The 72,089-nt window shown below is 41.5% G+C and overlaps 1 protein-coding gene across 1 annotated transcript; it reads left to right on the top strand.

Moving 5' to 3' along the window:
• The first annotated feature begins 59,448 nt into the window (after positions 1–59,448).
• Positions 59,449–63,623, top strand: LOC104108264 (uncharacterized). Its single transcript, XM_009617254.4, has 2 exons — positions 59,449–59,874; positions 62,414–63,623. Exons 1-2 carry the CDS (start codon positions 59,575–59,577, stop codon positions 63,329–63,331), a joined length of 1,218 nt encoding a protein of 405 aa, XP_009615549.1. The 5' UTR covers positions 59,449–59,574; the 3' UTR covers positions 63,332–63,623.
• Positions 63,624–72,089: the final 8,466 nt, after the last annotated feature.

Genomic DNA, 72,089 nt, shown 5'->3' with positions numbered 1-72,089 from the left:
TTATTCCAGTTGAGGAGAGACTGTTACCTTTAGATGTTCATGCTTTGGCCAACAAGTTTGTGAGGCTGGATGTTTCATATCCTAGCCGGGTTCTATCTTGCATGGTTTCACGATCTTCTTTGTTTGAGCGCATCAAGGAACGTCAGTATGATGACCCCCACTTGTCCTTAAGGACACGGTGCAACACAGTGATGCCAAGGAGGTGACTATTGGTGATGATGGGGTGTTGAGGCTTCAGGGCCAAATCTGCGTGCCAATGTTGATGGGTTACAGGAGCTTATTCTTGAGGAGGCCCATAGTTTGTGGTATTCTATTCGTCTGGGTGCCGCGAAGATGTACCATGATTTGAAACGGCACTATCGATGGAGAAGAATGAAGAAATACATTGTGGAGTATGTGGCTCGGTGTTTGAACTGTTAGCAAGTTAAGTACGAGCATCAAAGACTGGGTAGTTTACTTCAGAGGCTTCACATTCCGGTGTGAAAGTGGGAGCATATCACTATGGATTTTGTAGTTGGACGTCCATGAACCTTGAGGAGACTTGATACGGTGTGGGTCATTATGGACAGACTGACCAAGTATGCACTCTTCATTCCAGTAATGACTACCTACTCTTCAGAGAAGATGGCTCGAATATATCTTCATGAGATTGTTTTCCTTCATGGTGTGCCGGTGTTTATTGTTTCAAATAGAGGCACGCAATTCACATCACATTTCTTTATATTCGTGCAACGTGAGTTAGGTACACAGGTCGAGATTAGTACGACTTTTCATCAACAGATGGACGGGCAGTCCGAGCGCACTATTCAAATTTTGGAGCATGTTACGTGCCTGTGTTAAAGGATATTGGGGGCTCATGGGATCAATTTCTACTGCTAGCAGAGTTGTCTACAACAACATCTATCAGTCAAGCATCCAGATGGCTTCATACGAGGCCTTATATGGGAGGCGATATCGTTCTCCGGTTGGTTGGTTTGAGCCTGGGAGGCTAGGTTGTTGGGCACTGATTTGGTCCGTGATGCTTTGGAGAAAGTAAAGTTGATTCGCGATCGGCTTCATACAGTGCAGTCCAGGTAGAAGATTATGCGGATATGAGGGCTCGTGATGTAGAATTAATGGTAGGTGAGAGGGTTCTATGATGGTAGGATATGATTACGTGTTTTCGTCGCTTATTACACTCTAATTCACTGCACTTTATTTGTGTTTGATCTTTAATTGGTAGTGTTTTGTACTTATTGTATTTTTTATGCCTTGTAGGAGTGATTTCGAGCTATGTAGATAATGTGGCGCTAATTGGAGCTATTTGGAGCTTTGAAGTCTGAGTGAAAGCCCAAAGGATTAAGTCAGGATCGTGTTTGGGGGTCGAGGACCAAGCCTGGACATCAAAAGTCGAAGTTTGAATCGTACTCTGAGAAAATCCTACAACCGTTGTGCGTGGGGCGACTCGTGGTATGCCGCGGCAGTACAAAATCTGTTGCCTGTCAATTGTGTAGCTCTCTATAAATCTCCACAAATGCCGCGCATGGTGCATCGCCCCATGCGGCGTGCCAATATAATATTTACTGAGCCAATGTCCTATTTCAGCTAGGAGAAGATGGTTTCGTCTAGGCCCAACCATACTTGGTATAAATACATGGAAAAACGTTATTTTCTGGACTTTTGACATACTTTGGACCTAAGGAGGCTAAGGAGGAGCTGGAAGAACACAAGCACAAGGATTTCATCATTCCTTCCTCACTCAAGACCCGAGTTTGGATCGAATTTATGTTTTAAAATACTTTAATTTTATTGGTGATGAATTGCTCCATATCTATGGAGCAGTTCTCTTTAGGGTTTGATGAATTTGGTGTATTGATGATTGTTTGTGGATAATAACTCTAGTTTTATGTATTGAAGTGTTTTTAGGATGATTTAATTGTTGCGTCTATATTCACTAGTTCATGTAATCAAGAGAGGCATAACTTGTGATATCTTTGCATTATATTATTGGTTGAGTTCATAGATTCTTCTTAGTAATCGAAAGAGGCTAGTTTAATTATTGATTAAACCTAGTTAGGAGGATAATCGAGAGAGGTTCTCCTAAAGATCAATCCACTACGCATTCTTGCATATCTTCACGTGCTCAAATTGGTTCATCTTGTGAGGTTAAGACTTAATCGAGAGAGGAGTTTTTGCTGAACGTTTGAACTAATAATTTAGTTAATTCGAGAGACTCACTTGAACATTAGAAGTGAATTATCTAGAGTTAGATCCCAAACAATTATCTTGGACCTATCCTATGAAACCCTATCTTCTCCCATTGCTAACCTTCTTTGCTTATTCCTTGTTTCGATTGTCATTAGTACATAGTTATAGATTCTTAGTTAATTTTACTTAGACATCTTATAAATTTCAAATGTTGATCATCTTGGATCGCAACCAAGCTAGAAACTATGAGAATACTATTTAAATCCAATCCCTGTGCATACGATAACTATACTATATTTGATTAGCGAGCATAATTTAAGTGTTTTTTGCGCTCATCAAATTTTGGCGCCGTTTCCTGGGATTGACAATCAATAGTGTTTAAAATAGTTTGTAGTGCTAATTCAGGAATTTTTATTTTTATTTTTATTTATTTTTCCCTTTTTACGGGTTGGTGTTTGGTGATTGTGCGCAGGTTACAGGTTTAGATTGATACATGACTCGAGCTTCTGCGAAAGAAGTGCTACCATATGAGCGCGAGATAGAAAAGTAACTTCGACAGCTGATGAAGGAAAGAAATCTCACCGAGACATTAGAAAAGGTTGGGCAATCCTCAACCAAAGAAACTATGGATAGGATTGGTGATGATAATGTAGATTTGGCTGCAAGAGAGGCAGCCCAACAACGAGAAAAAGTTGCACGAGATGCTTAGGAAGCAGCTATTTGAGAAGCACAAATTATCTATGAAGAAGAGAGGGGTCAGAGAATTGCTCAAAAGCAACCCTTTGCTACAGACCAGTTCGGAAATATAGCTCCCAAGTCTGGGAGATCACTGGGCGACTATGCTAGACCGGTCTACAATCTTTAGGGTTTGATGGATTTGGTGTATTGATGATTATTTGTGGATTATAACTCTTGTTTTATGTATTGAACTATTTTTTGGAAGATTTAATTTTTGCATCTATATTCACTAGCTCATGTAATCGAGGGAGGCATAACTTGTGATATCTTTGCATTATATTGTTGGTTGAGTTCATAGATTCTTCTTAGTAATCTAAAGAGGCTAGTTGAATCATTGATTAAACCTAGTTAGGAGGATAATCGAGAGAGGTTCTCCTAAAGACCAATCTATTACGCATTCTTGCATATCTTTACGTGCTTAAATTGGTTCATCTTGTGAGGTTAAGACTTAATCGAGAGAGAAGTCTTTGCTGAACGTTTAAACTAATAATTGAGTGAATTCGAGAGACTCACTTGAACATTAAAAGTGAATTATCTAGAATTAGAACCCAAACAATTATCTTGCACTTATCCTATCAAACCCTATCTTCTCTCATTGCTAACCTTCTTTGCTTATTCTTTGTTTCGATTGTCATTAGTCCATAGTTCTAGATTCTTAGTTAATTTTAGTTAGACATATTATAAATTTTAACTATTGATCATCTTGGATAGCAACCAAGCTAGAAACTACGAGAATACTGTTTAAATCCAATCCCTGTGGATTTGATATTCTACTATACTATATTTGATTAGCGAGCAGAATTTAAGTGTGCATTTTACGCTCATCATTCTACTCAGAGTTTCACCCATAAAGGGTGTGATGGGGTTTGGTAAGAAGGGCAAGTTGAGCCCTTAGTATATTAGTCCTTTTGAGATTCTTGAGAGAGTAGGTGAGGTGGCCTACAAACTTGCATTTTGACCCGGCTTATCTGGAGTTCACCCGGTGTTCCATGTATCTATGCTCCGGAAGTACTATGGTGATCCGTCATATGTGTGAGATTTTAGATCGGTGCAATTGGAAAAGAATTTGACCTATGTTGAGGAGCCGGTGGCTATTTTGGACAAGTAGGTCCGGAAGTTGAGGTCGAAGAATATTGCATCGTTGAAGGTTCAGTGGAGACGTCAACCAGTCGAAGAGGCCACTTGGGAGACCGAGCATGATAGGCGGATTCGTTATCCTCATTTTTTTGGCACTCCAGGTATGTCTCTATACTCATTTGAGGATGAATGTTTGTTTAAGAGGGGGAGAATATAACGACCCGACCAGTTGTTTTGTGTATTTGAGCCACGTTTCCTCTTTTGAAGCTTCATGTTGGTGAATATTTGGTTTCATGACTTGCGGGAATGGTTGGTTTTGTTTCAAGGCGGTTTTGGGTTGATTTGGAACAATTGGTTCTCAGTTTGGAAGCTTAGGTTGGAAATATTGATCGAGGGTTGATTTTTGTGTAAATGACCCAAGAATGATGCATTGATGGTTCTAATAGGTTTATATGGTGATTTTGGACTTAGACGTATGCTCGGAATTGGATTCGGAGGTTCCTAGGTTGAATTGGATCTTTTTGCCGAAAATTGGCAATTTGAAGGTTTAAAAATTTCCTAAGTTTGACCATGATTGGCTTCATGGCTATTGGATTTGGATTTTAGTTTCGAGAATTGGATTAGGTTCGTTTTTTCATTTTGAACTTGTACGCAAAGTTTGGTGTCATTCCGAGTTGGTTTGGTAGGAATCGGATGTTTGGTTGTGATTTTAGCGATTCTTGAGTTTCATTGTGGATTTCATGCGTTTTGGTGTTCGATTCGTGGTTTCAGATGTTATCTTGGTGTTTTCATCTTGCAAAAGTTTGTATGATATTTTTAGACTTGTGTGGCTTTTTAGTGTGGAGCCCCAAGGGCTCGGGTGAGTTTCAGACGTTTTTAGGAGTGTTTTGAGCGAGTTTCAAATTGCTAGTGCTTTGTTGATGTTGCAGGTCTAGCAAATGCAAGATCCTATTTGCATTTGCGAGGAGGGTATCGCATTTGCGAGGTGGGCTGGAATGTTCGCTTTTGCAAACTTTAGGATCGCATTTGCGATGGGCATCTGGGCAGGGGGTGACTGCAATTGTGAACAAGAGGTCGCTTTTGCGGAGAGTTTGTCTTTGCATTTGCGAAGAATTTCATGCTTTGCAACATTATCAAGGCTGATCAAGCGTCACTTTTTGCAATGCCTTTTCCGTATTTGTTGTCATGACCCAAAAACTGACTGTCGTAATGGCGCCTATCGTTGAACTAGGCTAGCCAACTACTCAACCAATTCAACCAAATAAAAGGTTTGAAAATTAAACGGAAGCAGTTAATATTTAAGAAAAACCTTTAAAAAATGAAATAAAACCACAACGCCATACAAATCTCTCCCAAAACCGGGGTATCACCGAGTACATGGGCATCTATACCAGGATACAGCCTACTACAATGTCTGAGGAAATAAGAACTAAAATACAAATAAATATAATGAAGGAGAGTCAAGGCCTGCGAATGCCATGCAGCTACCTCGATAGTCTTCGAGATATCGACTCCTCACTCAACAACCGCCGTAACCAGAAGCACCTAGATCTGCACACGAGGTACAGGGTGTATCGTGAATACAACAAACTCAATAAGTAACAAATCCAAACTGTGGACTGAAAGTAGTGACGAACTCAACCGGCACAGTTCAATATAGAAAATAACAATGAAGAAACGCAGACATGCTTTCAAGTTCGATAGATATCTCAAAACAGTAAAATGGATCAAATCTGAATGATATGAAGAATATAACTCCTCTACTTCTACAATGCCAATGCACATGCTGTATGTGACGCACCATGTGCTCACCCTCTCAAATGCTCAATCACTCGGTACTGTAAATGGCACATACGGCCCAGGGAAGATCCATCCCGAAATATATACATCACTGACCATCAGTCACCCAGTACCGAGTAGGGCCAATCCAACCCGTGGAGAAGATCCATTTCCAGGTATATAATGCTTCGGACAAGATCCATGTCCAGGGAAGATCCATCCCTCAATATAATCAACCGCGCTCACTGGGGGTGTGTGTGCAGAATCCGGAGGGGCTCCTTCAGCCCAAGCGCTATCATAAATCAGTAATACCACTACGGCGTGCAACCCAATCCCATAAATGTCACTCATAATCAGGCCCTCGACCTCACTCAGTCATCAATCTCTCCAGTCTCTCTCTCTCACGGGCTTACAATGTTATGATACTAGCCCGAAAATAATGATATGATGTATCAATAAATAACAACAGAGACTGAGATATGATATGAAATGAATGAATATGACTGAGTACGCAATATCAATGAAATCAGTACGACAACAGCAAGAAACGACCACTATGGGTCCCAACAGTACCAGCATAAAGCCTAAACAAGATATCTAGCATGAGTGACAGCTCAATTACTTTATCACATGTTGAAAACACGGATATCAACAAGATAGAACCAATTACAAGTGCCATGGAATAGACCAAGTCTCAATTCTCGCGGTGCAGGCCCGCACACCCGTCACTTGGCATGCGCGTCACCTTAATACCAATCACAAAACACATAAGTTCGGTGTTTCGAACCCTCAGAACCAAGTTTAGAAGTGTTACTTACCTCAATCCGAGCAAATCCCTACTCCAATATGCCTTTGCCTCGCATGTCGGCCTCCAAATGACCCGAATCTAGCCACAATCAGTACAATACAATCCATACGGGCCAATGGAATCAATTCTACAAGAAATTACGAAGTCATAACTTAAAAATCCGAAATCGGCTCAAACCCGGCCCCCAAGCCCACGTCTCGAAATCCACTAAAGGTCACAAAACCCGAAAGCCCATTCACTCACGAGTCTAGTTATACCAAATTCATCAAAATCAGACACGAATTGGTCATTCAAATCCCCAAAATAATCTCTGCAAATCCGAGCTCAAAATGTTTGAAATGGTGGAAATCTTGGAACCCTCGCGTATATAGTTTCTTTCCAGGCCTTCCGGATCTGCGACACCTAAGCCGCTTCTGCAGCCTTGCAGGAGCGACAAAATACCCACTTCTGTGGTGACCTCTGTGTCTGCGGCTCCCACATCCACTCCTGCGGACATGCCCCTGCGTGATATCCTCCGCTTCAATGGAGTCCAGCTCCCCTTCCTTCCTTTGCTTATGCGGCCTTTGCCCGCTCCGTATGTGCGATTACACCAGCAGCACACAGGCTTCAGCAACTTCTCAAATCAAATTCCAAGTCCGTTAACCACCCGAAATCAATTCGAGGACCCCGAGACCTCAACCAAACATACGCACAAGTCTTAAAACACCATACGAACTTAGTCGAACCCTCAAATCACCTCGAACAACATCAAAAACACGAATTGCACCCCAATTTAAGCCTAATGAACTTTGAAATTTCCAAGTTCTACAAACGACAATGAAACCTATCAAATCACGTCCGATTGACATCAAACTTTGCACACAAGTCACAAATGACACCACAAACCTACTCCAACTTCCGGAATCGGAATCCTACACCGATATCAAAAATTTCACTCCCGGTCAAACTTTCCAAAATTCCAACTTTCGCCTTTTCAAGCCTAATTCTACTACGAACCTCCAAATCACAATCCGGACTCGCCCCTAAGTCCAAAATCACCTAACGGAGCTAACGAAATCATCATTATTCAAATCCGAAGTCGTTTACATATAAGTCAATATCCGATTAACGTTTCCAACTTAAACTTTCCATTATGAGACTTAGTGTCTCATTTCATTTTGAAATCTCTCCGGACCCGAACCAACTAACCCGATAAGTCATATAATAGCTATAAAGCACAAATGGAACAGTAAATGGGGGAACAGGGCTACAACTCTCAAAACGATCGGCCTGGTCGTTACATTCTCCCCCTCTTAAACAAATATTTGTCCTCAAACGGGTCTAGAAATATACCTGGAGTCTCAAATAGGTGTGGATATCTACTCCGCATGTCCCATTCGGTCTCCCAAGTAGCCTCCTCAACAAGATGACCTCTCCACTGCACCTTCCCTGAATCTATATCCTTTGAACTCAACTTTCGATCTTGCCGATCCAAAATGGCCACCGGCTCCACATCATAAGTCAAATCAACATCCAACTGAACTGTGCAAAAATCCAAAACATGAGACGGATCGCCAACACACTTCCAAAGCATAGAAACAGGAAATACTGGATGCACACTCGACAAGCTAGGTGGCAAGGCAAGCTTATAAGCCACCTCTTCAATCCTCTGAAGTGTCACGCCCCGAACCTAGGAGCGAGACAAGCACCTGGTGCCTCACCTAACCTGGCATACCAAATTACGACTAAGGGACTCTGAACATATAATGTCATACTTTGGCCATGGGGCCACCTTGCAAGACAATTTGCGAAGCAAAATATAAAACTGAATGGAAACTAGCGCTAACTAAACATCAATATAAAGCTAGACCGACAAGGACGTCATAGCTACTACAACTGACAAACCATCAAATATACATACCAGGCCTACAAACCCAATATACTGCACTAACCAACAGGATATGTCTACAAGCCTCTACTGATAGATATATTGTGATCGGAACAGGGCCCCGACCTACCCATATTATATATATAAATACATACATAAGATGCACACAAAAACCTAGACCCGATAACTCCGAAGGATGTGGAGCTTATCAATCAGGCTAAACTCTGGAAACACCTACTGAGGAGGTCTACTTGTCTGTCTATCTGAACCTGCATGCATGAAATGCAGCGTCCCCAGAAAAGGGACGTCAGTATGAAATAATGTACCGAGTATGTAAGGCAATAACATAACTGAAAATCGAAACTGAACTGATAATATAATAACTGGAAGTAACTGGGAGTTAAAGATGATCTGGAGATATACTTACCTGCTGATAGTGACTAAACTCCTTCAATATAGTAAGTAAAATAAATGTCCGGCCCTATAAGGCTCGGTACGTGTAAATGCTCGGCCGTAGTAGACTCGCTCATAGGCGCTCGGCCATACTGGGCTCTGTATCTGGGCCATCTTGGGCTCGCTCATAGGTGCTCGGCCACAGTAGGCTCGGTATAAATAACTTACCATCTGATCAGAGGTTGCCCAATAGGGGCCTGCCCACCGATTATAGCTCGATGGTGGTGAAAATAGTGTAACACCGATTATAGCTCGATGGTGGTGAAAATAGTGTAATACTGTATATATATATAGACCCTCTGCTCTCTTGACTGAATAAAGACAAAACTAAACTGAATATGAAGTCTCGATAAGGAATAATATTGTAACTTATGAGACTAGAATAATGTGAATAAATTCATGAATACGAACTTCTCTTTATGTCTCATTATTAACACATGTAGCTACGAGATCATGCCAAAATGAAGGAAGGGCTTAGCCTTAACATACCTTATCACAATCTTTCCAATCACCAAGTTGAACTCACCTCTTCGCACCTTAATCTACAAGAATGATAATAATACTATCGTTAAGTTACGAAAGGTACAACTATCGCACAACGAACGACAAACTTATTTTATATTAAAACGGGCAGCATCTCCCCTATAATCCTTACTTCCTCCAAATTCAAGATAACACCAACAATACAAGAACAGAACAATAAAAACATATATAAACCATTTTTCAGCCCTATATATGCCATAAAATACTACAAAACAGCCCAACACACCCCAATCTCTTCATACACAAAACGACCACCGTAGTAGTGTCAAACGACCCGAAAATGTTATGACGAATGACCAGCGAACCACCCTACATTTATATGGTGTTTCTACACCCCCTTCCTCCTCCAAAACTCCACAAAACAGTAGTAAAATATGCAACCCAACAGCAACACAAAACAGTCCACAAAACAGTCTGCTACAAGTGAATAACTCGAACTCATGGCTTCCGATCACCGTCCCGTGAGTTCTTACAAGTATAGAATGACTTACCATGAATTTACAGCAGAAAAAATGGATGAAAGAGATCAGTAAACTCACCTTATTTGTTGGATAACTCAGCTCCTATCTTGGTTCTTCAAACTCTAGGTTTTACCTCCAATTAGAACTTGAAAGGGAGAGAAAATAAATTAGGGTTTGTGAAAAATATTTGGGAGGATTCTTTGTAGAGCTTATGTCTGGTTATTATGCTCTATTTTAAGTCTTATATATGAAGAAAATAGGCCTTTAAAAGGTCTCTTTGGACGACCCGAACTGGCCCATTTTTGGGCTTTCATTTAAGCAAGTAGGTGACACACCTACTTGTCACCTAGCAGCTTGTGCAGTATCGAAAAAATGCCCATATCTCTCTACTCCGATGTCGTATTGACAAATGGTTTAATACATTGGAAAATAGACTCATAGATATTTAATTTTATGGGTGGAACACCCCATAACTCTAAGTATATTGGGAGACAATTGCAGTTACATTTGACCCAAAGTTTAAGTAAAACTTATGAATGTAACTTGTGATGACTTTCATCGACTGTTGTTCCACAACTCGCTTGACTTCAAAACATAACACACGGATGTCATACGACTAATATAAATCATAAAATAATCTCCTTATCATTTTAAGCACCCTAGTCTCACCCCAAAGGTACATGTTATGACATTCCCAATTTGTCGACTTTCGACGAAACATTGTTTTATTTAATTGCTTTAGCTTCTGAACTGTCCAAACCTCTTTGTACTTGTTGTTCATGATCTTCAATATTTGTAACCTCAGAGGTAACATGATTAACTTACTTTATATACTTTTAAAAATTATCTCATTTTTGGTCCTACATTAGTTTTCTTACGACGCATTTTTACGTACGAAAATATAGGGTGTAACATCACTCCCCCTTGGGAACATTCGTCCTCGAATGTTTACTCTTAGAGACTTTGGAAAATTTTGCCAAAGTATCCTTCGTACACTAGGTTAAAACCAACCTGCACGTAGCCAGAAACATACTATGCATGCCACATATGGCCAATCTTTATAAATAGCAGCAATTTGCCTCACCGACCGTAAATCATAAATATTGAAAGTGAAAAATAAAAGCTTACCTGATGACCTGCTAGCCTACATAGAGCTATGTTGTAGCGTCCCATCTCGAACCATATCTTCAGTTTGAAATAGGTGGGGGTATTTAGACTTCATTTCTTCCTCCGATTCCCACGTCATCTCTTCTACATTCTTGCTCCTCCATAAAACCTTTACGGAAGCTACCTCCTTATTTCGTAGATTGCGGATTTGTCGGTCTAGGATGGCAACTGGAATTTCCTCGTATGACAAGTCCTCTGTAATCTGTACATCATCCGTGGGCACCACTCGGGTAGGATCGCCAATGCACTTCCGTAGCATAGATACGTGAAAAACCGGATGGACAGACTCCAATTCTGAGGGCAACTCTAACTCATAAGCTACTTGGCCCACTCTCCGAATGATCCTATAAGGCCCAATATACCGTGGGCTAAGCTTGCCTTTCTTGCCAAACCTCATCACGCCCTTCATAGGTGATACCTTTAAGAATACCCAGTCATTAATCCTAAACTCTAAGTCTTGTCGCCGCACGTCAGAATATGACTTCTGACGACTCTGAGCTGTCAACAGTCGCTCCCGTATAAGCTTTACTTTCTTTATGGCCTGCTGAACCAGGTCTGGCCCATGTAACCCAGATTCTCCAATATCAAACCACCCTATAGGAGATCTGCACTTACGCCCATACAAAGCCTCGTACGGAGACATCTGGATACTGGAGTGGTAACTGTTATTATATGCAAACTCGATAAGAGGTAGATGTTCATCCCAACTTCTTTTAAAATCCAACACACATACTCGTAAAATATCCTCGAGCGTCTGAATTGTGCGCTCGGCTTGTCCATCAGTCTGTGGATGAAAAGCTGTGCTGAGATTCACCTGAGTCCCTAGACCTCTCTGAAATGACCTCCAAAAATATGCTGTAAACTGAGCCCCACGGTCAGATATAATAGAAACCGGTACTCCGTGTAGCTGCACTATCTCCTTAATATATAACTTTGCATAATCTTCTGTTGTATATGTAGATCTGACTGGTAGGAAGTGAGCTGATTTCGTGAGCCTATCAACTATCACCCATATGGAATTGAACTTACGATTAGAACGAGGTAAACCCGTGATAAAGTCCATGTTTATCGCCTCCCATTTCCATGTCGGGATCTCTATAGTCTGCATTAGCCCTCCGGGCTTCTGGTGCTCTACCTTCACTTGCTGGCAACTAGTACATTGGGCGACAAACTCAACAATGTTCTTCTTCATATCGTTCCACCAGTACACATCCTTAATGTCATGATACATCTTCGTCGACCCAGGATGGGTGGAATACCATGAATAATGTGCCTCTGACATAATCCTGTCTCGTAGCCCTGCTACATCTTGAACACATAAACGACCCCTATATCTGAGAACCCCATCTCCCTTGAGCTCTAACAATGGCTTCTTCTGCTGCGGAACTCGCTCTCTCAACTCGACCAACTCTGGGTCCTCGTACTGCCTTTCCTTGACTTCAGCTATGAGGGATGATTTTGCAGTGTTTTGGAGTACAACTCCACCATCCTCAGAATCTACTAACCGAACCCCCAACGAAGCCAATTGATGAATCTCTCTAGCTAATTGTCTTTTCTCGGGCTCTACATGTGCTAAGCTACCCATAGATCGGCGACTTAAGGCATCTGCTACAACATTAGCTTTCCCTGGATGGTAGAGAATGTTAACATCGTAATCTTTCAATAACTCAAGCCATCGCCTCTGTCGCAAATTCAACTCTTTCTGCTTGAAGATATATTGTAGGCTTTTATGATCAGTAAATACATCAACATGAACACCATATAAATAATGCCGCCATATCTTAAGTGCATGGACAATTGCAGCTAACTCGAGGTCGTGGGTCAGATAATTCCTCTCGTGCTTCCTCAACTGCCTTGAAGCATACGCAATTACCTTCCCATGTTGCATCAGGACACATCCTAACCCGACACCTGATGCATCACAATACACGGCATAACCCTCTAGACCCTCTGGAAGTGTTAGAACTGGAGCTGAGGTCAACCTGTTCTTAAGCTCTTGGAAACTCCGCTCGCAAGCCTCTGTCCATTGAAACTTAGTTTCTTTCTGTGTCAACTTCGTCAATGGTGCCGAAAGGGAAGAAAAACCCTCTATGAACCTCCGATAGTATCCTGCTAAGCCTAGAAAGCTACGAACCTCTGTCGGAGTGGTAGGTCTAGGCCAAGATTTCACGGCCTCAATCTTCTGAGTGTCCACCTTTATCCCTTCATCTGATACAATATGCCCCAAGAATGCTACAGACTTCAACCTGAACTCACATTTAGAAAACTTAGCATACAACTTACGATCACGGAGGGTTTGGAGTACCGCTCGCAGGTGGTCCGCATGCTCATCCTCTGAACGGGAATAAACCAGAATATCATCAATAAATACTATCACGAATAGATCTAAAAATGGCCGGAATAGGCTATTCATCAAGTCCATAAATACAGCGGGTGCATTAGTCAACCCGAAGGACATGACAAGGAACTCGAAGTGGCCATATCGGGTCCTGAAGGCTGTCTTCGGAATATCTTTTTCCTGAACTCTGACCTGGTGGTACCCCGACCTCAAATCTATCTTTGAAAAGCATATAGCCCCCTGCAACTGATCAAACAAGTCATCGATCCTTGGAAGTGGATACTTATTCTTAATAGTTACCTTGTTCAGCTGCCTATAATCGATACACATCCTCAGCGAGCCGTCTTTCTTCCGCACAAATAGTACCGGTGCACCCCAAGGTGAGGTACTGGGCCTGATGTAACCTTTCTCCAGCAAATCTTTTAACTGCTCCTTCAACTCCTTCAATTTGGCAGGTGCCATTCTATATGGAGGGACGGATATTGGTTGAGTTCCTGGAAGCAAATTGATGCTAAAATCAATCTCTCGCTCTGGAGGAATACCTGGAAGCTCATCTGGAAACATATCTGCATACTCTTTGACTACGGGAATAGACTGATGTGTAGGTATCTCAGCATCTGCATCTCTAACTCACACAATATGATAAATACACCCTTTTGCGATCATTTTCCTCGCCTTCAAATAGGAAATAAACCTACCTCTGGGTGTTGGTGTATTACCTACCTATTCAAGGACTGGCTCACCCGAAAAATGAAATCTAGCTGCCTTTGCTCGGCAATCAACTGTGGCATAGCAAGCTGCCAACCAGTCCATGCCCATGATAGCATCAAAATCCATCATCTTTAGCTCAACTAGGTCAGCTGAGGTCTAACGACTACAAATTGTCACCGTACAACCTCGGTAAACCCGTCTAGCAATAATCGATTCTCCGACCAGTGTAGATACCACAAAAGGATCACTTAGTATTTCAGGCACTATACCAAACTTCCTCGCGACAAATGGGGTAATATACGATAAAGTAGATCCTGGGTCTATCAAAGCATAAGCATCGTGAGAGCAAATGGTTAATATACCTGTCACAACGTCTGGTGAAGACTCCTGGTCCTGTCGACCCGCTAAAGCATAGATACGGTTCTGATTACCACTTGAACTGGAACCTCTACCTCTGCCTCGACCTCTACCAGCCGAAGACTGAGACTCGCGCCTTGAAGGATGCACGGACATAGATGATCCTGTTGCTGAACTCGCTGGTTGTGCCATTCCCCCAGAATCTCTATTTGGGCAATCTCGCATCATATGCCTCGGACGCCCACATGTATAACAAGCATCAGAACCTGCTCGGCATTGGCCCAAGTGTCCTCTACCACAGATGTCACACCGTGGAGGAAATGACCATGTCTGCGCAGATCCTTGTTGTCGCTGCAAACCCGTTGCCCGTGAGCTCTCACCTGGTCCTAACTGAGTATAGCGGTCATACCTGTAACCCTGTAACTGAGGTGGCGGAGGCCTAGGTGGCCGTCTGAAGTACTGGGTCCTATAACTACCCTGAGATTGCTCCTGAGACCTGGGAAATCTCATCCTCTTACGTTGCCCTTGCTCAGCCCTCTCTGTACCCTGCTGCCGATGCCTACCCCTTTCTATATTCTAGGTGAATGCCTGAATCCGGGAGATATCCATACTATCCTGTAATGCAGCGGTGGCACATGCCTCAGTTAACTCTGGGGTTAACCCTGCTATAAACCTGTGAATCTTGTCCCGCATAGTAGTAACTATGGATGGTGCATATCTGGCCAATGAGTCAAAACGGAGACTATACTCTCGAACACTCATATTACCCTGCTTGAGGGCTAGAAACTGATCGACTCGAGCCTGTCGGATCTCCTGTGGTAAGTATTGGTCAAGGAAGGCATCTGAAAAGTTCTCCCAAATAGCTGGAGGTGCATCACGTCCCCTGGACCTCTCCCATCCCTCGTACCAAAGGATGGCTATATCTCGGAGTCGAAAAGCTGCTAGCTCAAGTGCCTCTTTCTCCATGGCATGCATAACACGAAAGATCCTGTGAAGTTGATCCATGAAATCCTGCGGGTCCTCCCTCTGATCTGTTCCCGTGAACTCTGGGGTACTCAAAGCAATAAACTCTCGGACCCTTGAACTCCCAGACCCCTCAGAAGTTCCTGCACTAGCTGATGCCCTAGCCTGTTAGTGGGTAGCTACCAACTCAACAAATGCACCGCACTTCTCAAGTCCTGATCTGATGGAAGTGGAGGGGGAACTGGATGTGCGGTTTCCCTAGGAATCTCCGTAGTTGGTGGAGGAGCCGGTAATGGCTGAGTAGGGGTCTCGCCTTGAGCCTCAGACTGGGCCCCATCTACTGGGGGTACCCTGCTGGTCCCCTCACCTGCTGCTGTATCTCTCCTCTGGCTAGCCGTAGTCTTCCTAGTCACCGTCATCTGTGCATGCAAATACCAACACATAAGTTTAATTCAAATTTCCTATAACTCAGTTCTATGGCACGATTTAGATTTCAAAGAAGGGTAACCAACTCCTAAATGCCCTGTAGTTCCCTGCTTATATAATGTGGTGCACAACACATCTATAAACAAGACCCTACTAGACACGGCTTGTAGACTCCCTAGGACAAAACTGCTCTGATACCAAGTTTGTCACGCCCCGAACCTAGGAGCGAGACAAGCACCCGGTGCCCTACCTAACCTGGCGTACCAAATTGCAACTAAGGGACTCTGAACATATAATGTCATACTTTGGCCATGGGGCCACCTTGCAAGACAATTTGCGAAGCAAAATATAAAACTGAATGGAAACTAGCGCTAACTAAACATCAATATAAAGCTAGGCCGACAAGGCCGTCATAGCTACTACAGCTGACAAACCATCAAATATACATACCAGGCCTACAAACCCAATATACTGCACTAACCAACAGGATATGTCTACAAGCCTCTACTGATAGATATATTGTGATCGGAACAGGGCCCCGACCTACCCATATTATATATATAAATACATACATAAGATGCACACAAAAACCTAGACCCGATAACTCCGAAGGATGTGGAGCTTACCGATCAGGCTAAACTCTGGAAACACCTACTGAGGAGGTCTACTCGTCTGTCTATCTGAACCTGCATGCATGAAATGCAGCGTCCCCGGAAAAGGGACGTCAGTATGAAATAATGTACCGAGTATGTAAGGCAATAACATAACTGAAAATCAAAACTGAACTGATAATATAATAACTGGAAGTAACTGGGAATCAAAGATGATCTGGAGATATACTTACCTGCTGATAGTGACTAAACTCCTTCAATATAGTAAGTAAAATAAATGTCCGGCCCTATAAGGCTCGGTACGTGTAAATGCCCGGCCGTAGTAGGCTCGCTCATAGGCGCTCGGCCATACTGGGCTCTGTATCTCGGCCATCCTGGGCTCGCTCATAGGCGCTCGGCCATAGTAGGCTCGGTATATATAACTTACCATCTGATCAGAGGTTGCCCAATAGGGGCCTACTTACCATCTGATCAGAGGTTGCCCAATAGGGGCCTGCCCACCGATTATAGCTCGATGGTGGTGAAAATAGTGTAATACTGTATATATATATAGACCCTCTGCTCTCTTGACTGAATAAAGACAAAACTAAACTGAATATGAAGTCTCGATAAGGAATAATATTGTAACTTATGAGACTAGAATAATGTGAATAAATTCATGAATACGAACTTCTCTTTATGTCTCATTATTAACACATGTAGCTACGAGATCATGCCAAAATGAAGGAAGGGCTTAGCCTTAACATACCTTATCACAATCTTTCCAATCACCAAGTTGAACTCACCTCTTCGCACCTTAATCTACAAGAATGATAATAATACTATCGTTAAGTTACGAAAGGTACAACTATCGCACAACGAACGACAAACTTATTTTGTATTAAAACGGGCAGCATCTCCCCTATAATCCTTACTTCCTCCAAATTCAAGATAACACCAACAATACAAGAACAGAACAATAAAAACATATATACACCATTTTTCAGCCCTATATATGCCATAAAATACTACAAAACAGCCCAACACACCCCAATCTCTTCATACACAAAACGACCACCGTAGTAGTGTCAAACGACCCGGAAATGTTATGATGAATGACCAGCGAACCACCCTACATTTATATGGTGTTTCTACACCCCCTTCCTCCTCCAAAACTCCACAAAATAGTAGTAAAATACGCAGCCCATCAGCAACACAAAACAGTCCACAAAACAGTTTGCTACAAGTGAATAACTCGAACTCACGGCTTTCGATCACCGTCCCGTGAGTTCTTACAAGTATAGAACGACTTACCATGAATTTACAGCAGAAAAAATGGATGAAAGAGATCAGTAAACTCACCTTATTTGTTGGATAACTCAGCTCCTATCTTGGTTCTTCAAACTCTAGGTTTTACCTCCAATTAGAACTTGAAAGGGAGAGAAAATCAATTAGGGTTTGTGGGAAATATTTGGGAGGATTCTTTGCAGAGCTTATGTCTGGTTATTATGCTCTATTTTAAGTCTAATATATGAAGAAAATAGGCCTTTAAAAGGCCTCTTTGGACGACCCGAAATGGCCCATTTTTGGGCTTTCATTTAAGCAAGTAGGTGACACACCTACTTGTCACCTAGCAGCTTGCGCAGTATCGCAAACATGCCCATATCTCTCTACTCCGATGTCGTATTGACAAACGGTTTAATGCGTTGGAAAATAGACTCATAGATCTTTAATTTGATGGGTGGAACACCCCATAACTCTAAGTATATTGGGAGAAAATCGCAGTTACATTTGACCCAAAATTTCAGTAAAACTTATGAGTGTAACTTGTGATGACTTTCATCGACTTTTGTTCCACAACTCGCTTGACATTAAAACATAACACACGGATGTCATACGACTAATATAAATCATAACATAATCTCCTTATCATGTTAATCACCCTAGTCTCACCCCAAAGGTACATGTTATAACATTCCCAACTTGTCGACTTTCGACGAAACATTGTTTTATTTAATTGCTTTAGCTTCTGAACTGTCCAACCCTCTTTGTACTTGTTGTTCATGATCTTCAATATTTGTAACCTCAGAGGTAACATGATTAACTTACTTTATATACTTTTAAATATTATCTCATTTTTGGTCCTACATTAGTTTTCTTACGACACATTTTTACGTACGAAAATATAGGATGTAACATGAAGTACCTCAAAAGGCCCAATAAACCGAGGGCCCAACTTGCCCTTCTTCCCGAATCTCATAACACCCTTCATGGGTGAAACCTTCAGCAGAACCTTCTCCCCAACCATGTAAGCAACATCACGGACCGTCCTGTCAGCATAACTCTTCAGAATAGACTGCGCCGTGTGAAGCCGTTCCTGAATTAATTTAACCTTGTCTGATGTATCCTGAACCAAGTCAATACCTAGTAGTCTAGCCTCCCCCGACTCGAACCAACCCACTAGAGATCTACACCGTCTCCCATTTACAAAGCCTCATACGGAGGCATATAAATGCTTGACTGGTAGCTCTTATTGTAAGCAAACTCTGCGAGTGGCAGAAACTAATCCCAAGAACCCCCAAAATCAATGACACAAGCGCGTAGCATGTCCTCCAATATCTGAATAGTGCGCTCGAACTGTCCATCCATCTGAGGGTAAAATGATGTGCTCAACTCAACCTGGGTGCCAAACTCTCGTTATACTGCTGTCCAGAACTGTGATGTAAATTTCGTGCCTCGATCTAAAATGATGGACACTGGCACACCGTGAAGGCGGACGATCTCTCGGATGTAAATCTCAACCAACCGCTCTAAAGAATAAGTAGTACCTACTGGAATGAACTGCGCGGACTTGGTTAGGCGATCCATAATCACCCAAATAGCATCGAACTTCCTCGAAATCTATAGGAGCCCAACTACGAAATCCACGGCGATCCGCTCCCATTTCCACTCTGGAATCTCTAGCCTATGAAGCAATCCACCCGGTCTCTGATGCTCATACTTCACCTGCTGACAGTTAAAGCACCGAGCTACAAACCCCACTACATCCTTCTTCATTCTCCTCCACCAGTAGTGCTGCCTCAAGTCCTGATACATTTTTGCAGCACCCGGGTGAATGGAATGTCACAAACTATGGGCCTCCTCAAGAATCAACTCATCTAGCCCTTCCACATTAGGCACACAAATCTGACCCTGCATCCTCAACAGCCCATCATCCCCAATAGTCATATCTCTAGCATCACCGTGCTAAACTGTGTCCTTAAGGATAAGCAAATGGGGATCGTCATACTGGCGCTCTCTGATGCGATCATATAAGGAAGACCGAGAAACCACACAAGTTAGAACCCGATTGGGCTCCGAAATATCCAATCTCACGCACTGGTTGGCGAAAGACTGAACATCAACTACAACAGGTCTCTCTCCAACGGGAATGAATGCAAGACTACCCATACTCACTACCTTTCTACTCAAGGCATTGGCCACCACATTGGCCTTCCTGGGATGATACAGAATGGTGATATCATAGTCCTTTAGTAGCTCCAACCATCTCCGCTGCCTCAAAATTAGATCCTTTTGTTTGAACAAGTGCCAGAGGCTATGATGATCCATAAACACCTCACAAGACACACCGTAGAGATAATGCCTCCAAATCTTCAATGCATGAATGATGGAAGCTAACTCCAAATCATGAACAAGGTAGATCCTCTCGTGAGGCTTCAACTGACGCGAAGCATAAGCGATCACTCTACCCTCCTACATCAACACATACCCAATGCTGATCTGAGAAGCATCACAATACATTGTATAAGAGCCTGAAGGTGATGGAAAAACTAGAACTGGAGTTGTGGTCAAGGCAGTCTTGAGCTTCTGAAAGGTCTCCTCACACTCATCCGACCTGTTACAACCCAAATTCACATACCATAGATCACGTCGTAAGTTAGTCGACGTAAATCCAAGAAGAGATTATCTTTGAGATGATAAGAAGTTAATCCTATTGGTCTTAAATGATACAAGGGTGTATAAGAGTGGTTAACAAGTATTTGAAGTTAAACGAATCAAGGATGTTGTAAGCCGTATTTTCGGGTAACACTAGAGGTGATTAATTGTCCCAAGAGGTCTTGTTTTAATGTATTTGAATCATAAAATATCCGCATCATAAGTCTTGAAGTCAAGCGAGTTATGAAACAAAAGTCGATAAAAGTTGTCGCAACTTAGGTTTATAATTTTACTTAAACTTTAGGTCAAATGTTACTGAATTTTTCTCCCAATGTGCTTGGAATTATGGGGAGATATACCTATCAAATTTAATATCTATGAGTCTAGTTTCCAACGCATTAAACCGTTTGTCGATACGATCTTGGAATAGAGAGATATTCGCGTTTTCACGAGAGTGCGCCAAGCTGCTCTCTATGGGGCCCACAAAGGCGGTTTAAGACATATGGACATATATAAGATACCTCAACCCCGTTTTAAGTCATTATTTTTCAGTATATTCAGACCTTATAACCCTAAAAACAGTCTCTCAAGGTTCTCTCATGATCCAAGACCCAAACAAAGGGCAAACAACACAAATCAAATGTCGGGAATCCCGTGGCGCTAGTAAGTTTCTTGTTCTTCTTATTGTTGCTGATTTTTGTGTTGTTCCAGCTCGTGTGGGAGGTTTTTTTAAGTGTTTTATGTCCTGTAAATACACCTTCAAGTTTTTAATATCAACCCTAGGTGATTTCAAGTCTTCTAAAGTAATTCTAGTGCCGAAAAACCCGAATTAATTGCTAGTTTCGCTTCCTTGTTCTTGTGGCAGAATTGAAGGGATATTTCGTGGAAAATTAAGGTCAAATTGGAGTTGTTCTTTCTGTTTAAAGGTAAGGAACCTCTTACTCTATATATATTTAAGATTATCCAAGTTGCAGCTAAGTCGTTGAAGCTAGAACTTGTGAAATATATATCGAAAGGCTTGGTAGTAATGTTGTTGGTTGGTGGACTGTTTTGGAGGCTCAATATGATTATTAATGATGCTGTTTGGGCTGTTTGGTGATTGTATTGACTTGTGGGAAGTCATATAAATAGGGGAGGTGCTGTCCGTTTCATCGTAAAATAGGTTGTGGTCGATACATAATAGTTACGACGCTTAAACGATAATGATAATGTCATTTGTCTTATTGTAGACTAAGGAGTCGTGACATTTGCATAGCTTGAGGTTGGGCAGTATATACAAGGTATGTGAGGCTATCCCCTTCATTCTTTTGCATGACTCCGATTGTACATAATGTAATGAACGAGCTCCCAAAGATACTCTACTCTTAGAAGCTAGCAGTACTTACATTGTTGCCCTTCTTATGAAACGATTGATATTGATGTTACTTCTCTTATTCTTATATTATCAATGTTGTTGGTAGTTCCTGATTCTTATAAGATTCTTGATGAAGAGTTAATCCTAATAACGTGTACGAAGGATACCAACCTTATGTCACTCCGAAAGGTTCAAAATGTGATTCCAATGAGTCCAGCATGCATCATATATATGTATCTATTTTACTCTACCGAGCCGCGCTATAGTCGGCCGGGTACGGCACCTATTGTGCAACCACTGATCAGTTGGGTTTTACCGAGCTCCACGTGGCCGGGTACGATTCTACCGAGCCCTATGATGGCCGGGTACGTTTTACCGAGCCTATTATGGCCGGGTACGATATGATGATGGTGATGCCCACAAAGGCGTATGTTTTAAAAGTTTATGTATATATATGTATGTATCATGTATTTCATGTCAGTAGCCCTCAGAGGTACCCAGATGTCACAGGTTGTATATTCTCTATCCCTGTTTACATTACTGTTCTTACTTATGCTTTCTTGCCTCACATACTCAGTACTTTATTCGTACTGACGTCCTTTTATTTGTGGACGCTGCATGTCGTGCTGCAGGTCCTGATAGATAGGTAGACGTAGCTCCCCCACCACAGTAGGCTGTCCAGTTCAGCGGTTATTGGCGAGATCCCTTCTCCGGACTTGCCGTGGTCTTGGTATGCATTTTTGTTATAGACATTATGGGTATGTCGGGGCCCTGTTCCGGCAATGTTGTAGCACTTATGTTCCTTTAGAGGCTCATAGACAGGTGTCGACTTATGTATGGTTTAGAATGCCTTTTCGGCTGATTTTTGTTGTATAGTCTTTCATGGCATCATGATAGCTCGTACCTTATATATAGTTTCTTGACAGTCTTGTCGTCCCATGTTATGTATGTTCATGACATTATCTTTCATTGTTGGATGTTCATGATCCATGTCTACTATTTATATTGATCTTGTCGGCCCTTAAAGATAATAAGGAAGGTTAGATAAAATGTACATTGGTGCTCGGCAAGTGTGGCCCAGGTGCTAGTCATGACCCTCCAGTTGGGTCGTGACAAACTTGGTATCAGAGCAAGTCTGTCCTAGGGGATGTCTATGAGCCGTGTCTAGTAGAGTTTTGATTATGGATGTGTAGCGCGCCACATTTATAATCAGGAGGCTACGTGACATCTAGGGTTGTTACCTTCTTCCTGAATCTAGATCGTGCGTAGAGTTGAGTAGTAAGTGTTCATATCTAATATTCACCTTGTTTTCTTTCAGCGATGCCTTCGACTAGGAAGCAAGCAATTAGTAAACGGCTTGATACAGCTGTGGGAGAGGGTAACATTCAGGTGCCTCCAGCCAGAGCAGGCCAAAGTGAGGCTCAGAGTGAGATGCCGTCTCATACCTCTCCGTCTCCTCCAGAGGATATTAGGAGGCACCCAGTACATCCAGTTCCTCCGTCTAGCACTACAGACCACGATATGCGCAGTGCGGTGCAATTGTTGACTAGCTTGGTAGCTGCTCAGGCTCAGAGGCAGAATACCAGTGCTGCTGATAAATCGGTTAGTGCGAGAGTTCGTGATTTTATTAATCTAGACCCTCCAGTGTTTACCGGATCAGACCCCAAGGAGGACCCACAAACATTTATTGATCAGATTCATCGTACATTGCGGGTTATGCATGCTAGTGATACGGAGGCAGTAGAGTTGGCTTCTTATCGGTTACGGGATTTAGCGGTTTTCTGGTATGATAGTTGGGAGAGATCTAGGGGTCCGAACGCTCCTCCAGCCGTGTGGAAGGAATTTTCTGAGGCCTTTCTTCGTCACTACTTGCCAGTTGAGATACGACGAGCTAGAGCTGATAAGTTCTTGAACCTTCGACAGGGTAATATGAGTGTACGAGAGTATAGTATACAGTTTGATTCTTTAGCAAGGTATGCTCCCCATATGGTGGCTGAGATGAGTGATAGGGTGCATCTGTTCGTGAACGGGTTGGGACCATATCTGATAAATGAGTGCACAACAGCCTCCTTGGTAGAGGGCATGGATATTTCCCGTATTCAGGCTTATGCCCAGACCCTAGAGGATCGTAAGCGACAGCAAAGGGCAGATAGGGAGCAGGATAGGGGCCATCATAAGAGGGCGAGATTTGCAGGGTATTCTGATGAGTTCAGAGGCAGTATCAGGCCCCAATCATCGAGGAGTTCGGCGCCACCTATAGCTAGTGCTCCTCCAAAGTTTCAGAGGCCTCGGTATGATCGATTTACCTATTCTGGTTCAGGTCAGAGTTTGAGGGCATTAGGCTCACAATTTCATAGAGATACTAGTCAGACGAGACCCCCAGCACCTCGTTGTGATCAGTGCGGCAAGGCCCACTTTGGACTATGCCGTCGAGGTTCTGATGCGTGCTATTCTTGCGGACAGCGTGGCCATATGATGCGGGATTGTCCTAACAGAAGAGGTGGTGGTATGGCTCAACTGACTGGATCTGTGTCTGGTTCTTCCTCATCAGTTCGACCTCCAGCACAAGGTTTTCAACAGTCGACAGGTCATGGTAGAGGTAGAGGTTCAGTGCCGAGTTCGAGTGGTGCTCAAAATCGAACCTATGCTCTAATAGGTCGACAAGATCTCGAGTCATCTCCGGATGTTGTTACAGGTATATTGTCTGTGTTTTCTTATGATGTATATGTGCTAATTGATCCAGGATCTACCTTATCATATGTTACACCCTTTGTGGCTAATAAGTTTGGCATTGAACCTGAATTGATAAGTAAACCACTTGCGGTATCCACTCCGATAGGAGATTCTGTTATTGCTAGAAGGGTATATAAAGGTTGCACTGTGATGATTTGTAGTCGTCAAACCTCGGCAAATTTATTTGAGTTAGAAATGGTTGATTTCGATGAGATAATAGGAATAGACTGGTTGGCCTCATGCTATGCAAATGTTGACTGTCGTACGAAGATGGTTAGGTTTCAGTTTCATTGTGAACCCACCATTGAATGGAAGGGGAACATTGCTACGCCAAAAGGTAGGTTTATTTCCTATCTTAAGGCAAGGAAGATGATCTCAAAAGGTTACATTTATCATCTTGTTCGCGTTAGGGATGCGGAGGCGAAGCCGCCTACTCTACAATTAATCCCCGTGGTCAATGAATTTCCAGATGTTTTCCCAGATGAACTCCCAGGCCTTCCTCCTGAAAGGGAGATTGAGTTTAGCATTGATGCATTGCCTGACACTCAACCGATCTCTATCCCTCCATACAGGATGGCCCCGGCAGAGTTGCGAGAGTTGAAGGCACAGTTGAAGGACTTGCTGGATAAGGGTTTCATTAGGCCTAGCACTTCACCTTGGGGTGCGCCAGTCTTGTTCGTGCGGAAGAAAGATGGGTCGTTAAGGATGTGTATCGATTATCGACAGTTGAATAAGTTTACAATAAAGAACAAGTATCCACTTCCAAGAATTGATGACCTGTTTGACCAACTCCAGGGTGCCAAGTATTTCTCCAAGATTGACTTGCGTTCAGGGTATCATCAGGTGAGGGTTAAGGAGAAGGATATTCCAAAGACGGCCTTCCGGACAAGATATGGGCATTTTGAGTTCTTGGTGATGTCGTTCGGGCTAACAAATGCCCCAGCAGCTTTTATAGATCTCATGAATAGTGTATTCAGGCCCTATCTTGATGTGTTCGTGATCGTATTCATTGATGACATTCTGGTGTATTCTCGTTCGGAGGCGGAACATGCGGGCCACTTGCGGATAGTATTACAGACCCTTCAGGATCATAAGTTATATGCTAAGCTCTCTAAATGTGAATTCTGGCTGAACTCAGTAGCATTCCTTGGCCATGTGATATCTGATGAGGGTATTAGTGTCGACACTCAGAAGATCGATGCAGTGAAGAATTGGCCGAGACCTACAACACCGTCAGAAGTCCGCAGCTTCCTGGGGCTAGCAGGATATTATAGGCGGTTTGTAGAAGGGTTTTCCTCTATATCAGCACCATTGACTAAGTTAACACAGAAAGCTACCAAGTTCCAGTGGTCTGATGCTTGTGAACATAGTTTTCAGGAGCTAAAGAATCGATTGACATCCGTGCCAGTGCTCACTCTCCCAGAAGGAACAGAAGGTTATGTGGTATATTGTGATGCCTCAGGTATAGGTTTGGGGTGCGTATTGATGCAACGTAGGAAGGTGATTGCTTATGCATCAAGACAATTGAAGAAGCATGAAAAGAATTACCCGACTCATGATTTGGAATTGGCTGCAGTAATATATGCTTTGAAGATATGGCGGCACTACTTATACGGTGTCCATGTTGACATCTACACAGATCACAAGAGTTTACAATACATCTTCAAGCAGAAGGAGTTGAATTTGAGGCAGCGTAGGTGGCTTGAATTACTGAAAGACTACGATGTCGAGATATTGTACCATCCCGGTAAAGCTAATGTTGTGGCAGACGCTCTCAGCCGTAAGTCAATGGGAAGCTTAATACATATTGAGACAGGTAGACAAGGGTTGACCAAAGAGCTTCACCAGCTGGCCAATATGAGAATCAGATTGTTGGACTCTGATGACGGAGGTGTTACTGTACAGAATACAGCAGAATCATCTTTGGTAGCCGAGGTAAAAGCACGGCAATATGAAGATCCTACCTTAGTAAGATTGAGAGAGGGAATTCAGCAGTGTAAGATTACAGCTTTCAAGATCGGAGGAGATGGGACACTGAGATACCAGGGCCGATTATGTGTACCTAGTGTGGCAGGGTTGCGAGAGAAGATTATGATTGAGATTCACCAGTCCCGATATTCTATCCATCCTGGCTCGACAAAGATGTATCATGACGTTAAGGAGCAGTATTGGTGGGATAACATGAAGAAGTCTATTGCAGAATTTGTAGCCCAGTGTCCTAATTGTCAACAAGTAAAGATCGAGCATCAGAAACCTAGTGGATTGATTCAGAATATAGAGATTCCGACCTGGAAATGGGAGGTGATTAATATGGACTTCATTATTGGATTACCTCGCTCTTATCATAAGTTTGACTCCATCTGGGTGATAGTTGATCGACTTACAAAATCTGCCCATTTTCTGCCAGTTAAGACAACTTACACGGCTGAAGATTATGCGAAGTTGTATATCAAGGAGATTGTTAGGCTTCATGGTGTGCCGGTATCTATTATATCAGACCGAGGAGCTCAATTTACGGCTAACTTTTGGAGGTCTTTTCAGAAGGGTTTAGGCACACAAGTAAATCTCAGCACTGCATTCCATCCGCAGACTGACGGACAGGCTGAACGTACCATCCAGACGCTTGAAGATATGCTACGAGCATGTGTTCTAGATTTCAAGGGGAATTGGGATGACCATCTGGCACTTATAGAATTTGCCTACAATAATAGCTACCATTCCAGTATTAAAATGGCCCCGTATGAGGCACTGTACGGGAGGAGATGTAGATCACCAGTTGGATGGTTCGAAGTCGGTGAGACAGAATTATATGGGCCAGATTTGATTCACCAAGCCATTGAGAAGGTGAAAGTGATACAAGAGCGACTGAGGACGGCACAAAGCAGGCAAAAGTCTTATTCCGACGTCCGACGTCGTGATCTGGAATTTGAGGTTGGTGATTGGGTTTTCCTGAAGATCTCGCCGATGAAGGGTGTTATGCGTTTTGGGAAGAAGGGTAAGTTGAGTCCGCGGTATATTGGGCCGTACAAAATTCTTCGACGAATTGGACAGGTTGCTTACGAGTTAGAATTGCCATCTGAATTGGAATTTGTCCACCCGGTATTCCATGTATCTATGTTGAGGAAATGTATTGGAGACCCTTCTCGGGTCGTCCCTATCAAAGATGTACAAGTTACAAAGGATCTATCATATGATGAAGTGCCAGTGGCTATATTAGATCGACAAGTCCGCAAGCTGAGAACAAAGGATGTAGCTTCCGTGAAAGTATTATGGAGGAACAAGAATATAGAAGAAATGACATGGGAAGCAGAAGAGGAGATGAAGTCTAAATACCCTTACCTATTCCAGAGTGAAGATAACGAGGATGCCGGGGGAAAGAAGGACGCATTATAAGGTGAAACGGCTGTATGAGGTAAGCAATAGCTTATGAATACTCTTTTTTTAATACAAAATGGTAATATGAAGATAATGTACATATCCATAATGCTTTGTATAGTCTTGTAAGGCCATAGGTTAGGTTTAACTGCTTGCAAGTTTGGCTAGTGTCCATTTTATAGGGGAAACTCAGCCGGAAATCTCCGTCGGAATCCACAATGAGTTAGACACCCCATAAACCCTTACATTCGAGGACGAATGTTCCTAAGGGGGAGAGGGTGCTACAACCCAAATTCGCATACCATAGATCACGCCATAAGTTAGTCGACGTAAATCCAAGAAGAGATTATCTTTGAGATGATAAGAAGTTAATCCTATTGGTCTTAAACGATACAAGGGTGTATAAGAGTGGTTAACAAGTATTTGAAGTTAAACGAATCAAGGATGTTGTAACCCATATTTTCGGGTAACACTAGAGGTGATTAATTGTCCCAAGAGGTCTTGTTTTAATGTATTTGAATCATATAATATCCGCATCATAAGTCTTGAAGTCAAGCGAGTTATGAAACAAAAGTCGATAAAAGTTGTCGCAACTTAGGTTTATAATTTTTCTTAAACTTTAGGTCAAATGTTACTGCATTTTTCTCCCAATGTGCTTGTAATTATGGGGTGATCTACCTATCAAATTGAATATCTATGAGTCTAGTTTCCAACGCATTAAACCGTTCATCGATACGATCTCGGAATAGAGAGATATTCGCATTTTCGCGAGAGTGCGCCAAGCTGCTCTCTATGGGGCCCACAAAGGCGGTTTAAGACATATGGACATATATAAGATACCTCAACCCCGTTTTAAGTCATTATTTTTCAGTATATTCAGACCTTATAACCCTAAAAACAGTCTCTCAAGGTTCTCTCATGATCCAAGACCCAAACAAAGGGCAAACAACACAAATCAAATGTCGGGAATCCCGTGGCGCTAGTAAGTTTCTTGTTCTTCTTGTTGTTGCTGATTTTTGTGTTGTTCCAGCTCGTGTGGGAGGTTGTTTTAAGTGTTTTATGTCCTGTAAATACACCTTCAAGTTTTTAATATCAACCCTAGGTGATTTCAAGTCTTCTAAAGTAATTCTAGTGCCGAAAAACCCGAATTAATTGCTAGTTTCGCTTCCTTGTTCTTGTGGCAGAATTGAAGGGATATTTCGGGGAAAATTAAGGTCAAATTGGAGTTGTTCTTTCTGTTTAAAGGTAAGTAACCTCTTACTCTATATATATTTAAGATTATCCAAGTTGCAGCTAAGTCGTTGAAGCTAGAACTTGTGAAATATATATCGAAAGGCTTGGTAGTAATGTTGTTGGTTGGTGGACTGTTTTGGAGGCTCAATATGATTATTAATGATGTTGTTTGGGCTGTTTGGTGATTGTATTGACTTGTGGGAAGTCATATAAATAGGGGAGGTGCTGTCCATTTCATCGTAAAATAGGTTGTGGTCGATACATAATAGTTACGACGCTTAAACGATAATGATAGTGTCATTTGTCTTATTGTAGACTAAGGAGTCGTGACATTTGCATAGCTTGAGGTTGGGCAGTATATACAAGGTATGTGAGGCTATCCCCTTCATTCTTTTGCATGACTCCGATTGTACATAATGTAATGAACGAGCTCCCAAAGATACTCTACTCTTAGAAGCTAGCAGTACTTACATTGCTGCCCTTCTTATGAAACGATTGATATTGATGTTACTTCTCTTATTCTTATATTATCAATGTTGTTGGTAGTTCCTGATTCTTATAAGATTCTTGATGAAGAGTTAATCCTAATAACGTGTACGAAGGATACCAACCTTATGTCACTCTGAAAGGTTCAAAATGTGATTCCAATGAGTCCAGCATGCATCATATATATGTATCTATTTTACTCTACCGAGCCATGCTATAGTCGGCCGGGTACGGCACCTATTGTGCAACCACTGATCAGTTGGGTTTTACCGAGCTCCACGTGGCTGGGTACGATTCTACCGAGCCTATTATGGCCGGGTACGATATGATGATGGTGATGCCCACAAAGGCGTATGTTTTAAAAGTTTATGTATATATATGTATGTATCATGTATTTCATGTCAGTAGCCCTCAGAGGTACCCAGATGTCACAGGTTGTATATTCTCTATCCCTGTTTACATTACTGTTCTTACTTATGCTTTCTTGCCTCACATACTCAGTACTTTATTCGTACTGACGTCCTTTTTATTTGTGGACGCTGCATGTCGTGCTGCAGGTCCTGATAGACAGGTAGACGTAGCTCCCCCACCACAGTAGGCTGTCCAGTTCAGCGGTTATTGGCGAGATCCCTTCTCCGGACTTGCCGTGGTCTTGGTATGCATTTTTGTTATAGACATTATGGGTATGTCGGGGCCCTGTTCCGGCAATGTTGTAGCACTTATGTTCCTTTAGAGGCTCATAGACAGGTGTTGACTTATGTATGATTTAGAATGCCTTTTCGGCTGATTTTTGTTGTATAGTCTTTCATGGCATCATGATAGCTCGTACCTTATATATAGTTTATTGACAGTCTTGTCGTCCCATGTTATGTATGTTCATGACATTATCTTTCATTGTTGGATGTTCATGATCCATGTCTACTATTTATATTGATCCTGTCGGCCCTTAAAGATAATAAAGAAGGTTAGATAAAATGTACGTTGGTGCTCGGCAAGTATGGCCTGGGTGCTAGTCATGACCCTCCAGTTGGGTCGTGACACGACCACCTGAAATGAGCACTCTTTTGGGTCAATTTTGTCAAGGGCGATGCAATAGACGAGAAACCCTCCACAAAGCGATGGTAATAACCGGCCAAGACGAGAAAGCTCCGTATCTCCGTAGCTGAGGATGGCCTAGGCCAACTCTAAACTGCCTCTATCTTCTTTGGATTCACCTGAATACCCTCACTGGACACCACGTGTCCCAAGAATGCCACTAAGCGGAGCCAAAATTCACACTTGGAGAACTTGGCATAAAGCTTCTCCTCCCTCAACTGCTACAACACAATCCTCAAATGATGGGCATACTCCTCGTAGCTACGAGAGTACACCAAGATATCATTAATGAACACTATAACAAACGAGTCGAGATAAGGCTGAAACATACTGTTCATTATATGGATGAACGTTGCTGGGGCGTTGATCAGCCCAAAAGACATTGCAAGGAACTCATAATGACCATAACGGGTCCTGAAGGCTGTTTTTAGAATATTCGAGTCTCGAATCTTCAATTGCTGATACCCAGACCTCAAATCAATCTTGGAGAACACCCTCGCTCCCTGAAGTTGGTCCAACAGATCATCAATACACGGCAAGGGATACTAGTTCTTGATTGTAACTTTGTTCAACTGCCTATAATCAATGCACATTCTTATAGTACTATGCTCCTTCTTCACAAACAACATCGGTGCACTCCAAGGTGACACACTAGGCCTAATAAACCCCTTATCAAGGAGTTCCTGATGCTGCTCCTTCAACTCAGTTGGTGCCATGCGATATGGTGAAATAGAAATGGGCTGAGTGCCCAACACCAAGTCAATACCGAAGTCAATATCCCTGCCAGGCGGCATGCCCAGCAAGTCTACAAGAAACACATCCAGAAACTCCCGCACCACCGGAACATAATCAATAGTGGGAGCATCAGCACTAACATCCCTCACAGAGGTCAAATAAGATAAACAACCCTTCCCAACCATCCGCTAGGCTTTCAAATATGAAATCACTCTACTGGGAACATAGTCTGGAGAACCTCTCCACTTAATCCTCGGCAACCTCGACATCGCCAACGTCACAGTCTTAGCGTGACAATCTAGAACAACATGACATTGAGACAACCAAATCATCCCCAAGATCACGTCAAAATCAACCATACTAAGCAACAAGAGATCAACTCTAGTCTCCAGACTCCCAATGGTCACTACACACAACAGATATACACGGTCCACAATAATAGTATTGCCCACCGGTGTAGAGACATTAACAAATGAAACTAAGGACTCACGGGGCATATCCAAATGATGAGCAAAATAAGATGATGCATATGAATAAGTGGAACCAGGGTCAAATAGTACATAGGCCTCCCTATGGAAAATTGAGACAATACTTGTGATCACTGCGTCTGAAGCAACAACATCTGGTCTAGCAGGAATAGCATAGAATCGGGCCTGACCACCACCTTATCGGCCTCCCCCTCTAGGGCGACTCCTAACTGACTGAGCTCTACCCCAGGCTTGGCGGGTGGTGAAGTAACGGGTGCTGAAGTAGTAGGCTGACTCCTCTGCTGAGCTGGACCTCTCGTAAGGCATGAAAATGCCTCTTGATATGACCCATATCTCCACACTTGAAACAACCCCTCCCTGCGAATGGCGGTGGGGGCTGGAGGGAGCCCCGAGCACCAGAAGACCCGCTAAAAGAACGCGATGCCGATGAGCCCTGAACTGAAGGTGCATGGGACGAACTCTGAGCTGGAAGGGCACTGGGAGATGACTGGCCCTGATTCGTACTATATGAACCATGGCCGGATGATGCACCATGGTGAACTGGATGAGCCATCTGAGCATACCTATAAGGATGACCCCTGCCGTGGTGGAACTGATCTCCAGAAGAAACACCATTAAAACCTCCTGACCCACGAGGCTTCTTGGTCTCCCTCTTAACCCGCTCCTCACTGTGGACTACCTCTATCTGCCTAGCAGTATCGACAACCTCATCAAAAGTAGCACCAGATACCCTCTCCTAGTCATAAGCAACCACAACTAATATGTGAGGCCATCGATGAACCTCTGAATCCTCTCCCTATAAGTGGGAACCAGCCAAACTGCGTGATGATCAATCTCCAAAATCCTCATCTCGTATTGCATCACAGACATGCCATCCTAACGAAGCTACTCAAGTTGTCTATGTTGCTCCTCTCTGCGAGACTGCGGCAGGAACTTCTCCAAGAAGAGAACGGAGAACTCCTGCCATGTAAGTGGTGCTTCACCGACCGGCCTGCGCCTCTCATAAGCCTCCCACAATCTGAAGGCATCCCCAGAAAATTGAAAAGTAGTGAACGAGACCTTAGTGGTCTACAGAATACCTGATGTCCAAAGCATCCGCTCGCACCTATCCAGAAAGCCCTGAGCATCCTCTGACTCAACACCACTAAATGATAGAGGTCGTAGCCTCCCAAATGTCTCAAGTCTCCTCTGGTCAACATCGGCCATAACTGGGACTACCGGGGCTTGAGCAGCTACAACCAGCTGGGCTGGTAGTGCCCCAGGTATCTGAAGTCCCAGCACTACCTGCTATGGAGGGAGGATAACAGGGGTATGAGTACCTCCCTCAGCCTGAGAAGTGGTTGGTGCGGCCTGAGCCAAAACCACCTGAGCAAGGCCAGTGCAAACTATCAATATCTGTGCCAAAGCCTCCTGAAGGCGTGGAATTATAATGGGCACAGCTGGTGCCTGAGTTAGCCCCACTGGCTCAACTGTATCGGGTACCTACTCCTGAGCTGGAGAGACTGGTGGCTCTGCAGGTGCTGCCCTAGCTGTTGTACGAGTTGCACCCCTGACCTCGGCCTCTCACGGCCCTAGCCGGTTGTACTAGTGGCTCTCCATCCTTCCCAATAGTATGTGTCCTCACCATCTGTGAGAAAATAGAATAACAGAAGTTTAGTTACCGAAATTTACAAATCCGCACGACAAGAATTCAAGAATGTGAAATTTCCTATGGGTTCGGCAGCCTCTTAAAGATAAGTACAGACGTCTCCGTACCGATCTGCAAGACTCTAATAAACCTGCTCATGACTCGTGAGACCTATGTAACCTAGGCTCTGATACCAACTTGTCACAACCCAAAAACCGATCGCCGTGATAGCGCCTATCATGGAACTAGGCAAGCCAACTACTCAACCAATTCAACAAAATAAAAATTTTGAAAATTAAACGGAAGCAGTTAATATTTAAGAAAAACCTTTTAAAAAAAGGAAATAAAACCACAATGCCATACAAATCTCTCCCAAATCTGGGGTGTCACCGTGTACATGAGCGTCAAGGCCTACTACAATGTCAGAGGAAATAAGAACTGAAATACAAATAAAGATAATGAAGGAGAGTCAAGGCCTGCGAACGCCATGCAGCTACCTCGATTATCTCCGAGATCTCGACTCCTCACTCATCAACCGCCGTAACCAGAAGCACCTGGATCTGCACACGAGGTACAGAGTGTAGTGTGAGTACAACCAACTCAATAAGTAGCAAATCCAAACTGTTGACTCAAAGTAGTGACGAACTTAACCGGCACAGTACAATATAGAAAATAACAATGCAAAAATGTAGACATGCTTTCAAGTTCGATTGATATCTCAAAACAGTAAAATGGATCAAATCTAAATGATATGAAGAATATAACTCCTCTACTTCTACAATGCCAATGCACATGCTGTATATGACGCACCATGGTGACAGCCTCATGTGCTCACCCTCTCAAATGCTCAATCACTCAGTACTATATATGGCCCATACGGCCCAGGGAAGATCCATCCCGGAATATATACATCACTGACCATCAGTCACCCAGTACCGAGTAGGGCCAATCCAACCCATGGAGAAGATCCATCTCCCAGTATATAATGCTTCGGACAATATAATCAACCGTGCTCACTGGGGGTTTGTGCAGACTCCGAAGGGGCTCCTTCAGCCCAAACGCTAGCATAAATCAGTAATACCACTGCGGCATGCAGCCCGATCCCATAAATGTCGCTCATAATCAGGCCCTCGACCTCACTCAGTCATCAATCTCTCCAGTCTCTCTCTCACGGGAACACAATGTTATGATACTAGCCCGAAAATAACGATATGATGTATCAATAAATAACAACAGAGACTGAGGTATGATATGAAATGAATGAATATGACTGAGTACAAAATATAAATGAAATCAGTACGACAACAGCAAGTAACGACCACTATAGGTCCCAACAGTACCGGCCTACAGCCTAAACAAGATATCTAGCATGAGTGACAGCTTAATTACTTTATCACATGATGAAAACACGGATATCAACAAGATAGAACTGCAAGACAGTGCCATGGAATCGACCAGGTCACAATTCTCGCGGTGCATGCCCGCACGCCCGTCACTTGGCATGTGCATCACCTTAATACCAATCACATAACATATAAGTTCGGGGTTTCAAACCCTTAGAACCAAGTTTAGAAGTGTTACTTACCTCAATCCGAGAAAATTCCTACTCCAATACGCCTTTGCCTCGCAAGTCGGCCTCCAAATGACCCGAATCTAGCCATAAGCAGAACAATACAATCAATACAGGCAAAAGGAATCAATTCTACAAGGAATTACGAAGTTATAACTCAAAAATCCGAAATCGGCTCAAACCCGGCCCCCGGGCCCACGTATCGAAATCCAACAAAAATCACAAAACCCAAAAGCCTATTCACTCTTGAGTCTAGTCATACCAAATTCATCACAATCCGACACTAATTGGTCATTCAAATCCCCAAAATCAACTCTCCAAATCCCTAGCCTCGAACCCCAAAAATTACACCTCAAAAACACACCATCTATGTAGAATATTAGCGGGGAAACATAATTATTGAAGAAAAATGAACACAAGGAACTTACCTCAAGAATCCCCTTGAAATTTCTCTAAAAACCCTCTAAAATCCTAGCTCAAAATGTTAGAAATGGTGGAAATCTCTAAACCCTCGCTTATACAGTTTTTGCCCACGCCATCCGCATCTGTGGCACCTAAGCCGCTTTTGTGGCCTCGCAGGAGCGACAAAATACCCGCTTTTGCGGTGACCTCCGAATCTGCGGCTCCCACATCCGCTCTTGCGGACACGCCCCTGCGTGATATCCTCCGCTTCTACGGAGTCCAACTCCCCTTCCTTCCTTCATTTCTGTGGCCTTCGCCCCGTATCTGCAGTTCCCACTCTGCAGGTGGGATTACACCAGCAGCACACAAGCTTCAGCAACTTATCAAATCAAATTCCAAGTCCGTTAAACACCCGAAATCAATCTGAGCCCCCCGAGACCTCAACCAAACATACCCACAAGTCTTAAACCACATCAAAAATATGAATTGCACCCCAATTTAAGCCTACAGACGACGCCGAAACCTATCAAATGACGTCTGATTGACCTCAAACTTTGCACACAAGTCAAAAATGACACCACGAACCTACTCCAACTTCCGAAATCGGAATCCGACCCCGATATCAAAAAGTCCACTCCCTGTCAAACTTTCCAAAATTCCAACTTCCGCCATTTCAAGCTTAATTCTACTAGGGACCTCCAAATTACAATTCGGACGTGCCCCTAAGTCCAAAATCACCTAACAGAGCCAACAAAACCATCAAAATTCAAATCCTATGTCGTTTACATATAAGTCAACATTCGATCAACTTTTCTAACTTAAGCTTTCCATTATGAGATTAAGTGTCTCATTTCATTCTGAAATCTCTCCGGACCTAAACCAACTAACCCAATAAGTCATATAATAGCTATAAAGCACTAATGGAGCAGTAAATGGGGGAATGGCGCTATAACTCTCGAAATGACTAGCCGGGTCGTTACATCCTCCCCCTCTTAAACAAACGTTCATCCTCGAACGGGTCTAGAAATATACCTGGAGTGTCAAATAGGAGTGGATATCTGCTCTGCATCTCCCGCTCAGTCTCCCAAGTAGCCTCCTCAATTGGCTGATCTCTCCACTGCACCTTTATTGAAGCTATATCCTTTGACCTCAACTTCCGAACCTGTCGATCTAAAATAGCCACTGGCTCCATATCATAAGTCAAATCACCATCCAACTGAGCTGTGCTGAAATCCAAAACATGAGACGGATCGCCAACATACTTCTGCAGCATAGAAACATGAAATACTGGATGCACACTCGATAAGCTAGGTGGCAAGGCAAGCTTATAAGCCACCTTTCCAATCCTCTGAAGTACCTCAAAAGGCCCAATGAATGGAGGGCTCAACTTGGCCTTCTTCCCGAATCTCGTAACACCCTTCATGGGTGAAACCTTCAGCAGAACCTTCTCTCCAACCATGTAAGCAACATCACGGACCTTCCTGTCGGTATAACTTTTTTGTCTATACTACGCCGTGCAAAGGCGCTCCTGAATCAATTTAACCTTGTCCAATGCTTCCTGAACCAAGTCAATACCAGTAGTCTAGCCTCCCCCGGTTCGAACCAACCCACCGGAGATCTACACCGTCTCCCATACAAAGCCTCATACGAAGCCATCTGAATACTCGACTGGTAGCTATTGTTGTAGGAAAACTCCGCGAGTGGCAGAAACTGATCCCAATAACACCCAAAATCAATGACACAAGTGCATATCATGTCCTCTAATATCTGAATAGTGTGCTCGAACTATCCATCCATTTGAGGGTAAAATGTCGTGCTCAACTCAACCTGGGTGACCAACTCTCGTTGTACTGATCTCCAGAACTATGATATAAACTGCGTGCCTTGATCTAAAATGATGGACACTGGCACACCGTGAAGGCGAACGATCTCTAAGATGTAAATCTCAGCCAACAACTCTGAAGAATAAGTAGTACATATTCGAATGAAGTGCGCGGACTTGGTCAGCCGATCCACAATCACCCAAATAGCATCGAACTTCCTCAAAATCCATGGGAACCCAACTACGAAATCCATGGTGATCCTCTCCCATTTCCATTCTAGAATCTCTAACCTCTGAAGCAATCCACCTGGTCTCTGATGCTCATACTTCACCTGTTAACAGTTAAGGCACCGAGCTACAAACCCCACTACATCCTTCTTCATTATCCTCCACTAGTAGTGCTGCCTCAAATCCTGATACATCTTCGCGATACCCAGGTGAATAGAATACCGCAAACTGTGGGCCTCCTCAAGAATGAACTCACGTAGCCCATCCACATTGGGCACACAAATCCGACCTTCCATCCTCAATACCTCATCATCCCCAATTGTCATATCTCTTGCATCACTGTGCTAAATCGTGTCCTTAAGGACAAGCAAATGGAGATCATCATACTGGCGCTCTCTGATGCGATCATATAAGGAAGACCGAGAAACCACACAAGCTAGAACCTGGCTGGGATTCGAAATATCCAATCTCACGAACTAGTTGGCCAAAGCCTGAACATCAACTGCAACAGGTCTCTCTCCAATGGGAATGAATGCAAGACTACCCATACTCACCTCCTTTCTACTCAAAGCATCGACCACCACATTGGCCTTCCCGGGATGATACAGAATGGTGATATCATAGTCTTTTAATAGCTTCAACCATCTCCGCTGCCTCAAATTTAGATCCTTTTTGTTTGAACAAGTGCTATTAATATGCCTTGATTTGGAGTTGTTTGTTATATGAAGCACGTTTCATTGTTGATTCACTACCCTCACTCTTGTGTTATTGTTGTGATTCTTGTATACTTTGTTGTTGAGCCGTGGGCTATGTACTGTTGGGCTTGGTATTGTTGTTTGGGCAATGTTGTGGCATACAAGCACGTGTGGTGTAGGTTAACGGTTGTGTGTTGAATGAGTTACGCATGCCACGACATAAGGATGGTGTGTATTAATGCGCATGCGGCAATATAAAGGGGATTACGCACGTGTTGCAAGTAAGGGGAAATACTTCATTGTGATGCAAACACGGTGAGATAAGGGGGCTTATGCGCGTGTTGCTAGTAAGGAAAAATACTTTTTGTTATGCACGCATGGTGAGATATGGGGGCTTATGTGCGTATAGCTATGTAAAGGGAAGTATTTCATTATGAAGCTCACTCGGTGTGATAAGAGTGATTTGTGATTATGTTACATGGTGCTTCAGGGTGATTCTTGAAGTCATTCTTGTGTTGGCAGGTTGATAATTTGAACATATCATTCTTTTCCCTAAATGATTTCAATTTGTGTTTTACATTTTTCCGTTAATTTGGCGTGTTATCACATGCCTATCCTTTGTTGCTATTTATTTAGTCATACTTTCCACTTTTAGTTTTATTTTGATATCCTGCATAGGTTATTTGTCTAGTGAGTGTCTCGACTTGAACCTCGTCACTACTCCACCGAGGTTAGTCTTGATACATGCCGGGTGCCGATTGTTGTGTACTCACACTATGTTTCTGCACATTTTTGTGCAGATCCAGGTACCTCTGAGTGTGCTGGTCGTTAGTGAACTGATTCCGAGTTATTGTGGAGACTTCAAGGTATACCTACTATTCTGCTCGCAGGCCTCGGAGTCATCTTCTATTGTTCTTTATTACTGTTTATGTATTCCAAACAGTGATGTACACTCTGAGAGTTATTATGTACTTCTTGTAGAGCTTATGTCTCCGTATTACCGAGTTTTGGGATTTGTGATTATTGTATTATCATATTGGCTATGTTTTGGGCCATCTCAGTTTTATTTAATGTTAAGTTGTAATATTCTATCTAATGTTATTGTGTGATAGGCTTACCTTGTTTTAGAGACTAGATGCCATCACGATCCTTAGGATTTCGGGTCGTGACACCATTTCATTCTGCCCGCCTCAATACGATATGTGATATCCTCATTGATCTCCCCGTTCCTTTGAATAATAGACCCAAAATATTAATGTAAAATCATCACAAGAGGTCTATGGGGCACTCAAATTGCTCTCACCAACACCAGAGAAGGTAGAGTCATTTTTTCCTATCAAACATGACCTTTACAAAATAATTTGAGTTTAAAATTCGAAGTCTAGGTCTGCCTAGTATTTGGGACCATTTTTGCGGTCCCCTTTGAGGACTGCATACTTGTTTTGCGGTCCGATCTACGACTGTAGACCCGGCTTTGTAAGCTTAAGTTTGGGAAAATTTCAACCGACCCCATTTTTATAAAACGACCTTGGGGGTTATTTTTGAAGGTTAGAACTGCTATTTTAGAGAGTGAAAAGTGCTCTAGAGAGAGAGAGAGGAGGAATCCCTAAGCATTTTGTTCATCAATCCTTGCTCAAGTCTTGGAGAATTCACAAGGAAAACTTGCTAGTTGTCTTCTAAAAAGGTAAGGTTCTAGCTCTAGCTTTCCATTTCGAGTTTGTGGTAGAAGATGGGTAATGGGGAGTGTGATTCTTGGGCATGAGAGTGTTATTTATGCATGCATGTACCAACAAGATTTGTGAGAAAGTTGTTGAGCTTAATTGGGTAAATATTGGACTGTGGGATGAAGGAATCCACCGTAGAAGAACCTTGAAATCATAATGCACACCTAGTGTTTGATAGAATGCTTAAATGAGCTGAAACCATGATTATCTTCCTAATTATGGTTCAATTTTATTATGTCTCTAAATAGATCGAAGTTGCTAGGATTTCTGAAACATCGTAGTAGTTTAAGGAAATCTCAAAGCGAGGTATATTGGCTAAAATTCTCTCTTAGAATTGAATCCCTCGATGTTCTCGTAAGTCTCAAGTATGGTGGGCCAAGTTCTTATTCCTCATGTTCTGAGATAATATAAATTTGACTATTCCGAATAAGCTTTGCGTTGAAAGACATATGTTCCAAATATGTTACGAATGCGCTTATTATATTATATTATCCTTCGAGAAAGTGTCAAAGTATGGGTTGTGAATTAAAATGTTATGAATTCGAGTCGTGTTTCAAATGAAAGTTAGTATGCCAAATTGTTGAAGAAGACTCAATGCGCTTAAGACTCTTATTTGCTCATATGTACACTTAAAGTCTTGATTAGAAATGTCTTGTTGTTGATAATCCACGATGATATTTGAAAGTGAACGGGGTGAGTATGAAGTATGAAATACGGCCATCGCGCCAAGAATGATATTACATTTGTGGCCACTAGTGCCAATGAAATGAATAGATATGTAAAAGATTATGAAATTAGCTGAAAATCCTTTATATAATGAACATTTTGGGAGTATCGTTAGTCGCCGACGAAGGATAGGTTGAAATAACCTAACCCCGAAACAACACGTGCCGGTGTAGGAGTGATTGAGGGGTAAATCCCCGTACTAATGTGTTGAGGATATTCCCCTTAAATGGGATGATATTGATGTGTTGAGATTATTCCCCTTAATTGGGATGAGATGATTACTAGCAGAGGGTGATGTCGATCCACATGGCATTGTGGTGAGACAGGCTAGTTGATCGGGTCGAGATCGGATGCCATGCCGCGCACATGGTGGTGATTTTGATAGTGATTGGATGTCTCCGGTGAGACGGCCTAGCCGATCGGGCTGTGATCGAATTCCGTGCTAAAAATACGGTGGTATATTGGTACTGAAGATCTCCCAACCTAAAATACTGAAATTTACTTGAAAACTTATCTTGCTCCTAACTTGATGCTTTGGTATTGTTTGAGGCTTCCATTAATCCTGTGATTGTTTCTCCTTGTATTATTACTCGTTCTATTGAGAGGGTATTTAGTCTTACATACTAGTACTATTCCATATGTACTAACGTCCCTTTTGCCAGGTGCGCTGTATCTTTAATGGATGCAGGTGATTCCACAACAGGCGTCGTTGATCAGTGATATCAGTATTGTTCTTTGGAATATCAAACGATGAGGGATGGATGATTGCATGTCAAACCCGCATAAACTCGCAAAAATTTCAACCCATCCCGCATAAAAATTTCTTTACTTTTTCCTTTTCTTTTTTGAATGAATTGGATAGTAAAACATGAGATTCATAACTTTTTTTATTTTCTTTCTAAGTAGTATTAATGTATTGACCCGACCGGTCATTATGCTTTCTAGATCCACATTCCCCTAATTAAGACTCCCCGTATGTGCTTTTACTGTTTTATGACTTGCGAGGATGGTTGGTTCGGGTTAAAATCAGAACACTTAGTTCCTTAGTAGTGGCCTAAGATGGTCAAGTTTGACTTGAGTCAACATTTTGAGTAAATGACCTGGGAACCGGGATTTGATGGTTCTAATAGGTTCGTATGATGATTTTGGACTTGGGCGTGTGTGTGTGTTTTTAGTCATAATCCACTAGGCACAGTGCCTAGGGTTAGCTTTTATAAATATGAAGTCAACTAATACAATCACGGAGGGGGACATGAACCTTACCTACACGACTATGGTGGATATCTAAATGATTGTCCAAAAGTGACAATCAATTAATCCTGTACACAGTGTGAAGTTAGACCTATAAAATGGTACCATATGCCTTTCCATATTGGGTTAGCAAATGGACTCCAATAATAGAAGAAACCTAGGTCAACTATTCAAAAAGGATGGAAGGACGCCTTCCATTTACAGATGAAAATATACCTAAAGTTTGAACTAACTACCCCCAAGTAAAGTGACAAAAAATAGATGTACAACCATGAGTGGAGAGTAGTTCTGTAACACAAGGAATTTGTCTTCATGAAAGCTTCAACATTTAGGAAAGTCAATCTGAAGAGAAGCATAATATATATTAATGGAGAAAGAGCAAAGAAATGTTTGTGTTTGATGACCCTGACAGAAGAGATGGAGCACTGCATTAATGATACGAGCTACCTGTTGTGTAACCTCTTGGATGTCCAAGAAAATGCTTAAAAAATATATCCACATGGACGTGAGAGGTCATGATTTGTTGCTGATGATAGAGAGCAAGTGTGATGTTTTCTGCAGCCAGAATATGCAGTAATAGTGCCCTGGGAACTGCTTGATGATTTAGCATAATGGTCAGATATCTTGGAACTCTTAAGCATGTTCTTAGGGATCCTATCATAAATGTATGAGTGTGGTCTATGTGCCAAATTAGCATGATCATGGAGACATGCCTAGGAGAATTGATGTACTTCTAATAGATTGAGCATCTGGGATGCTAATACCACACCTTGGAAGTGCATCAATGATCTTTGACCTGTTAATTGTACCTGCAAAATTCAACAAACAAGTTAGTAGTAAAGGGACACCATTTCCCTTCTTTTCGAGGGAGGAGATAGTGATTCTGTAGACAAATTGCTACAGGCTGTGAGCATCACTATCCTTCACCCTGTGAGTAAAAGAGTAAGGCATTATTCTCAGGTTCTTGTGGGTTCTGAGAGTTGGTGTGGCCTTTGAGCTGTAGTTGGTGTGTTGGATTGGTTGAATCTTAGGGTATATGCTCCTGGAGAATGGCATGTACTTTAGTAAAGGAAAACCATTTCTCTTCTTCCAGGAATAGTTTACTGTTGTGCTGCACTCATTGAAAGAGGACTGTTATAGGCTTTGGACAATAATGTCCTCAGTCCTGTGGGGGGGAATAGTATGGCATTGCTCTCAGGTTCTTGTGGATTCTGAGTGCTGATGGAGATTGTGACTATAACTGCAAATTTGTAGTGATCCATAGTTTTGAGATAAGGGTTGTGGCAAGTTTAACTCAATGTTATGGCTTATGTATTGGGAAATTGGTAGTTAGGGTACTACCAATTTGTTACCTCCATATTCTGATGTCAAAAGATAGCATGGATGACAAGCAGTGACAAGCGGATTCCAGCTGCATTTCATAAGATAAGGATGACTGTGTGTGTGCAGGGAGGAAAAAGGAATAAGAGATGGGAGTCTTTTTTTCTCTGTCCTTGGATTGTGGGAGCGCATCACTAATCCCATGTTCTTGTGGATTCTGAGAGTTTGTAGTGTATTTGAGGTGTTGGCTGTGGAGATGGATATCTTAATGAGTTTGTAGCATTGTTGATGTGGAGTAGGGCTGTTGGGAAGGATTGCTGAGGTGTACTGATATTAGGGTACTGTGCTGGTAGTTGTTGGTGTGATATCTTCTGTTGTCTGCATTGATTGGTAGTTGTATATCTCACGACCCAAACCGATGGGCCATGACGAGTGCCCGAGCCTACCTGTCAAACACCCCTAAGCATACGTCTAAGATAAAACATGAAATAAGTGTAGGTCATGCATAACATCTGACAGTAAACTACTAAATCATGTGAATAACATACGCGAGAAAACGTGCCCGAAAGACATATGTAATATATATATATATATATATATATATATATATATATATATATATATATATATATATATATATATATATAATACAGTAGGGTGAGCTGATAAGGCCACATACTATCCAACTATACATGACTGTCTACAGACCTCTAATAGAGTGTACAACCATATAAAGGATAGGACTGGGCCCCGTCATACCCATATATGTCTACAAACATATCATACCAAAACCCAAAAGCAGCTCCGGATCAAATGGAGCACACCAACTCTCGTTGAGCAAGGATCCTAAGAAGCGGGACCGTCAGCCTATCTACCTGCATCTGTGGGCATGAAATGCAGGCCCCAAGAAATAGGGGCGTCAATACGAATATACATCTTCTTCAGCTTCCCAAGTTATCTCTTCCACATTATTGTTTCTCCAAAGTACTTTAACCGAAGCTACATCCTTAGTTCTCAATCTCCGAACTTGTCTATCTAGTATAGCAATGGGATCTTTCTCATATGACAGTTTCTCTGTGACCTGAACATCATTAACTGGAATGACTCTAGAAAGATCTCCAATACATTTACCGAGCATAGTCACATGAAAGACTGGATGTACAAATGTCAAGTTGGAAGGCAAGTCTAAATCATATGCTACTTGGCCTACTCTGCATATAATCTTATAAGGTCCAATGTACCGAGGGCTAAGCTTGCCTTTCTTACCGAATCTCATAACGCCTTTCATCGGTGATACCTTTAGGAATACCCAGTAATCTACCTGAAACTCCAAGTCTCGTCGTCAATTATCTGCATAGGACTTCTGACGACTCTGAGATGCTAATAGCCTTTCCTCTATAAGCTTAATCTTCTCAACTACCTGTTGTACCAACTCTGGTCCTACTAACTTAGTTTCCCCATCCTCGAACCATCCGATAGCTAACCTATACTTCCATCCGTAAAGAGCTTCGTATGGAGCCATCTGAATGCTGGAATGATAGCTATTATTATACACGAACTCAATAAGCGGTAGATGATCATCCCAGCTACCCCTGAAGTCTATAACACAAGCCCGTAACATATCCTCAAGTATCTGAATAGTACGCTCAGCTTGACCGTCTGTCTAGGGATGAAATATTGTACTAAGACTTACCTGAGTCCCCAATCCTTTTTGGAAGGACCTCCAGAAATTAGCTGTAAACTGAGCACCTCTATCCGAGATAATAGATATAGGAACACCATGAAGTTGTACTATCTCCTTAATGTAAAGCGTTGCATAATCCTCTGCTGAATATGTAGTCCTAACATGCAGAAAATGGGCTGATTTTGTAAGTCTATCAACAATCACCCATATAAAATCGAACTTACGCTGGGTACGAGGTAAGCCTACGATGAAATCTATATTAATTACTTCCCACTTCCAAGTCGGAATATCTATAGCCTGCAATAATCCACCAGGTGTTTGATGCTCAATCTTAACCTGCTGATAGTTAGGGCACTGAGCAACAAACTCTACTATATCCTTCTTCATTTCGTCCAATCAATATATTTCCCTGATATCATGATACATTTTTGTTGCTCCAAGATGAATAGAATAACGAGAATAGTGAGTCTCTCCCATAACCTACCGGCGCAGCCCTATAACATTAGGGACACATAATCGTCCTCGATATCTGAGGACCCCATCTCTTGTAATCTCAAATGGTGTCTTCGACTTTTGAGGGGCTGTATCTCTGTGATGATCTAACACTAGATCCTCCTACTGGCATTCCTTCACTTCAGTTACTAAAGAGGATGTTACCATGTCCTGAATAGTAACTCTGGTATCACCTGAGTCCAGTAATTGAACTCCAAGATAAGCTAGCTGATGAATCTCAAGGGCTATCCCACTCTTCTATGGCTGTACATATGACAGGCTACCCATAGATCTATGGCTGAGGGAGTCGGCTACTACATTCGCCTTCCCTGGATAGTATAAAATATCAACGTCATAGTATTTCAGTAACTCCAAAAATCACCTTTGATGTAAATTCAATTCCTTTTTCTTGAAGATATACTGAAGGCTCTTATGATCCATATAGATACCAACATGAATACCATACAAGTAGTGCCTCCACATCTTTAGTGCATGAATCACCGCAGCTAACTCTAAATCGTGGGTTGGGTAATTCTTTTTGTGCTTTCATAGTTGTCTAGAAGTATAAGCAACAACCTTACCATGATGTATCAATACATAACCTAATCCAATGCCCAAAGCATCATAATAGATAGCATAACCATCGGTTCCCTCAAGGAGTGTCAGAACTGGTGCTGAAGTCAATTTGTCCTTTAATGCCTGGAAACTTTGCTAACAAGCATCAGTCCACTGAAACTTAGCTGCCTTTTGAGTTAACTTTGTCAATGGCGCTGAAAGAGAAGAAAAGCCATCTACAAATCTCTTGTAATAACCTGCCAAACCTAGGAAGCTACGAACCTCCGCCGGTATCGTTGGTCTAGGCCAAGTCTTTACTTCCTCAATCTTCTTTGTATCAACCCGGATACCCTCACCTGAAGTAATATGCCCAAGGAAAACTACAGAATTCACATTTAGAGATTATTGGGTACAACTTCCCTTTTTGTAGAACTCTGAGCACCGTACACAAATGATCTGCATGCTCAGCCTATAAATGAGAATAAACCAATATATCATCTATAAATATAATCACGAATAGATCTAGAAAGTGTCTGAACATACGGTTCATCAAGTCCATGAATACTCTTGGGGCATTAGTCAAATCGAATGACATAACACGAAACTCAAAGTGCCCGTATCTGGTCCTGAATGTTGTTTTCAGAATATCTTTCTCCTTAACTCTTACCAGATGGTACCCAGACATCAGTCTATCTTCGAGAAATACTTGGCACCCTGCAACTGATCGAATAAATTATCAATCCTCGGGAGCGGGTACTTATTCTTGATTGTCACCTTATTCAACTGCGTGTAATCAATACACATCCGCAAGGAACCATCTTTCTTCCTCACAAATAACACAGGTGCTCCCAACAGTGATTTGCTAGGTCTGATAAAGCCTTTTTCAAGCAAATCCCTCAGTTGTTCTTTCAACTCTCTAAGCTCTGCAGGTGCCATTCTGTAATGAAGAATAGATATCGGCTGAGTATCTGGTAATATGTCAATAGCAAACTCAATATCCCGCTCTGGTCTGGAAGCTCATCGGGAAAAACATCAGGATACTAATTAACCACAGGGATAGACTGAAGGGTTGGTGACTCTACATTCATATCATGTATTCAAACTAAGTGATAAATATAGCCCTTTCTGATCATCTTCCTTGCATTGAGATAGGAAATAAACCTACCTCTCGGCAATGCAGTATTACCTATCTACTCCATAACTGGCTCCCCTAGAAACTGGAACCGAACCATCTTTGATCTACAATCAACATTAGCATAACAAGAAGCCAACCAATACATACCCATTATAACATCAAATCATACCATATTTAACTCAATCAGGTCTTCTACTGTAGAACGACTATGAACTACTACTATACAGTCTCTATATACCCGTCTAGCTATCACTGGATCCCTAACAGGTGTGGACACCTCAAATAGTTTAATCAACTCAGGTTCTATCCCAAACTTACTAGCAACCAACGGAGTGACATATGATAAGGTGGAACCTGGATCAATCAATGCATATACATCATATGAGGAGACTGATAATATAAGTGGTAAATCCTTTTAATAATAAATGTCTTGGGAGTATCGATTAGCCACCGAGTAAGGGTAGGTCGAAATAACCTAACCCCGACACTACACGTGCCGGTGTAGGAGTGATTGAGGGGTAAATCCCCGTGACAATGTGATAAGGTTGTTTCCCTTATATGGGATGAGATTGAAGTGTTGAGTTGTTTCCCCTTAAATGGGATGAGATTATTGCTAGCGAGATGTGATATGATGTCGACCCACACGGCATTGTGGTGAGACGGCTTAGCCGGTCGGGCTGAGATCGGACACCATGCCGTGCACATGGTGGTATTGTGAGTGTATGCCTAGGGATGAGATGGCTTAGCCGGTCGGGCTGAGATCGGACTCCGTGTTAAAATACGGTGGTATATCGGTGCTAAAGAACTCCAAACTTAAAATATTGAAATTTACTTTTCCCTAACCTGACACCATGTTACCATTTGATCCTCTTATTGATTTCTTATTTCCTTCTCTATTTACTGTTATTCGTTCTATTTAGAGGGTGCTTAGTTTTACATACTAGTACTATTCTATATGTACTACCATCCTTTTTGCCGGGAACGCTGCATCTTTAATGGATGCAGGTGGTTCCATAGCAGGTGGTATTGATCAGTGATAGCAGCACACCCTCTCCTTAGCTGACTTGGTAAGCCCTACTTCATTTCGGGGTCATGTATCTCTTATCCCTTGTACATAGCATTTTGAGGTATAGTTGGGGCCTTGTTGCCGGCACTATCATAGCACTCTTTTGTTCCTGTTAGAGGCTCCGTAGACATAGTGTGGGTTGTATCTGTGTTTGGGAAGGTTAAACTAAAAATGTTATAATCGTATCATTTGTTCCACTTTAACTATGATTGTACAATGTACTATCTTGAACACTTGTTAAGGATGTAACTAATGGAAATGAACTGGTGTTGTTCACATGACTTCTTACTGACTAATTAATGAAATGCATTCTTTTGTTTATTTATGGGTGAGTTGGGTAGACGGCATTGTGCAGGCTTGCTCGACTGGGGTAACTCTATTGATCACCGGTCGCGCTCCCCGAGGTCGGGGCGTGACACAACCAAATTCCCATAACCGCAAAAAATCAAACCTCGAGTTGTGGTCTAAACCACCATAATTCTTCCGGGATTCATTTACACATAACAACGCCATTAGAGTCAAATACTTACAAATCAATCAAATCATGGAGGCTGTTAAGCCCACACGTACAACAACAAATCTCCTGTAAATCCTTAACACACCGAAGGAACTGATCATTTCCACCACCATGCTGATCTAACCCATTGCTAACTGACCCAACTTCTTCCAATTTACTCCTAACTTGCCTTCGAAATAATAGTAGCTCCATTCAAATACATAACAGACCTCAAACAACACTCATACCTAGTATTCCAGATTACAAGACCACATCGTCTCAATACCCACGAGCCATCTCATACCCTCCTTAGGCACTCAATAGTATTTCCAACCGATACACCCGTTCTGAAAGGCCTCCTGCAAATCCGAAGTTGTTTCTCCCATTTCTCTGACACTGCACTGTAGACCCGATGATAACATAAAAATTCCCCAAGTGTTATTCACACTCTGCGGCAAAACCCAGTCCTTAGCCACATAACGAACCCAAAAATCTTTAAACACCGCACCTTAAATTCTCTAACCCATTAGGACCATTGTTGAGAGTCACCCACTCTGCCCTGGTCCCGAGTACATAACCAAACACCGGTGCTCCGTAAGCACATGAACACTTCCAAAGAAGCAACCGGATGAATTCTTTTCTTGTACATCACATCCACCAGAAGCATAAACTCTGAGTCATCCGAACACCTGCACATGAATCGATAAGGCGAGATGTAGCACACATTCCTCAAGTCCTTTATCTGAATTACCCCTGATGTTTCCTTTTCTTAGCCATAATTAATTCTACCAATGCACCGACAACCAGAAACTGCACAAGCACAGAACCACGTGACCCAATCGTAAATGGTGGGCTCCCCTACTTAGCTTTACACTACAATCATATAGATCCAGACCCCCACAACGACCTCTTCCTCCCAGTTACCATGATTCCACACCGTTGCTCAGCCAAATTCCTCATAAGTTCTTGTTGCACTAATCCTAACACATCCCGAATTATCAGCCACAACCGCATAGTTGACCTCCTGACAGTCGTACCATCTTCTTCAAGCGACCCAAGCTCACATCGTGAAACATGCATCCTATGTTGGACAGAAGTAGAACTCTTCGTAGGGACCTCCTCAAACCACGCAACCGCTAACTTGCTCACAGGAGATAACCCACCTGTGTAACCTCATATTGACCTGCTCCAATGTTAATGCTATAGTTACATCTATCATGAAATCATATAACCTCCCTGGGTCCACACTGATTCGCCGGCCATAAGAATCCCCTCATTCATTAACATCACCCAAAGGTCATTTGAAATTCAAAGCCGTATTGCATCCAAGACAATGATCGAATACTTCACTTTTTCCTACATTCCAATCAAGCCCTTCTTGTCACATTCAAAATTCCCAAGGATAGAAACCACCTCAGAGATCATCTCGCTCGAACCATCAACACTGAAAATGCTGGTCCGATTCTGAAGTCGCAATGCACAACCCTCTCTGATAACTTCCTCCTAGGTTCCATCTCCCAACACTGTGCCTAGAGGCAACCAAATGAAGACCAACATGCCGATGAGCCTCATTGCATTCAATCAAGGACGACGACACCACAATATTAACAAGAATTTCACCAAATTTGGAGATATCAAATCTCAACCGTAGGCAATACCAACACTGGGCTGAAATGACAGAACACTCCTCCACAAGGCGAAGATAATGGTCCACCCGCATTTGCAGGGAAAAGCATCCTACACCGCATCTGTAGCATCTTCACAATTCGTTAGTGCCCAATTGATAACAAGCACTCCACACTGTATAAGAATGAGTAGGAAGGAAATGAAGGCATAAGCCTCAATAGAATCAAATCGCACTACGAGGAATCAAGAAGGGAAGTGCTCCTAACAGCCCTGTAGCCTCTCGAAGATAAGTACAGACGTCTTCGTACCGATCTACTAGACTTGCTCATGACTCGTGAGACCTAAGTGAACCCAGTGCTTTGATACCAAGTTGTCACGACCCAAAATCCACTATAGGCCATGATGGCGCCCAACGTCGCCGTTAGGCAAGCCAACACTTAATTATTCATTTTATTATTTTTAAAATCATGAATCTTATTTAGATAGAGAGGTCAGTGCATTAAAATAAATCATAGTAACGTACAATCTAATTGAAGTAATAAGTAAAAGTGTATCAATGTATACAATCCCTAAACAAATTCTGGAACACCCCCAAAACTCGGTATCACAAGTGCATGAGCATCTACTAGAAGGTACAATAACAATACAATATTTGTCTGGAATAGAAGTTAGGCAGGAAAACAATGTAAATAATTCCGATGGAGACTCTATTTGTTGCAGATCATAACATGGGATGCAGCTCACCGTAAAGTCCCAACAATAGCTGCACCTTTGCGCCAAAAGACCACCAGGAATATATATACCTACACAATAAGTGCAGAAGTGTAGCATGAGTATGTAAATCAACGTGTACCCAGTAAGTATCTAGCCTAAACCCGAAGAAGTAGTGACGAGGGGTCGATATCGACACTTACTAGTAGTCCAATAAATCAAGTACAATAGAAAGTATATAAGTATGAGGCATGGTAAATAAAGAGTGTAAACAAGTATAGGTACGTGGTACGATCCTCCTCTGAACAGTAAACTCAAGCTCTCAATTATCAGTTACCTCCTCACCCAGGGTATATATATATAATAGTCCCCACCAGATAGGTCGTCACAATTCAAATCAGGAAAACTCATGGATACAATGGCTTCTTGTCAAATATTACGCACGATTCTGTCGAGGCGTACAGCCCAATCCCACAAGAGTGTTTCATGAAGTTGCCGAGGCAAACGGCCTGATCCCATAAGAGTATTTTATAGAAATGCCGAGGCGAACGGCCCGATCCCATAAGAATATGATACATAATACTACCGAGACGAACGGCCCAATCCCATAAGAATATGATACATAATACTATCGAGACGAATGGCTCAATCCCATAAGAATATGATACTGCCGAGGTGAACAGCCCGATCCCATAAGAATGTGATACATAATCCCACCGAGGCGAACGACTCGATCCCATAAGAGTATGTTACATAATTCTGTTGAGGCGAACAGCCCGATCCCATTAGAATAAGAAGTTTTAACGGGTCCTTGACCCCACTCACGAATATACATGTGAGTTATGAATTTTAAGGAAGCTTTTCGATGAAAACGCATAACGCGGGAGAAATTCGTAAGGGAAGCACAATTATTCCGCGGCAAATCAAGTAGCTCATCAAATCTCTACAATAGCGAGTCTATCACTCTACGCAAGCCTAGTCTCGGGTCGTAACGCAAAATAAAGGAATTCAACAGGCAAGGATAACTCAAATAGTATAATTAAAGCATGACGTGAACCTAAGTCTACCCGGACATAATCAGGAATTCTAGCATACGCATGGACACTCGTCACTTCATACGTGCACAGATCCCACAACATGTAGCATATAACAAGAATAACTCCTACGGGATAAATTTCCCCTCACAAGGTTAGATAGGAGACTTACCTCGCTCCGAAATTTCATAACTGGCTCCAACGCCTCTCTAGCACCTCAAACCAAATGCCCATCGATAAACTAGTCAAACAATCATAAAAACCAATAAAAATATACTCCAACATCATAATTGATTAATTTATAACACTTCCCAACTCTCCTCAAAAAGTCAACAAAGTCAACCCTCGAGCCCACGTGCCCGGATTCATAAAATTTTTGAAGATAAATATTACCCATAATATTACAAACTCAAATATATAATTTATTCACAATTCCATGTCCAATTTCGTGATCAAAATCCAAAAATACCAAATTCTAGGTTTCTTTCAAAATCTCACAATTTCTACTTATTTCCATGTTTAAATCCTTGTAGAATCCATGTAGTTAGCTAACAATATGGGAGAATTACTTACCTTGACATAGATGATGAAAATCTTCCCTCCATGAGCTCCAAAAATCGCCCAACCAAATGAAGAATTAGAGAGAAATGGGCTAAATCCCGTATTAAATCAATCTGCCCAGGCCCGCTCTTCTTCGCGATCGCGGAAAACCCATCGCGATCGCGAAGGCCAAAATCACTGCCTCCAAAATTTCCTCTACGCGTTCGCGACCTCCACGTCATGTTCGCGAAGCCTTCTGATCCCAGCCCTTCGCGTTCGCGGGCCACGAGCCGCGTTCGCGAAGGCTTGATGCCTGTCAGGCCCCAGCTCCCCTTTCTTCTTCGCGTTCACGACCTTCAAGTCGCGTTTGCGTAGGCTACCCTAGCCTCTTCTCCGCATTCGCGACTCCTGCATTGCATTCACGATGAGCAAATCCCAGCAGCCCAAAAATCTTTCTTCGCGAACACATGAGACCCTTCGCATTCCCGAAGAACAAAACTAGACACCAACACCAGCAGTTGCAAAACAAAGAAAAATGGTCTGAAACCACTCCAAATCACGCCCAAGGCCCCCGGGGACCCCGTCCAATCACACCAACAAGTTCCAAAATACAACACGAACCTGCTCGAGGCCTCAAATCACACCAACAACATCAAAATAACGAATCAACGATCGAAACCTTCTTTAAACTTTCAAATATTCAAACTTCAACGAACGCGCCTGATTAATACTTAAACATTCTGGAATGATGCCAAACTTTACGTGCAAGTCATAATTTACAATACGAACCTATTCCAAAGCTTGGAACCCTAAACGGACATCAATAATACCAAAGTCTACCTCAAACCAAACTTAGAAAATTCTAAAACCTTCAAAATGCAAACTTTCCACAATAAGCGCTGAAATGCTCTCGGGCGACTCGATACTCAACTCGAACATACGCTCAAGTCCAGAATCATCAAATGAACCTATTGGGACCTTCAAATCCTGATTCCTAGATCGTTTACTCAAAAGTCAAACCTTAGTCAACTCTTTCAACTTAAAGCTTCCGAGATGAGAATTTTCCATCTGAATCAACTTCGAACTTCCCGAAATCCAATTCCGACTACGCGTACAAGTCATAATACATGCAGTGAAGCTACTTAAGACTCCAAACCACTGAGTGACGCGCTAGAACTCAAATCGACCGGTGAGATCGTTACACTTAGGGTGTGTTGCATCTAGTTAATAATCCGGTCAACTTGTGACATTATGTGCTAGATATCTGTGCGAATTGTACATAGATTTAGTATGTCAAATATATTTTATAACTCGTTTGATTAATTAGGATTGGTATACACATAGTTAATTAAATTAGTTACATAAAATGAAAGGCAAGTCATTTTCTTTTCAAAATAGATGACTTTACCTTTTTACAACTACATTAGCATGATCTTTCTTTTAACCAATATCTTTGTAGGTTATTTTTGACTTTTTTACTTCAAGTAGACATAACTTGTAAAAATTATGATTGAGTCTACTATATTTAGGATTAATTCAATTGTTGCATACATATTGGGTCTAACTTGATGATTGCCAATGTTCTTTATGGGCTTTTATGATATTCTTGTATAGGGTTGGTAATACTCTTAGTCTCTTTATATATTTTGATTGTCTACATATGCATTTTATATTTATTTATCCGTTCATTCAATTCTTTTGAACCAAACTCTAGGGTCTTTTTTATACGATCTTAATTTTCTTTTATCATAAAAATCAATATTCCTTTATACTCTTATACTCTTGACAAATCTTTTACGTCTTATTTATTATATTCTGCGTTTTTGTACGTTAAAGTTTCATCATAAGTTAATCGACGTAAGTTCGGGAATGAGGTTATTTTTTAGGTTATAAGTATTTATTTTATTTATAACAAGTAATAAGTGAGTGCCATGAAGATTAGAGGGTAAACAAATCAAAGAATAAGTTTTGTTGAAATTTGTCAATTTGGGATAAAATACGGCCCAAGCTATAATACCCTGTATTTATGGACTAGTGCCATACAAGGTACCGCATGACCATGATAGTAAGGTATATTAAGTATATTAGTATTTAAGTAATTATGTACTAGAATTAATTATGCGAATAATTGATTAATTGTGAGAATAATATGGGAGAATAAGGAAATAATTATGGTATTAAATAGGATTAAGTGGATGGGGAACTTTAGTGGGCTGCCACATGGCATTAATTTGGCCAAGGGTGGCACCAATGTGCATATATGAGTCATAGCACTTAAAGTACCTTGCTTACATGTGAAAATGCAAGACATATCCCTTAAGCCTTCATTTTATTCTTCTTTGGCAATTTGAGATATAGAAAGGATGTTGCAAACTTTCCTTCTATTGTTGGAGATTCTCTTACTTTAGAAACATAGCAAAAACGTACACAACATGATACTCCATATGTTCAGCAACATGAAATATGCCATGATCATAAGGTGTGCTTGTTTCTTATTCAAAGATTTAGAAGAAGCAAAAATTGTTCTTGGCAAGCTCAAGTAAAAGTATTTGATAAATTCATCAAGTAAGGTATGTTAAGGATATCCCTTATTTTCTTTTGGCGTGATCCCTACAATACAAATGAAACGAGCAAATACACAACTTTCATAAATATCTCTATTTATAGAAGCACTAGGGGTGCCTATGTTCTTGATTCTCCATGTGTCTTATTATTACATCTTCTGTTCATGGGTCTCAGAAAAATATGTAGTTGATAAAATTTATCCGAAGGCATATTGATTTTATGACATTCCGAGAGGTCTTATTGACTTACTTTTCATTACATTCATTTATACATGTACATTGACCCATGACCAGATGGCGTTTTATATATATATATATATATATATATATATATATATATATATATATATATATATATATATATATATATATATATATTGGGTATGAGGAAAGGTTACGGCGTTATATACGCAGCACCACCTCATCAGTTGGTATACATTAATGATTTCGCCCACTGAGGCCGAGATGATATGATGGGATGCCCTCAGAGGCTTGATGATGTTATGTACGCATATACCTATGCATGATATGATATTTATATTCACATGTATGACATTATAAATATTTCAGGATTCACAAAGTTATTTAGGCTTACAGGCGGATTCCTTTACTCCACACTTCTTTTATGACTTCTATGTACTGATTTTCATGCCTTACATACTCGATACATTATTCGTACTGATGCCCCTATTTCCTGGGGCCTGCGTTTCATGCCCACAGGTGCAGGTAGACAGGCTGACGGTGCCCCTTCTTAGAATCCTTGCTTAGCGAGAGTTGGTGTGCTCCATTTGATCCGGAGCTGCTTTGGGTTTTGGTAAGATATGTTTGTATACATATATGGGTATGACGGGGCCCAGTCCCGTCCTTTGTACAGTTGTACACTATATTAGATGTCTGTAGACAGTCATGTATAGTTGGATAGTATGTGGCCTTGTCGACTTCTAGTTTTGGATATATAGTTGTCTATAGCAGCTTTGTCGGCTCGCCCTACCGTATTCCGCATGTATATACATATATATATTTTGGACATGTTTTCCTCGCGTATGTTATTCACGTGATTCAGCAGTTTATTGACAGATGTTATTCATGACCTACCCTTAATTCATGTTTATATCTTAGACGCATGCTTAGAGGTGTTCGATAGGTAGGACTCAGGCACTCGTCATGGACCATCGGTTTGGGTCGTGACATTATTCTTTACACATTTAGTCAAGTGATAATTCAAACTCTTTAGAACACCTCAATTATTGATACACATTCCTTATTTGATTTAATCACTCCATTGTCGCATATAAGATTCTTTGTGGATAATTTCTTTCGTATGCTCCCCTATCTATGACCACTCTTCCTACTTTATTTGATTATTTCTTTTAAGTTAATTGCTGGCTACTTTATTCAAAAAATAATTCTTTACCATTTTATTATATGTGGTCAATTAAGATTAATCTTGTATAGTTAAATCACTCGGCTTTAGTTATAAATTGAGGTTTCCTTTATACTTTATTTCGAACCCAATTCGCTAATCGAACTCCAAAAAGATTTTTGTTTATTAATTTACTTTGCATATCCTATTGTATATATTCTACCACAAATAAAATATTCATGCTTTGAATATTTACTCACTGCATGACAATCGCATTGGATACTCTTTGATAGGAATTCCTTGTGAAATAACTAATCATTTCTTTGAACCTTCCCTTTTTTATTTGATTGAATCCACCGGAACCACATTTTGTGGATCTTGAGGGATGCCTAACATCTTCCCCTCGAGATAACTTGAACTCTTACCTTGAATCTCAATGGTTTCGCAGACCATAATCAAATGTACATTACATAGTATAGTATAGGTGTCCTAGAATACCTTAAATACTAGGTGGCGACTCTAAACTTTAATTAACCTTGTAGAGTACTATAAGTTGTACATTATTTTGACTTGTGCAAAATAAGATACAATAACATGGAGACTTTACTGGGGATACTTCACGTTCTAACCACGTCGGATTTGATCAATTACTTGAGGGATTACAAGTTCTCCAATACTCTAACTTCTATTCTTTCTGTCACATGCTTCAAGTCATATATTCTTTGCTTCAAGTTTTATACTCTTTGCTTCAAGTTGTATATTCTTTACTTTGAATCGTATATTCTCTACTACAAGTCATATATTCTTCGTCGCATGCTTCAATGTGGTCTATTCTTTGTCATGCGCTTCAAGCGGTATATTTTTTGTCATTTGCCTCGAGTTGTATATCCTTTGTCGTGTGCTTCAAGCCATATATTCTCTATTGCATGCTTCAAGTCGTGTATTCTCTATTGCGTGCTCCAGGCTGCATATTCTTTGTCATGCATATGTTGTATGTTCTTTGTATATGCCTATGTTGTGTATTCCCTTTTACACATACCTATGTTGTATATGCTTTCACAGATACCCATGTTATATATTCTTTGTCACATGCTTATGGTACTGCTTTATTGAATTGTCATCACTTTTCTATCGACTCACATGCAAGTCACGCGAGGGTTGTCTTTTCACCTCTCCGAACCTTCTTTCAAAACTCTTTAGTTTCAGAGATTTTCATATGAGGTTAACTACGTACCATCTCGCAGTTGTCCTTAACTCATGCTCGAATCTAGGTAAATCTACTCTTAGAATTCCTAGGTCACTGTATACACAATTTTGCAGTTTGTTTTCGCCCGATTAATTGTTACATATCCTTTGCATGTTACATATTCTTTGTCTGATGTACATTCTTTATCTGTTATGCATCCTTCACTTAATAGGATATGTCAACACTAAGGACAGTCTATGAAATGTACAGGCGTAAAATAAGAGAGGGATATGGACGGTCTAGTGAGACGCATTGTTAACGCAGACAATAGGTGCCACTTTCATTGGCCTTGTTTATACATGTTGTTTCAATTATATTATATTATGTATTCCATGTATAGTTCATATGGCTCAGTTGATCCTAAAAGAAGTTTAGAATAATGCAAGTATAATAAGACTTGAAATGTGATTCTATGGGATGTTTCGTAGTTTCTTGATGTACTTCATTTGCCTCTTATTTGAGTTACCATAACTTCATATGTTGTTCGGTTTGCTTTACATACAAGTACTATTCCACATGTACTCACATCCCTTTTGCCGGGGGCGCTGCATCTTTTAATAGATGCAGGTATACTTCTACAGGATGATATAGATCTTTGATAGGGACCTTCTTCACTACTCAACTTATGGTGAGCCCGCTACAGTTCTAGTGGGTGTTTGGGTCTAGTTTATTTTATGTATTTAGGTATCTATTGTCATAGAAGCTCCATGTACACTGTGGGCCATGTACTTAAAGTTTTGAGTTTTGTCATGTATTTATGTTCACAGTATTTACAGTTATTTATAAAGCTATGTATCCATCATGAGGAAGAATTTTAGGCCATTGAGCCAAATGTATTCAATTTAAAAGTCAAGATCTAATTATGTTATGGTAAATCATGCATGAGTAAATATGAGAGGTTGATGTAAAGTAGGCTTGCTCGACTGGGTTTACTCGGTTGAGCGTTGGACGCGCTCCCAGAGGTCGGGGCGTGACAAACTGAGAGGTAGAGGCAGGCCGAAGAAGTATTGGGGAGAGGTGATTAGGCAAGATATGACGTTGCTCCAGCTTACTAAGGACATGTCCATGGATAGTAAGGTGTGGATACTGAGAATTAGGGTAGAGTGTTATGTAGTCGAGCTTTATCTTTGTTTGTTACAATAGCTTTAGTACACCACTTAGTGTCTTTAGTGTATTTTCATCTTTCTAGACGACATTATTACTTGTTGTTGTCATTGCCTCGGTTTTTAATTGCACTACCTTGTGCTAGTTGTGTATTTTCGCTTGATTTTCTGATTGGTTTGGTCCTTCCCTTTATCTTTTCTGAGCCAAGGGTCTATCAGAAACAATCTCTTTGCCTTTTCAAATGTAGAGATAAGGTATGCACACGCTACCCTCCCCAAACTCCATGTATAAGAATACACTGGGTTTGCTGTTGTTATTGTTAATATCTAAAAAAAAAAATAGTGGTGATTGCCCTGTGTTCTCTAGCAATAGTAATAATTTTTTTCCAAAAAATTAAGAAAAAACAAAGGCCTAAGCATCGCCACATTTGATGTTACAGTACAGTTGAAGACATTACTCCTATTAACTCCCACCGATCAAATTATAACAAATTTAGGGATCCAATTAGCAATAAACCAAACTTCCTGGTGATTATCCGCTAACGAGTAGTACGAGACGTAGCATCTAATCCAAAGCGGTGCTCCACAAATATCATCATCATCTTCTTATAAAGTAGGAGTACAACCTAAAGTAAAAGCAAGACCACAAGAGGGCAAAGAGAAAGAGTACAACACATTATTCAGCTCAAAAGCCATGGACGATGACAGCTTCAGAGCCCGTGTACACAAAGTTTTCGGCGCTCTCTCTTCATCAGCACCGTCGTCGGCGTGGTCTCTCACCGACGATGAAGTGGAGAAGAAAGAGTGGAACCGGAGCGCACTGAAAGAGGATGATGACCAAACCCTTTCTTCTTCGTCATATGATGGATTATTCAAACAAAATCGCAGGAGGAACATGAATGATCCAAATGATGAGGAAAGTGGTTTTGAGCACCCTAATGATGTTTGGGATATCAGATCCTCCATTGGCTTGGATTCCACGCTTGATAATGAGGTTCTTTATATGGATTTTTATTTTTTATATATTGACATCGAAGCTACTTCTACACAAATTACTAATCTATCTCTGTTATAAGAAAATTACATGAAATTCATTTTTACTTGTCCTAATAGTGTAAGAAGTTCATTCAATTTTTTCAAAATTTGAAATGCACTCCCTTTTTTGTGATACATTGAACTCTGTATTCCTTAATTTTGATTTGAACTAAACTATGGGCGTTTTGTATGGAGGAGAAAAATAATTTCTTCATTAAAATCTGGTGTTTGTTTCGTCAGGTATAAAAGTAGGTAAAATGACTTCTTCAAATAAATTACACAAGTTATTTTCTCCCTTTTGGTATTGAATTTCCAGCTTCAAGAGTGCAGACATATTACCCCAACAGGGGCTAATTCAGGCATGGACGGGCCTCTATCCTATAGCTATTTGATATGCTGTAACAAAATACATTATTGCAAGAGGATCAGAGACTACATTGTTTTATTAAACTTTGCTTTTAAAGCTACTGCTTGATACTGAAATTCTAAACAAGGATTACTTTACTGTGTCTTTTATTGGAGAAAGGTTATGTACTTGTTATTCTATGATTTTTTAATTGCAATGTTTGGCTATACTGCTATTATGTCTGTATGGTCTGTGCACTTGTGTTTGACAGTGAATATGCTTTGAGAAGTATCACTTTGGTGCATATATATGCTGTTCTACTTAATTCAATGTCCCGGAACTTCAAGAGAACTAGACACAATCTGTATATTTTGGTGTTCGAAGACCATCCATTCTTTCCTTACTATTTAGTATGTAGATGGGGGTATTTCCTTGTCAAAAGTGTAAGATTGCCATACGAAGCTACAATTACTTCTTTAATTTCAGTTATTCATGTGCTCTAAAGCTTATCTCGTTTCACTTAGCAAAATCTTTACCATTTTTATTTTCTTTTTCTTGAAATCTAGACCTTAGTATAAGGACATTTCTCATACTCGATTCCTCATTATTTTGGGCAATTTTACATATCATACTTGTTCCCTTTCAATAGTTAATATTACTTCCTTTCTCCTCCTTATTCTTGGGAGCACAGCTTGGTTCCTTGTTTCACCGATTGGATAGCTGGTATTGTTTGTCCTGTGTACCCACTTTCTTGGTCTGTGCGATACGAGGGAGAAATTTTATTTTGGGTGTGAGAACTTTTACTAGTTGTGTGAGGGGTTTATTTAATTGAGTAAAATGTGGGACCCATAACGTCCATATCATCCCATCTCCTCCTCCTCAATTCTCGCTCACTGTTCTTCTTCTTCGTTTCCTTTTTATTCCTCTTCTCCGACGCCATGCTCTTTTCTGTTTTTTTTTTCCCTTCTGTTTTTCATCAACTCTTAAACCAAGTATTGGCGGGTGAAAGGGTGGAAAATCCATGTCTGCTAATATTTGGGTACTAGAGTATTAGAGTTTACTTGTTGTCTCTCCTGAATTTCACATCAAAATCCAACTACATCAAATAAATGAAAGAAAAGACAGTCTAGTTCCATCCAATTTAGACCAAACATTTTCAAGATTACTTCAGTTTCACTACCTACTTCTCAACTTCTCCAAAACAATTCAAATTTCCACAATAACCACCTCAAAATTTCCTTCAAATAATTGGAATGGAGAAAGAATAAATATGCTACGCATTGCCGGACTCCCATTTCTGATTTCAAATTGCATACTGGTGTTGAGTTTGAATTTGGCAAGCAAAAGAAAGAGAAACAGGAAAAGAACAGGGGGTGTCTATGAGGAAGAAGAAATAAATAATATTTTTCCTCCCCCTTAAGTTGATTATATGGGGTAGAAAATACTTTAACCTAACTTGTCTTTGTCATCCGATATTTGAGGAAAGCTCTCAGAGGAGATGGTCCGCTTGCTGCTTCAGCATCAGTTTTCCGGCACCTACTTTAAACCCTAAAATAAACATACTACATGCAAAACAAAAAGAAGTTCTGCAAAAATAGTGGAATAAGCATTTGAAAATTGTTTGCTATAAAAAAGCTGAAGGAGAAGATGGGAATTTTAAAAAAAGAGTTTGTGGAGTGTGAACTGGTCAGAATAGGAAGATGCACAGATAAAGAAGGGGCGAAGTAATGAGAAGATGGGACCCATAAATTCCAAATGTTAAGCATTAAATACCCTCACACTAGTATGAGAAGTACTCAGGGGTCATTTGGTTTAAAGACAGGTTATGCTAAGATTAATTATGCTGGGATTAGTTATTCTGGTATTATTTCTTGTTGACTGCTTTATCCTGGGATAACATATACTGGAATTATGATTCCACCCTCTGGTAGGTATAAGTTATCTCGGTACTATTTTTAATCCTGGGATAAATTAGTAACCAAACAAGGGATAAGGCGGTACTAAATTTTTATCTCAGGATTAGTTTTGCTTATCCATCACACTAAACGACCCCCAAGTGTCTTTGCAGGCCCTAAAAGATACTGTTCTTTTCTTTATTTTATTTTTTTTGGTTTTGTTTGAGACTTATGATCCGTCTTGATTGCTTCTCCAGGACGAGGAAGATGAATATGATAGAGTGGCGGAAGGCAGAGTGGGTGCTGGTGATCGCTTGTACATGAAGAATGTTATTGATCAGGAAACATCTTATGATCCTTCAGGACGTAGCATCCGTAGAGACGCACGTGCAAATCATATGGCTGCACAAGTTAGGCTGAAGGAAGATGCTGATGCTGCTGTGAAATGTGAAACTCATTTTGATGGTATCACTCTATATGGTGAGCAGCATTCTACTGAACCACTTCAGGTTCATAGTAAGGTGAAGCCAATTTTGAAAAGAGCAAGGAAATCTGAGAATGGTGAGCTCAAGTCCGCGAAACGAGTCAGGTTTAATCCTAGTTGTAAAGATGAATGTGAAGGGGCATCAGAGCTAGAAGTTTCTTGGGCAGCTCCTGCAGCAGCAAATTCTAGTTCTCAAGAAAATGAATCTATTCTTGACAACAGTAGGCCGAATGTTCCTGATCATATTCTCAACCCTTCAAAGTATATTCACTATAGTTTGGATTCTTCTAGCAAGCTTGATGATGAATCAAATATTCAAGCTTGCGCATACCTTCTCGAGGAGGTTAAGAAGTTGAAGCATGATCAATTGGCACGAGAAACTATGGATGTGTCAGCTACTAATCCTAAATCACCAGCCTTTGTACCTAGGCAGAAGAACTCATATGCTATAGCAGCAAATGATGCAACTCCGTCAAAGGAAATGATTAAAGATGCTTGTAATGAATCGTTGCACCCAAAAGGCTTTCCGGTTGCCATTGCCGCTGTAGAGGCTCAAGAAAGTGGAGATCCAATGGAAGAGGATATGGAAGCACATGTAGGTGACAATAACATCGTGTCCCATAAACAAGAACGCAGCTATCGAAGAACTCGATCAATTGGTTATATTCCTTTTGCGAGGAACAATTGTTGAGTGAATGTTTTACTTCTGCCCAATAAAGCAAGGCAGAGATGAACGACTCTGTTACTTGAGGCTAGTATGTATGTTATATAATTCCTTTAGCAGAAATGCTTGATACAGTGCATCTGTTTGCAAGTTGTTGTTTTAGCTGGATCTCCACCCCTAACCCCTCCAACCTCCACCCCTCCAAAAAAAGAGGAAGAAACATACAATATATAACTATAGGGGGACGACATAAGCATGGAGTGTACTGACTTTTTGCATGAACTATCTGTTTTTAAGGATTCTTGATGGATTATTCTTATTATGTTTGTTTTTTAGTGGAGGGATTCATGATGATCAGGTAATATTTCCCTTATCTTATCATGTCGATGGTGTATGTACCCGGTGACCCTTCCTGGTTGGTACTTGCTACTCCTTGAATGATGTTCAACTTTAGACATAACATATCTTGATATGATTAACACCGGATAACAAATGCAAATGATACGAGGACTATTATTCACCACAGAATCTCCATGTTATTAACTATATAATCTATAACAAGCAGGTACTTGGCAATTTTATTTATCTCTTCTCTCAATGTTTTTGATATTTTTCTATCATTTTCTTAAGAGAGAATTTCTAACTGATTTTAGGCACCACCTCTTTAGAATCCGGCATCTTTAGAAAGATTGTAACGGTGCATAATCTCAGTTTATATCAACTTTATCCTTCATTCGTTGCTTACTCTTTGAAACATCTGTTTTGCTTTAAATTATTGATCAAATCACATAATCGATTCCTTCCTCCTAAGTTTCCTATAAAACTAATGGAAAAACAAGAAAGAAAAGGGGAACAAAGCAGATGCTTTTTATATTCTGCTAGTGTTTTTCCTTTTATTTTGTTGTTTGAATTTTCTATTCTAATATGCTTACAATTTTCTTTGTGCTCACGACATACTTCAACAACAACAACAAACCCAGTGCAATCCCACACATTGGGGTCTGGGAATTGATTTAAATTCCTTCAAAGAGATCAAAGAAGGAGAACGGTTCAACTTGATCTGCAAGGTAGTTTTGCATCCTTAAATAAGTTTCTCCTATTCAAAAGAATAAATAAATGCTTGGCAAGTGCATTATAGGTCACATGTTCTTGGGTATTGAAATTACATTCAAATTTACTAACACTTGTATTGCAAATTATACGACCATATGCAAGATTGTTCATGTATGTGAAAGTTGAAAAATATATGTGGATGCTTCTCATGTGGGATGACACGGATACTCCACCAGTCAGTAAGTGTTTTCTACTTCCTAATCAAACTTTGAACACGCCTGTGATGTTAGTAGACAAATTTTAATTGGTTCCTGCTTGATATGAGGGGCGGAGTAGAAACTAACTTAACCAAGCCATTGGGATGGTTTACTACCTTTATTCAGCTTACAAGTTACAATTGTTTGAGTTATCACTATGTCGAGGGCTATATATGGAATGGAAAGAACAACTACACTAAGGTATATATGAAAAAAATACTGCTATTCTCTTTTTGGATGCAAAAGATCTTTTCCACTTTTGATTGAGCGAAAATTAGTGTCAATTAATGTTCTTAATCCTAGAAACCTGATGATAGTGGAGGATTAATATTTTTGTATTTTCATTTAACTACCATTCTCTAGGATTTACGATTATGATAAGAATGAAACCGTGTTTTTTGGATTGCTCAGATGGTACTCAATGTTGGGTAATAGGCCATCAAAGTCATTGTTTACCCTAAAAATTGAGTAACAATTAAACTTATATTGTGGTTTTAAGGATATGTAATTTAAACCAGTACCAATTGATAAGCAACGAATTAAATAGATAAATTGGACTATAAAATAAATCAAACCAGTCTGCAAACAATGAATCGACCTCGATTCGAGATAGTCTCGAGGTTAGTTAATAAGAACAGTAGAGGATGGAACAAACAGCGATGAACAGTAAGTAAAACAAAGAAAGCAATGTATGTATATATTCATATCAGTGAATAATGATTGTCCCCCTTACAAGTGAATGAGATCCCTTCATATATAATAGGGGAATCCTAAATAAGGTACAACTCTAATAGCAGAAGTAGATCTCATGATTGGCACTAATAACCGCTTTGATTTGATCTGTTCCGGAATTTCTGCCATGATCTTCGACCGGTTACTGATATCTCGCCATTCCATTATTACGCCTTACTCGAAGTCAATCATGCTTGATCTCGATTGTTGCTGGCCTCGATCTCAATGAACACTTTAATCTCCAGGCGTGATGTTCTATCTTCGAGCTCGAGCTCGATCTATTATGATGTTACCCCCGAGGCAACTCCCCTGCCAACGAAATCGGGTATGCCCGATTTCGACCGTATACAGATAGTCTCCTCATTTTTTGGAGTGTAACGAGAAGAAACGAATTTGAGACTTCGATTTAATACCTCGATCAATTATGATGTCAACATCGTGACGTAAGCGACGGAAGTGATTGAAGCATCACATCTACACGATTCCCAAGGTCATTAATTAATGCCAGCTGATGGTCAGCCACCAGTGCTTTTAAACCATCAAAGTGGCTATCATAAATAGACCACCTTCATAATCTTCTCAAACTTTACTTTCAAACTTCTTCTAATCTTCAAAAGCTCTTCTATTCTCTTCAAGTTCATCAACTTTGCCAGTTTCCGTTTGTCAATATCTTATTAAAACACAAATTCCGCCTTCTTCTTCCTTAAACCTCATATAGCAATGGCAAAAATATCAAAGACCATTCCTCAAGAAGAAAAGGCCTCCTCATCGCTGCCGGCCGGTGACAAAACACCGGTGGAGCCATGTATCGAAGAGTGCATCCCCGGGCCATGTGAACTTACTTCCTACTTTAAAGTAAAAACCCTCTTCGGTTCCTGGCCGATACGAGCCCATGTCTACATACATCTGTTCGATATCCGAAGGCGATCTCGAGAAGGTGAAAAAAGACTGCCACTGGGAGAATAAAGAGGTGGTGATTCCTACCCTCGAGGAGGACATCACCACTCATGTGATAGGGTTCTTAAGTGTGTATACTTACCCTTTCACACTGGGTTCCGTCGATCCTGTCATAATCGACTTCTGCCGCCAATACCAGGTAACCCTAGGCCAGATCTACCCCTCTTTTTGGCGCATTGTCATTTTTCTCAGATTCTTCTCGAGCAAGGTCAAGGGGATATCTTTCACCCTCGATCATCTCATTAGGTTATACAGCCCCCGTCTTTATCGGGGCGGACTGATAAGGCTTCAGCGCTGGGCCACGAAGGTGTTGTTCTCGAGCATAAACAAGGACAAGGACCGAGGATGGATGTGCCGGTTTCTCTGAGTCAGGACCTCCGACTTAATCCCCGCCGAGAAGAAGCCATTCCCCGAAGAATGGAACATGAAGTGTAAGTAAAACCTCATCGATAACGTTTGATTACTTGTTATGTTTCCTTTACCTATTCTCATCTATATTCTTCTTTATGGTGCAGCTTCCCCTGGCTTCCTAGTGTAGTCCCGGACCTTGCAGGTTGGGTTCGACAACTATTTTCAACCTCTTCGTATGCTAAGCGCTCGTGGCACGATTTGGCCAAGGGTCGATGGGAGGCCAAAAATCATGGTAAGTTCCCCTGTCCATGTTTGGTGCTTTCTTGTAAAATACTTCTTTTTAACTTGATTTCTTCTCATACAGGTCTTGGAGATAATGTCGTCATGAGACCGCCTCCCCCCGGGGAAGAGGAGGTCCCGAAGCCGACCAAAGACAAGAAAAGGAGAAGGGTCTCGCCACCAGATACCCCAAAGCCCAGGAAAAGCAGGGCTCGAAAGTCGAAGACTGATCCCGCCGTTCTGTCTGCCGATGTAGTCCAAACTCTACGAGATGAAGACGAGGAGAGAGAAGATGTCGACTGCCTGCTGGTGGATCGTAAGAGGGAAGGCATCGAAGTTTCGAGAACTACTGAGCTGGTGACGATCGAGGAGGTTCAGCCGCAGACCAAGGTGATCTCGGAGGAAGGTCCGAGCAGAGTCCTCGAGTCATCGGGTGTTGAGGATGCCTCCTGCCATGATGAGAAACCGGCGGGTGTACCCGAAGGGTCTAGTTCTGAGGCCCTTCAAAGAGAAGAGAATGCCCCAAGTGACTCGCTTGGGGCAATTAACATTGATGATTCGCCGCCCGGTCCCACGTTCTCTGAGGGGCAGTTTCGGGATGTCCGGTCCATGGGGACCCCCGATGTGGGGACGGCCCCCAAAGGGGATGATATATTTTGTGGCTGCTTCGTGGGGGTCGATGATGTTTCCGACCTGGACACATTACTCATTTTTTATGAGGCTCAGTGGCTTCTGAAATAAGTGAGTTTTACTTGCAGCCGATGATGTTACCACGCTTGCGTTTATTCTTATTTCTCTAAGTCTGATTTCCTTTCTTTCTGCACAGGCTACGGCGCTCCATCGAGAAACGTCCTCTAAATATCAGGCTGAGCTAGCCCAATGTGAGGCTGATCTCAAAAATCTTACGGAGGAGAGAGACGCCCTCAAACTCCTCTATGTGCAAAAAGAAGAGGAGATCATGAGTATTCGAACCGAGCTAATAAGAGCTCATCAAGATCAGACCGAGCTCATTGAACGAGTAATGTAAATTTTTGGGAGCTTGTTATGTATTAACTTGATATTGGCGACTAACACTTTGATTCTGCAAGTTCAGTAGAAGGCCGAATTGGTTGAGCAGCTTCATGAGGAGGCCAATATGAAAGAGGCAGAGACTTTGGGGTGGAAGCAGAACATGGACCGTCTCGCCTCGGAGAAAGATGCGGTTCGGGCCTAACTGTCTTCAGTTGAGCGTCAACTCCAAAGTGTGAAGGAGGAGAACTTGGCCCGAACCCAGAAGGTTGAAAAGCTCGAGACTCGGTTGGCCGCTGAGCATGCAAGGGCCATATTTGAGGTAGAGGTACTCGTGGCCTCCTACCAAGCCGACGCTGAAGCCGCTAACACTCGGGCAAAGGAAATTTCTGACTCTGTTGAGGTTAGATTGTCCCATATTGCCGAGCATGCTAGGCGTTAGTCTCGGAGAGAGACTCTTGAGGAGGTACATGCTCGTGGCTTCGACCTCACGGCTGATATCGAGAGTGCGAAGGTTTTGGAGGACGAGGCCAGAGCTTTGCTTTCCGATGATGAAGACTCTGCGAGTGGATCCAAGAACGGAGGAGATGAAGATGAAGCTCCCGAAGATGCGGCTCTCGAGGAAGACTAGGCACTTAGGATTTTTCTTTTTGTGTAAGACCATGTGTGGTCTTTGTAAATACTTTGTATATATGAAAGATTCCTTTTCTTTCCGTTTCGTCTCCGATTTCTGATTTATGATAAATTCTGTTTTGCCTTTGCCTTGTGAAAACTTTGTTGCAATCGGGTTGTTGTAGCCTCTATAATCGAGTGAGCAATAGCTCGAACTCAGAGTAGAACAAACCCTTAGGTTTTTTAGTTAAGCGAGGGCGAGTCCCCGAGCTCAACAATATGTTCGGGATTTTGATTTCGGATGGCTTGATCGAAGCTGTAATTGTACTATTTTTATAGCCGAGTTCGAGTAAGTTTCGAACTCACAGTAACGGACCCCTTAAGGTTTTATATCAAATAATGATGAATCCTCGAGCTATATTCAAGTCAGTTTTATTTGAGCTCGGAATAGTGGAACCCTTAGGTCCGAATTGAGTGAGAACAAAATCTAAAACTCTAAGTGTATTGGCCCTTAGGCTCTTTAGATTGGGCCGATATGGCCTCTAAAAGATGGCTATTTTCCCCCTTTTTCGGCTTAGAAGACTTAGTAAAAAATTTCTTTATGCCTTAACACGTATTTGCTTTTTGTGCCTTAGTACGTTTGTGTTAAGATAATTTGATACCTCTTAAGGTTTTTCGAGGGCTGATGTCATGACCCAAAATCCGTTAAAGGTCGTGATGGCGCCGGACACCACTGTCATGCAAGCCAACACTGAATAGTTAATTAAATTCTCATTTTATTATTTTTGAAATCGTAAATTTACTTCAATTTATCTAGTAAAACATGAATCTACAGAATAATAACAATGTTTTCCAATTTCAATACTCAACATCCCATAATCATCCCAGAACCCGGTGTCACAAGTGCATGAGCATTTTCTAGGAATTTAAAATAAAATACAATAATTGTCCAGAATACAAATTTGGACAGGAAAGAAAATACAATACTCTGAAGGAGACTCTGCTGGCTGTGGGTCGTACATAAGATGCAGCTCACCTAATTCCCTGTAATAACCGTGCCTCTGCGCCCACAAGGCCACTAGTCATATATGTACATGCACAAAACGTGTAGCAAGTGTATTATGAGTACGTAAATCAATGCGTACCCAGTAAGTATCCCGCCTAACCTCGAAGAAGTAGTGACGAGGGGTCGACTTCGACACTTACTGTGGCCATCAATAATATAATTAGTCGTGGATTTATTAAAAATAGTAGTAAACTCAAGAAAATCATGAATCAAGTAAATAATTTTTTTGTTAATAAGAGGTTTCCAAATTCACATTTCATCATTTATCAATTTATCTCAGACTAGGGAGGTAATATCATTATTTATAAGTTCCAAGGAAAGCAATACAAGCATGCGCAAATCATGCCGAGGTCGTACGGCCCGATCCAATAAATATTTAAACTGTGCACTGCCAGAGGGTCGAATGGCGCGAACAATAGATGCATTTATTTAATCTGCTGAGGCGAACGGCCCGCTCCCATGAGAGTAGTAGGAAGTACCCCGCTCGCGAATCATACGTGCGACATGGTCAAACATAAATTTAAGGAATCACCCCGCCCGTGGATCATACTTGCGACGCGGTCAAATATAAATTTAACATTAAAATCATATCTCTTTATTGATTCTTTTCAAAAATAAGGGAAATTTAGCTTGTAGCTTTTTAAGGAAATTACCCCGCTCGCGAAACATATATGCGACGCGGTTACACATAGATTTCTTCAGCTATTATATTATTCCTCAATTCTTTTCGAAATCTCGAAGTTCAAATGAAACCTTTTAAATCTTAAGTTCTTAAATTTTAACTCCTTTCAAAATATTTAATAAGAAGACTCAATCTCGCTCCATCTCAAGGCAAACAATAAACATAAATCAATAACAATATCAACAAGGCATGATGTGAGCCTAAAACTACCCGGACGTAGGCATAGCTAATAGATACGTACGGACTCTCGTCACCTCGTGCATATGTAGCCCCACAAATAGAAGCACACAATAGTTTAGTTCACCTATGGGGGTTAATTCCCACTTACAAGGTTAGAAAGGAGACTTACCTCGCTCCGTAGTTCCATAACCGGCTTCCGAGCCCTTCAAACAACTCGAATCGATGCACAACGCCCCAAAACTAGCCAATAATTATGCAAACCCATTAATATACACTCGAATACTCATTATAATCCAATTTATAGCAATTTCTAACCCCGATCGAAAAGTCGATAAAAATCACCCTTGGGCCCACGTGCCCGGATTCCGAAATTTTTTGAAGATAATCATTACCCATAACATTATGAACTCAAATATATGATTTATTCCCAATTCCAAGCCCGAATTAGTGGTAAAAATCCAAAATACCAAATTCTAGGTTTTCTACCAAAACTCCCACAATTTATACTAATTTCCATGTTCAAATCCATATAAACTCATGTATTTAACTCAAAATTATGAAGAAAACACTTATCCCATTATGATTGATGAAGATGGCACTCCAATGTGCTCCAAAATCAGCTCCCATGGGCGAAACGAAAATGAAATAGAGCCAAACCCTCGCTTTAAAGGAGACATTGCCCAGCCCCGACTTCCACACCTGCGGCCTCTTCGTCGCATCTGCGGTCTCGCAGGTGCGACCAAAACCTCGCACCTGCGCATTCCCTCTGCCTAGCTCGACTCTGTACATGCGCCTTTCCTTCTGCCTTTGTGCCTTCGCAGGTGCGGACATACTCTCGCACCTGCGCTCCCAGATTCTTCTCTCACTCTCGCACCTGCGACGCACCTTCGCATCTGCTACCTCATAGGTGCGGACAACCCTCCGCACCTGCGATCACTGCCCAGTTTCGCCCAAACCGCACCAGATATCAACTACCTTATCTTTTCATCCAAGTCTAAACTCGATCTGTTAACCACCCGGAATCCACCCGAGGACCTCGGGACCTCAACCAATTATACCAAATGACCCCAAAATGACCTACGGACCTCCAAATCCACTTCCGGCCGCGCTCCCAATACCGGAATCATCTTACGGAGCTATTCCTAGACTCAGAATTTCAAACGGACATCGATAACATTGAAATGCGCTTCAACCCAAATTTATGGAAATTCTTCCAAAATGCTAACTTCCACTATAGGCATTGAAACACTCCCGGGTCATCCAAAATCCGATCCGAACATACGCCCAAGTCCGAAATCATCATACGAACCTGCTGGAACCTTCAAATCCCGATTCTGAGGTCGTTTACTCAAAATCAACCCTTAGTCAAATTCTTCCAACTTTAAGCTTCCGAAATGAGAATTCTCTTTCCAACTCAACTTCGAACTCCCTGAATCTCAATTCCGACTACGCGTACAAGTCATAATACCTGAAGTGAAGTTGCTCATGGCCTCAAACTGCTGAATGACGTGCTAGAGCTCAAAACGACCGGTCGGGTCGTTAGTCTCTCCCACTTAAACATATGTTCGTCCTCGAACGTGCTAAGGACTGCGCTGAAGTTGTCCGAAA

This window comes from Nicotiana tomentosiformis, chromosome 12 (assembly GCF_000390325.3).
Source record: "Nicotiana tomentosiformis chromosome 12, ASM39032v3, whole genome shotgun sequence".
NCBI lineage: Eukaryota > Viridiplantae > Streptophyta > Magnoliopsida > Solanales > Solanaceae > Nicotiana > Nicotiana tomentosiformis.
The sequence above is the reverse complement of the archived record's forward strand: the minus strand, read 5'-3'. Positions and strand labels throughout refer to the sequence as shown.

Bases quoted from the DNA above. Each gene is read 5' to 3' on its own strand.
- LOC104108264 (XM_009617254.4), top strand. From the start codon at position 59,575: ATGGACGATGACAGCTTCAGAGCCCGTGTACACAAAGTTTTCGGCGCT. The intron at 59,875-62,413 runs GTTCTTTATATG...TTGCTTCTCCAG, and splicing joins ATTCCACGCTTGATAATGAG to GACGAGGAAGATGAATATGA.